Source organism: Salmo salar, chromosome 18 (assembly GCF_965601325.2).
Source record: "Salmo salar chromosome 18, fSalSal1, whole genome shotgun sequence".
NCBI lineage: Eukaryota > Metazoa > Chordata > Actinopteri > Salmoniformes > Salmonidae > Salmo > Salmo salar.
In genome coordinates this window covers 60,680,686-60,752,774 of record NC_138308.1, presented here as the reverse complement: position 1 = coordinate 60,752,774, position 72,089 = coordinate 60,680,686, and the positions used below count along the sequence as shown (strand labels likewise).

Genomic DNA, 72,089 nt, shown 5'->3' with positions numbered 1-72,089 from the left:
TGATGCATCAGTCTACTGTACTGTATGATGTATCAGTCTACTGTACTGTATGATGTATCAGTCTACTGTATGATGTATCAGTCTACTGTACTGTATGATGTATCAGTCTACTGTATGATGTATCAGTCTACTGTACTGTATGATGTATCAGTCTACTGTACTGTATGATGTATCAGTGTACTGTACTGTGTGATGTATCAGTCTACTGTACTGTATGATGTATCAGTCTACTGTATGAAGTATCAGTCTACTGTACTGTATGATGTATCACTCTACTGTATGATGTATCAGTCTACTGTACTGTATCATGTATCAGTCTACTGTATGATGTAACAGTCTACTGTACTGTATGATGTATCAGTCTACTGTATGATGTAACAGTCTACTGTACTGTATGATGCATCAGTCTACTGTACTGTATGATGTATCAGTCTACTGTATGATGTATCAGTCTACTGTAATGTATGATGTATCAGTCTACTGTACTGTATGATGTATCAGTCTACTGTACTGTATGATGTATCAGTCTACTGTATGAAGTATCAGTCTACTGTACTGTATGATGTATCACTCTACTGTATGATGTATCAGTCTACTGTACTGTATGATGTATCAGTCTACTGTATGATGTATCAATCTACTGTACTGTATGATGTATCAGTCTACTGTACTGTATGATGAAACAGTCTACTGTACTGTATGATGTATCAGTCTACTGTATGATGTATCAGTCTACTGTACTGTATGATGTATCAGTTTACTGTACTGTATGATGTATCAGTCTACTGTATGATGTATCAATCTACTGTACTGTATGATGTATCAGTCTACTGTACTGTATGATGAAACAGTCTACTGTACTGTATGATGTATCAGTCTACTGTATGATGTATCAGTCTACTGTACTGTATGATGTATCAGTTTACAGTACTGTATGATGTATCAGTCTACTGTATGATGTATCAGTCTACTGTATGATGTATCGTCTACTGTGTGATGTATCAGTCTACTGTACTGTATGATGTATCAGTCTACTGTATGATGTATCAGTCTACTGTACAGTATGATGTATCAGTCTACTGTACTGTATGATGTATCAGTCTACTGTATGATGTATCAGTCTACTGTACTGTATGATGTATCAGTCTACTGTACTGTATGATGTATCAGTCTACTGTACTGTATGATGTATCATTCTACTGTACTGTGTGATGTATCAGTCTACTGTACTGTATGATGTATCAGTCTACTGTATGATGTATCAGTCTACTGTACTGTATGATGTATCAGTCTACTGTACTGTATGATATATCAGTCTACTGTACTGTGTGATGTATCAGTCTACTGTACTGTGTGATGTATCAGTCTACTGTACTGTATGATGCATCAGTCTACTGTATGATGTAACAGTCTACTGTACTGTATGATGTATCAGTCTACTGTATGATGTAACAGTCTACTGTACTGTATGATGCATCAGTCTACTGTACTGTATGATGTATCAGTCTACTGTACTGTATGATGTATCAGTCTACTGTATGATGTATCAGTCTACTGTACTGTATGATGTATCAGTCTACTGTATGATGTATCAGTCTACTGTACTGTATGATGTATCAGTCTACTGTACTGTATGATATATCAGTCTACTGTACTGTGTGATGTATCAGTCTACTGTACTGTGTGATGTATCAGTCTACTGTACTGTATGATGCATCAGTCTACTGTATGATGTAACAGTCTACTGTACTGTATGATGTATCAGTCTACTGTATGATGTAACAGTCTACTGTACTGTATGATGCATCAGTCTACTGTACTGTATGATGTATCAGTCTACTGTACTGTATGATGTATCAGTCTACTGTATGATGTATCAGTCTACTGTACTGTGTGATGTATCAGTCTACTGTACTGTATGATGTATCAGTCTACTGTACTGTATGATGTATCAGTCTACTGTATGAAGTATCAGTCTACTGTACTGTATGATGTATCACTCTACTGTATGATGTATCAGTCTACTGTACTGTATGATGTATCAGTCTACTGTACTGTATGATGTATCAGTCTACTGTATGATGTATCAATCTACTGTACTGTATGATGTATCAGTCTACTGTACTGTATGATGAAACAGTCTACTGTACTGTATGATGTATCAGTCTACTGTATGATGTATCAGTCTACTGTACTGTATGATGTATCAGTTTACTGTACTGTATGATGTATCAGTCTACTGTATGATGTATCAGTCTACTGTATGATGTATCGTCTACTGTGTGATGTATCAGTCTACTGTACTGTATGATGTATCAGTCTACTGTACTGTATGATGTATCAGTCTACTGTACTGTGTGATGTATCAGTCTACTGTACTGTATGATGTATCAGTCTACTGTACTGTATGATGTATCAGTCTACTGTACTGTATGATGTATCAGTCTACTGTATGATGTATCAGTCTACTGTACTGTATGATGTATCAGTCTACTGTACTGTATGATGTATCAGTCTACTGTACTGTGTAATGTATCAGTCTACTCTACTGTGTGATGTATCAGTCTACTGTACTGTATGATGCATCAGTCTACTGTATGATGTAACAGTCTACTGTACTGTATGATGTATCAGTCTACTGTATGATGTAACAGTCTACTGTACTGTATGATGCATCAGTCTACTGTACTGTATGATGTATCAGTCTACTGTACTGTATGATGTATCAGTCTACTGTATGATGTATCAGTCTACTGTACTGTATGATGTATCAGTCTACTGTATGATGTATCAGTCTACTGTACTGTATGATGTATCAGTCTACTGTACTGTATGATGTATCAGTGTACTGTACTGTGTGATGTATCAGTCTACTGTACTGTATGATGTATCAGTCTACTGTATGAAGTATCAGTCTACTGTACTGTATGATGTATCACTCTACTGTATGATGTATCAGTCTACTGTACTGTATGATGTATCAGTCTACTGTACTGTATCATGTATCAGTCTACTGTATGATGTAACAGTCTACTGTACTGTATGATGTATCAGTCTACTGTATGATGTAACAGTCTACTGTACTGTATGATGCATCAGTCTACTGTACTGTATGATGTATCAGTCTACTGTATGATGTATCAGTCTACTGTACTGTATGATGTATCAGTCTACTGTACTGTATGATGTATCAGTCTACTGTACTGTGTGATGTATCAGTCTACTCTACTGTGTGATGTATCAGTCTACTGTACTGTATGATGCATCAGTCTACTGTATGATGTAACAGTCTACTGTACTGTATGATGTATCAGTCTACTGTATGATGTAACAGTCTACTGTACTGTATGATGCATCAGTCTACTGTACTGTATGATGTATCAGTCTACTGTACTGTATGATGTATCAGTCTACTGTATGATGTATCAGTCTACTGTACTGTATGATGTATCAGTCTACTGTATGATGTATCAGTCTACTGTACTGTATGATGTATCAGTCTACTGTACTGTATGATGTATCAGTGTACTGTACTGTGTGATGTATCAGTCTACTGTACTGTATGATGTATCAGTCTACTGTACTGTATGATGTATCAGTCTACTGTATGAAGTATCAGTCTACTGTACTGTATGATGTATCACTCTACTGTATGATGTATCAGTCTACTGTACTGTATGATGTATCAGTCTACTGTACTGTATGATGTATCAGTCTACTGTATGATGTAACAGTCTACTGTACTGTATGATGTATCAGTCTACTGTATGATGTAACAGTCTACTGTACTGTATGATGCATCAGTCTACTGTACTGTATGATGTATCAGTCTACTGTACTGTATGATGTATCAGTCTACTGTACTGTATGATGTATCAGTCTACTGTAATGTATGATGTATCAGTCTACTGTACTGTATGATGTATCAGTCTACTGTACTGTATGATGTATCAGTCTACTGTATGAAGTATCAGTCTACTGTACTGTATGATGTATCACTCTACTGTATGATGTATCAGTCTACTGTACTGTATGATGTATCAGTCTACTGTATGATGTATCAATCTACTGTACTGTATGATGTATCAGTCTACTGTACTGTATGATGAAACAGTCTACTGTACTGTATGATGTATCAGTCTACTGTATGATGTATCAGTCTACTGTACTGTATGATGTATCAGTTTACTGTACTGTATGATGTATCAGTCTACTGTATGATGTATCAATCTACTGTACTGTATGATGTATCAGTCTACTGTACTGTATGATGAAACAGTCTACTGTACTGTATGATGTATCAGTCTACTGTATGATGTATCAGTCTACTGTACTGTATGATGTATCAGTTTACAGTACTGTATGATGTATCAGTCTACTGTATGATGTATCAGTCTACTGTATGATGTATCGTCTACTGTGTGATGTATCAGTCTACTGTACTGTATGATGTATCAGTCTACTGTATGATGTATCAGTCTACTGTACTGTATGATGTATCAGTCTACTGTACTGTATGATGTATCAGTCTACTGTACTGTATGATGTATCAGTCTACTGTACTGTGTGATGTATCAGTCTACTGTACTGTATGATGTATCAGTCTACTGTATGATGTATCAGTCTACTGTACTGTATGATGTATCAGTCTACTGTACTGTATGATATATCAGTCTACTGTACTGTGTGATGTATCAGTCTACTGTACTGTGTGATGTATCAGTCTACTGTACTGTATGATGCATCAGTCTACTGTATGATGTAACAGTCTACTGTACTGTATGATGTATCAGTCTACTGTAATGTATGATGTATCAGTCTACTGTACTGTATGATGTATCAGTCTACTGTACTGTATGATGTATCAGTCTACTGTATGAAGTATCAGTCTACTGTACTGTATGATGTATCACTCTACTGTATGATGTATCAGTCTACTGTACTGTATGATGTATCAGTCTACTGTATGATGTATCAATCTACTGTACTGTATGATGTATCAGTCTACTGTACTGTATGATGAAACAGTCTACTGTACTGTATGATGTATCAGTCTACTGTATGATGTATCAGTCTACTGTACTGTATGATGTATCAGTTTACTGTACTGTATGATGTATCAGTCTACTGTATGATGTATCAATCTACTGTACTGTATGATGTATCAGTCTACTGTACTGTATGATGAAACAGTCTACTGTACTGTATGATGTATCAGTCTACTGTATGATGTATCAGTCTACTGTACTGTATGATGTATCAGTTTACAGTACTGTATGATGTATCAGTCTACTGTATGATGTATCAGTCTACTGTATGATGTATCGTCTACTGTGTGATGTATCAGTCTACTGTACTGTATGATGTATCAGTCTACTGTATGATGTATCAGTCTACTGTACTGTATGATGTATCAGTCTACTGTACTGTATGATGTATCAGTCTACTGTACTGTATGATGTATCAGTCTACTGTACTGTGTGATGTATCAGTCTACTGTACTGTATGATGTATCAGTCTACTGTATGATGTATCAGTCTACTGTACTGTATGATGTATCAGTCTACTGTACTGTATGATATATCAGTCTACTGTACTGTGTGATGTATCAGTCTACTGTACTGTGTGATGTATCAGTCTACTGTACTGTATGATGCATCAGTCTACTGTATGATGTAACAGTCTACTGTACTGTATGATGTATCAGTCTACTGTATGATGTAACAGTCTACTGTACTGTATGATGCATCAGTCTACTGTACTGTATGATGTATCAGTCTACTGTACTGTATGATGTATCAGTCTACTGTATGATGTATCAGTCTACTGTACTGTATGATGTATCAGTCTACTGTATGATGTATCAGTCTACTGTACTGTATGATGTATCAGTCTACTGTACTGTATGATATATCAGTCTACTGTACTGTGTGATGTATCAGTCTACTGTACTGTGTGATGTATCAGTCTACTGTACTGTATGATGCATCAGTCTACTGTATGATGTAACAGTCTACTGTACAGTATGATGTATCAGTCTACTGTATGATGTAACAGTCTACTGTACTGTATGATGCATCAGTCTACTGTACTGTATGATGTATCAGTCTACTGTACTGTATGATGTATCAGTCTACTGTATGATGTATCAGTCTACTGTACTGTGTGATGTATCAGTTTACTGTACTGTATGATGTATCAGTCTACTGTACTGTATGATGTATCAGTCTACTGTATGAAGTATCAGTCTACTGTACTGTATGATGTATCACTCTACTGTATGATGTATCAGTCTACTGTACTGTATGATGTATCAGTCTACTGTACTGTATGATGTATCAGTCTACTGTATGATGTATCAATCTACTGTACTGTATGATGTATCAGTCTACTGTACTGTATGATGAAACAGTCTACTGTACTGTATGATGTATCAGTCTACTGTATGATGTATCAGTCTACTGTACTGTATGATGTATCAGTTTACTGTACTGTATGATGTATCAGTCTACTGTATGATGTATCAGTCTACTGTATGATGTATCGTCTCTGTGTGATGTATCAGTCTACTGTACTGTATGATGTATCAGTCTACTGTATGATGTATCAGTCTACTGTACATTATGATGTATCAGTCTACTGTACTGTATGATGTATCAGTCTACTGTATGATGTATCAGTCTACTGTACTGTATGATGTATCAGTCTACTGTACTGTATGATGTATCAGTCTACTGTACTGTATGATGTATCAGTCTACTGTACTGTGTGATGTATCAGTCTACTGTACTGTATGATGTATCAGTCTACTGTACTGTATGATGTATCAGTCTACTGTACTGTATGATGTATCAGTCTACTGTATGATGTATCAGTCTACTGTACTGTATGATGTATCAGTCTACTGTACTGTATGATGTATCAGTCTACTGTACTGTGTGATGTATCAGTCTACTCTACTGTGTGATGTATCAGTCTACTGTACTGTATGATGCATCAGTCTACTGTATGATGTAACAGTCTACTGTACTGTATGATGTATCAGTCTACTGTATGATGTAACAGTCTACTGTACTGTATGATGCATCAGTCTACTGTACTGTATGATGTATCAGTCTACTGTACTGTATGATGTATCAGTCTACTGTATGATGTATCAGTCTACTGTACTGTATGATGTATCAGTCTACTGTATGATGTATCAGTCTACTGTACTGTATGATGTATCAGTCTACTGTATGATGTAACAGTCTACTGTACTGTATGATGTATCAGTGTACTGTACTGTGTGATGTATCAGTCTACTGTACTGTATGATGTATCAGTCTACTGTACTGTATGATGTATCAGTCTACTGTATGAAGTATCAGTCTACTGTACTGTATGATGTATCACTCTACTGTATGATGTATCAGTCTACTGTACTGTATGATGTATCAGTCTACTGTACTGTATCATGTATCAGTCTACTGTATGATGTAACAGTCTACTGTACTGTATGATGTATCAGTCTACTGTATGATGTAACAGTCTACTGTACTGTATGATGCATCAGTCTACTGTACTGTATGATGTATCAGTCTACTGTACTGTATGATGTATCAGTCTACTGTACTGTATGATGTATCAGTCTACTGTAATGTATGATGTATCAGTCTACTGTACTGTATGATGTATCAGTCTACTGTACTGTATGATGTATCAGTCTACTGTATGAAGTATCAGTCTACTGTACTGTATGATGTATCACTCTACTGTATGATGTATCAGTCTACTGTACTGTATGATGTATCAGTCTACTGTACTGTATGATGTATCAGTCTACTGTATGATGTATCAATCTACTGTACTGTATGATGTATCAGTCTACTGTACTGTATGATGAAACAGTCTACTGTACTGTATGATGTATCAGTCTACTGTATGATGTATCAGTCTACTGTACTGTATGATGTATCAGTTTACTGTACTGTATGATGTATCAGTCTACTGTATGATGTATCAGTCTACTGTAAGATGTATCGTCTACTGTGTGATGTATCAGTCTACTGTACTGTATGATGTATCAGTCTACTGTATGATGTATCAGTCTACTGTACAGTATGATGTATCAGTCTACTGTACTGTATGATGTATCAGTCTACTGTATGATGTATCAGTCTACTGTACTGTATGATGTATCAGTCTACTGTACTGTATGATGTATCAGTCTACTGTACTGTGTGATGTATCAGTCTACTGTACTGTATGATGTATCAGTCTACTGTACTGTATGATGTATCAGTCTACTGTATGATGTATCAGTCTACTGTACTGTATGATGTATCAGTCTACTGTACTGTATGATATATCAGTCTACTGTACTGTGTGATGTATCAGTCTACTGTACTGTGTGATGTATCAGTCTACTGTACTGTGTGATGTATCAGTCTACTCTACTGTGTGATGTATCAGTCTACTGTACTGTATGATGCATCAGTCTACTGTATGATGTAACAGTCTACTGTACTGTATGATGTATCAGTCTACTGTATGATGTAACAGTCTACTGTACTGTATGATGCATCAGTCTACTGTACTGTATGATGTATCAGTCTACTGTACTGTATGATGTATCAGTCTACTGTATGATGTATCAGTCTACTGTACTGTATGATGTATCAGTCTACTGTATGATGTATCAGTCTACTGTACTGTATGATGTATCAGTCTACTGTATGATGTAACAGTCTACTGTACTGTATGATGTATCAGTGTACTGTACTGTGTGATGTATCAGTCTACTGTACTGTATGATGTATCAGTCTACTGTACTGTATGATGTATCAGTCTACTGTATGAAGTATCAGTCTACTGTACTGTATGATGTATCACTCTACTGTATGATGTATCAGTCTACTGTACTGTATGATGTATCAGTCTACTGTACTGTATCATGTATCAGTCTACTGTATGATGTAACAGTCTACTGTACTGTATGATGTATCAGTCTACTGTATGATGTAACAGTCTACTGTACTGTATGATGCATCAGTCTACTGTACTGTATGATGTATCAGTCTACTGTACTGTATGATGTATCAGTCTACTGTACTGTATGATGTATCAGTCTACTGTAATGTATGATGTATCAGTCTACTGTACTGTATGATGTATCAGTCTACTGTACTGTATGATGTATCAGTCTACTGTATGAAGTATCAGTCTACTGTACTGTATGATGTATCACTCTACTGTATGATGTATCAGTCTACTGTACTGTATGATGTATCAGTCTACTGTACTGTATGATGTATCAGTCTACTGTATGATGTATCAATCTACTGTACTGTATGATGTATCAGTCTACTGTACTGTATGATGAAACAGTCTACTGTACTGTATGATGTATCAGTCTACTGTATGATGTATCAGTCTACTGTACTGTATGATGTATCAGTTTACTGTACTGTATGATGTATCAGTCTACTGTATGATGTATCAGTCTACTGTAAGATGTATCGTCTACTGTGTGATGTATCAGTCTACTGTACTGTATGATGTATCAGTCTACTGTATGATGTATCAGTCTACTGTACAGTATGATGTATCAGTCTACTGTACTGTATGATGTATCAGTCTACTGTATGATGTATCAGTCTACTGTACTGTATGATGTATCAGTCTACTGTACTGTATGATGTATCAGTCTACTGTACTGTGTGATGTATCAGTCTACTGTACTGTATGATGTATCAGTCTACTGTACTGTATGATGTATCAGTCTACTGTATGATGTATCAGTCTACTGTACTGTATGATGTATCAGTCTACTGTACTGTATGATATATCAGTCTACTGTACTGTGTGATGTATCAGTCTACTGTACTGTGTGATGTATCAGTCTACTGTACTGTATGATGCATCAGTCTACTGTATGATGTAACAGTCTACTGTACTGTATGATGCATCAGTCTACTGTACTGTATGATGTATCAGTCTACTGTACTGTATGATGTATCAGTCTACTGTATGATGTATCAGTCTACTGTACTGTGTGATGTATCAGTTTACTGTACTGTATGATGTATCAGTCTACTGTACTGTATGATGTATCAGTCTACTGTATGAAGTATCAGTCTACTGTACTGTATGATGTATCACTCTACTGTATGATGTATCAGTCTACTGTACTGTATGATGTATCAGTCTACTGTACTGTATGATGTATCAGTCTACTGTATGATGTATCAATCTACTGTACTGTATGATGTATCAGTCTACTGTACTGTATGATGAAACAGTCTACTGTACTGTATGATGTATCAGTCTACTGTATGATGTATCAGTCTACTGTACTGTATGATGTATCAGTTTACTGTACTGTATGATGTATCAGTCTACTGTATGATGTATCAGTCTACTGTATGATGTATCGTCTCTGTGTGATGTATCAGTCTACTGTACTGTATGATGTATCAGTCTACTGTATGATGTATCAGTCTACTGTACATTATGATGTATCAGTCTACTGTACTGTATGATGTATCAGTCTACTGTATGATGTATCAGTCTACTGTACTGTATGATGTATCAGTCTACTGTACTGTATGATGTATCAGTCTACTGTACTGTATGATATATCAGTCTACTGTACTGTGTGATGTATCAGTCTACTGTACTGTATGATGTATCAGTCTACTGTACTGTATGATGTATCAGTCTACTGTACTGTATGATGTATCAGTCTACTGTATGATGTATCAGTCTACTGTACTGTATGATGTATCAGTCTACTGTACTGTATGATGTATCAGTCTACTGTACTGTGTGATGTATCAGTCTACTCTACTGTGTGATGTATCAGTCTACTGTACTGTATGATGCATCAGTCTACTGTATGATGTAACAGTCTACTGTACTGTATGATGTATCAGTCTACTGTATGATGTAACAGTCTACTGTACTGTATGATGCATCAGTCTACTGTACTGTATGATGTATCACTCTACTGTACTGTATGATGTATCAGTCTACTGTATGATGTATCAGTCTACTGTACTGTATGATGTATCAGTCTACTGTATGATGTATCAGTCTACTGTACTGTATGATGTATCAGTCTACTGTATGATGTAACAGTCTACTGTACTGTATGATGTATCAGTGTACTGTACTGTGTGATGTATCAGTCTACTGTACTGTATGATGTATCAGTCTACTGTACTGTATGATGTATCAGTCTACTGTATGAAGTATCAGTCTACTGTACTGTATGATGTATCACTCTACTGTATGATGTATCAGTCTACTGTACTGTATGATGTATCAGTCTACTGTACTGTATCATGTATCAGTCTACTGTATGATGTAACAGTCTACTGTACTGTATGATGTATCAGTCTACTGTATGATGTAACAGTCTACTGTACTGTATGATGCATCAGTCTACTGTACTGTATGATGTATCAGTCTACTGTACTGTATGATGTATCAGTCTACTGTACTGTATGATGTATCAGTCTACTGTAATGTATGATGTATCAGTCTACTGTACTGTATGATGTATCAGTCTACTGTACTGTATGATGTATCAGTCTACTGTATGAAGTATCAGTCTACTGTACTGTATGATGTATCACTCTACTGTATGATGTATCAGTCTACTGTACTGTATGATGTATCAGTCTACTGTACTGTATGATGTATCAGTCTACTGTATGATGTATCAATCTACTGTACTGTATGATGTATCAGTCTACTGTACTGTATGATGAAACAGTCTACTGTACTGTATGATGTATCAGTCTACTGTATGATGTATCAGTCTACTGTACTGTATGATGTATCAGTTTACTGTACTGTATGATGTATCAGTCTACTGTATGATGTATCAGTCTACTGTAAGATGTATCGTCTACTGTGTGATGTATCAGTCTACTGTACTGTATGATGTATCAGTCTACTGTATGATGTATCAGTCTACTGTACAGTATGATGTATCAGTCTACTGTACTGTATGATGTATCAGTCTACTGTATGATGTATCAGTCTACTGTACTGTATGATGTATCAGTCTACTGTACTGTATGATGTATCAGTCTACTGTACTGTGTGATGTATCAGTCTACTGTACTGTATGATGTATCAGTCTACTGTACTGTATGATGTATCAGTCTACTGTATGATGTATCAGTCTACTGTACTGTATGATGTATCAGTCTACTGTACTGTATGATATATCAGTCTACTGTACTGTGTGATGTATCAGTCTACTGTACTGTGTGATGTATCAGTCTACTGTACTGTATGATGCATCAGTCTACTGTATGATGTAACAGTCTACTGTACTGTATGATGTATCAGTCTACTGTATGATGTAACAGTCTACTGTACTGTATGATGCATCAGTCTACTGTACTGTATGATGTATCAGTCTACTGTACTGTATGATGTATCAGTCTACTGTATGATGTATCAGTCTACTGTACTGTGTGATGTATCAGTTTACTGTACTGTATGATGTATCAGTCTACTGTACTGTATGATGTATCAGTCTACTGTATGAAGTATCAGTCTACTGTACTGTATTATGTATCACTCTACTGTATGATGTATCAGTCTACTGTACTGTATGATGTATCAGTCTACTGTACTGTATGATGTATCAGTCTACTGTATGATGTATCAATCTACTGTACTGTATGATGTATCAGTCTACTGTACTGTATGATGAAACAGTCTACTGTACTGTATGATGTATCAGTCTACTGTATGATGTATCAGTCTACTGTACTGTATGATGTATCAGTTTACTGTACTGTATGATGTATCAGTCTACTGTATGATGTATCAGTCTACTGTATGATGTATCGTCTCTGTGTGATGTATCAGTCTACTGTACTGTATGATGTATCAGTCTACTGTATGATGTATCAGTCTACTGTACATTATGATGTATCAGTCTACTGTACTGTATGATGTATCAGTCTACTGTATGATGTATCAGTCTACTGTACTGTATGATGTATCAGTCTACTGTACTGTATGATGTATCAGTCTACTGTACTGTGTGATGTATCAGTCTACTGTACTGTATGATGTATCAGTCTACTGTACTGTATGATGTATCAGTCTACTGTACTGTATGATGTATCAGTCTACTGTATGATGTATCAGTCTACTGTACTGTATGATGTATCAGTCTACTGTACTGTATGATGTATCAGTCTACTGTACTGTGTGATGTATCAGTCTACTCTACTGTGTGATGTATCAGTCTACTGTACTGTATGATGCATCAGTCTACTGTATGATGTAACAGTCTACTGTACTGTATGATGTATCAGTCTACTGTATGATGTAACAGTCTACTGTACTGTATGATGCATCAGTCTACTGTACTGTATGATGTATCAGTCTACTGTACTGTATGATGTATCAGTCTACTGTATGATGTATCAGTCTACTGTACTGTATGATGTATCAGTCTACTGTATGATGTATCAGTCTACTGTACTGTATGATGTATCAGTCTACTGTATGATGTAACAGTCTACTGTACTGTATGATGTATCAGTGTACTGTACTGTGTGATGTATCAGTCTACTGTACTGTATGATGTATCAGTCTACTGTACTGTATGATGTATCAGTCTACTGTATGAAGTATCAGTCTACTGTACTGTATGATGTATCACTCTACTGTATGATGTATCAGTCTACTGTACTGTATGATGTATCAGTCTACTGTACTGTATCATGTATCAGTCTACTGTATGATGTAACAGTCTACTGTACTGTATGATGTATCAGTCTACTGTATGATGTAACAGTCTACTGTACTGTATGATGCATCAGTCTACTGTACTGTATGATGTATCAGTCTACTGTACTGTATGATGTATCAGTCTACTGTACTGTATGATGTATCAGTCTACTGTAATGTATGATGTATCAGTCTACTGTACTGTATGATGTATCAGTCTACTGTACTGTATGATGTATCAGTCTACTGTATGAAGTATCAGTCTACTGTACTGTATGATGTATCACTCTACTGTATGATGTATCAGTCTACTGTACTGTATGATGTATCAGTCTACTGTACTGTATGATGTATCAGTCTACTGTATGATGTATCAATCTACTGTACTGTATGATGTATCAGTCTACTGTACTGTATGATGAAACAGTCTACTGTACTGTATGATGTATCAGTCTACTGTATGATGTATCAGTCTACTGTACTGTATGATGTATCAGTTTACTGTACTGTATGATGTATCAGTCTACTGTATGATGTATCAGTCTACTGTAAGATGTATCGTCTACTGTGTGATGTATCAGTCTACTGTACTGTATGATGTATCAGTCTACTGTATGATGTATCAGTCTACTGTACAGTATGATGTATCAGTCTACTGTACTGTATGATGTATCAGTCTACTGTATGATGTATCAGTCTACTGTACTGTATGATGTATCAGTCTACTGTACTGTATGATGTATCAGTCTACTGTACTGTGTGATGTATCAGTCTACTGTACTGTATGATGTATCAGTCTACTGTACTGTATGATGTATCAGTCTACTGTATGATGTATCAGTCTACTGTACTGTATGATGTATCAGTCTACTGTATGATGTATCAGTCTACTGTACTGTATGATGTATCAGTCTACTGTACTGTATGATGTATCAGTGTACTGTACTGTGTGATGTATCAGTCTACTGTACTGTATGATGTATCAGTCTACTGTACTGTATGATGTATCAGTCTACTGAATGATGTATCAGTCTACTGTACTGTATGATGTATCAGTCTACTGTATGATGTATCAGTCTACTGTACTGTATGATGTATCAGTCTACTGTACTGTGTGATGTATCAGTCTACTGTACTGTATGATGTATCAGTCTACTGTACTGTATGATGAAACAGTCTACTGTACTGTATGATGTATCAGTCTACTGTATGATGTATCAGTCTACTGTACTGTATGATGTATCAGTTTACTGTACTGTATGATGTATCAGTCTACTGTATGATGTATCAATCTACTGTACTGTATGATGTATCAGTCTACTGTACTGTATGATGAAACAGTCTACTGTACTGTATGATGTATCAGTCTACTGTATGATGTATCAGTCTACTGTACTGTATGATGTATCAGTTTACAGTACTGTATGATGTATCAGTCTACTGTATGATGTATCAGTCTACTGTATGATGTATCGTCTACTGTGTGATGTATCAGTCTACTGTACTGTATGATGTATCAGTCTACTGTATGATGTATCAGTCTACTGTACAGTATGATGTATCAGTCTACTGTACTGTATGATGTATCAGTCTACTGTATGATGTATCAGTCTACTGTACTGTATGATGTATCAGTCTACTGTACTGTATGATGTATCAGTCTACTGTACTGTATGATGTATCAGTCTACTGTACTGTGTGATGTATCAGTCTACTGTGCTGTATGATGTATCAGTCTACTGTATGATGTATCAGTCTACTGTACTGTATGATGTATCAGTCTACTGTACTGTATGATATATCAGTCTACTGTACTGTGTGATGTATCAGTCTACTGTACTGTGTGATGTATCAGTCTACTGTACTGTATGATGCATCAGTCTACTGTATGATGTAACAGTCTACTGTACTGTATGATGTATCAGTCTACTGTATGATGTAACAGTCTACCGTACTGTATGATGCATCAGTCTACTGTACTGTATGATGTATCAGTCTACTGTACTGTATGAAGTATCAGTCTACTGTACTGTATGATGTATCACTCTACTGTATGATGTATCAGTCTACTGTATGATGTATCAGTCTACTGTACTGTATGATGTATCAGTCTACTGTATGATATATGTCTACTGTATGATGTAATACACACACACACACACACACACACACACACACACACACATACACACACACACACACACACACACACACACACACACACACACACACACACACACACCAAACTGCTATTGCTCTGAGCCTCTAGCCTCCTAAGGATGAAGCAGATGGCGTTATGAGGCCATTTTTAATCAGGTGTTTGATCAGCTCCAGGTCAGCTTCAGCTCATCTCCATCCTGATAACCATGTTATGTAAGACTGATGTGGCAGGGAGCACGTTCCTCCCATCCCCGTACAGTACATCTCCTCCTCTCCTCTCCTCTCCTCTCCTAACCTCTCCTCTCCTCTCCTCTGCTCTGCTCTCCTCTCCTCTCCTCTTCTCTTCTCGTCACTCCTCTCATCTCCTCATCTCTTCTTCTCCTCTCTTTCTGTAGACCCAGTAACCCTGTCCTGTCCTGTCCTGTCCTACTGTCTGTCCAAGTAGACCCATTAAACCTGTTCTGTCCTGTTCTACTGTCTGTCCATGTAGATCCAGTAACCCTGTCCTGTCCTGTTCTACTGTCTGTCCATGTAGACCCAGTAACCCTGTCCTGTCCTGTTCCACTGTCTGTCCATGTAGACCCAGTAACCCTGTCCTGTCCTGTTCTACTGTCTGTCCATGTAGACCCAGTAACCCTGTCCTGTCCTGTTCTACTGTCTGTCCATGTAGACCCAGTAACCCTGTCCTGTTCTACTCTCTGTCCATGTAGACCCAGTAACCCTGTCCTGTCCTGTTCTTCTGTCTGTCCATGTAGACCCAGTAACCCTGTCCTGTCCTGTTCTACTGTCCGTCCATGTAGACCCAGTAACCCTGTCCTGTCCTGTTCTACTGTCTGTCCATGTAGACCCAGTAACCCTGTCCTGTCCTGTTCTACTGTCTGTCCATGTAGACCCAGTAACCCTGTCCTGTCCTGTTCTACTGTATGTCCATGTAGACCCAGTAACCCTGTCCTGTCCTGTTCTACTGTCTGTCCATGTAGACCCAGTAACCCTGTCCTGTCCTGTTCTACTGTCTATCCATGTAGACCCAGTAACCCTGTCCTGTCCTGTTCTACTGTCTGTCCATGTAGACCTAGTAACCCTGTCCTGTCCTGTTCCACTGTCTGTCCATGTAGACCCAGTAACCCTGTCCTGTTCTACTGTCTGTCCCTGTAGACCCAGTAACCCTGTCCTGTCCTGTTCTACTGTATGTCCATGTAGACCCAGTAACCCTGTCCTACTGTCTGTCCATGTAGACCCAGTAACCCTGTCCTGTCCTGTTCTACTGTCTGTCCATGTAGACCCAGTAACCCTGTCCTGTCCTGTTCTACTGTCTGTCCATGTAGACCCAGTAACCCTGTCCTGTCCTGTTCTACTGTCTGTCCATGTAGACCCAGTAACCCTGTCCTGTCCTGTCCTGTTCTACTGTCTGTCCATGTAGACCCAGTAACCCTGTCCTGTCCTGTTCCACTGTCTGTCCATGTAGACCCAGTAACCCTGTCCTGTCCTGTTCTACTGTATGTCCATGTAGACCCAGTAACCCTGTCCTGTCCTGTTCTACTGTCTGTCCATGTAGACCCAGTAACCCTGTCCTGTCCTGTTCTACTGTCTGTCCATGTAGACCCAGTAACCCTGTCCTGTCCTGTTCTACTGTCTGTCCATGTAGACCCAGTAACCCTGTCCTGTCCTGTTCTACTGTCTGTCCATGTAGACCCAGTAACCCTGTCCTGTCCTGTTCTACTGTCTGTCCATGTAGACCCAGTAACCCTGTCCTGTCCTTTCCATTCAGCAACCTCATGCTGTCTATAAACAGAGCTACCGCGCTAGGAGAAGCTTCTCCATTCAGCGATAGGAACGGGAGTAACAGCAACCTCATGCTGTCTATAAACAGAGCTACCGGCTAGGAGAAGCTTCTCCATTCAGCGCCACTCTAATCATGAGGGGCGTTTCTTTAAAACATGCATCCAATCCCCTGGATCCCTTATATAACTAGACCAATCATACGCTTCAATGGGCCGCGGTTCACAGTGCTGTGGCAAGACAGGACAATGATAGACCAATCATATGCTTCAGTGGGCCGCGGTTCACAGTGCTGTGGCAAGACAGGACAATGATAGACCAATCATACGCTTCAGTGGGCCGCGGTTCACAGTGCTGTGGCAAGACAGGACGATGATAGACCAATCATACGCTTCAGTGTGCCGCGGTTCACAGTGCTGTGGCAAGACAGGACAATGATAGACCAATCATATGCTTCAATGTGCCGCGGTTCACAGTGCTGTGGCAAGACAGGACAATGATAGACCAATCATATGCTTCAATGGGCCGCGGTTCACAGTGCTGTGGCAAGACAGGACAATGATCCAGGTTTCGCTGTTGATGTTAACCTGCAGGCTCAGCTGCCCCCATTTCAAAATGATTCGGAGCACAGTTGAAAAGTTAACTCGCTGATTCTACAATAGATGAATTAGAAAAATAGAGCCAGAACTTGTCAATGCGTGAGATATAAGAGCTGTGCCGTGACTGTGTGAGAAGAGGGTCACATGGGTGTCTCATAGCCAATGCGTCAGAGTTGGCAGCTCTGCAATTTTAATAGTGGTTCACAACTCTGTGGCCCCGTTTCACCCTCCATTGGTATGGTGTGATAAGAGAGTATCAGAAGTCTGATGGCACTATGGTGTGATGAGAGCATATGCTAAATTAACTAAAGATATATATATATATATATATATATATATATATATATATATATATATATATATATATATATATATATATATATATATATATTGTGGAAGGACCACCAGAGGGCAGGCTGGGCTCATAGATAGTAGCCCAACAAGGCATGTGAGACAAGGTAACCAGAGTCAATTAAGCACAGCTGACTTTACTAATGAGATATTCTCTTTCCCCTACAAGAGAGAGGATGGAACCAGCAAGAAAGGGGGAAGATAAACTATCTCTGGAGAATGGCTACGGAGAGAGAGGTGCTATCCAAGAAGATCCATTAAGACGGTGACGAATATGTGATTGTTGTTATAATTTGAAGATAACCGTAATGTGATCCTGTGTCATCTAAAGAAGACGTATGTTGTTCCTTTGGAGATTCTCATTGACTGTGTTGGAGTGTTTGTAGTGTCAGAAATCCCTCAATAGAGAACTGTGTTGAATCAAGAAAACCTACTCTGGACTCGTTTATTCCACCTTTCCACTTTAGAGTGACACCAAATGACTTGGTCCGCTCACATTGGTGGAGAATGTGGGCACTAGGTGGACGAGTGACACAAGGATAAGTGAGTAAATCAAGATTCTTCCAGTAGACAGAGGAACCATTCAAGAACGATGGACAACGCCCTACTACAACAGTTGATCACGGCACAGCAGACAACCATAGAACTCCTGCAACGACAGCTGAGTGGGCGAGAAGAACCTAGAGTGAAGCCAAGAGCGGCTGCTCACGCCATCTTACCTCGTCTCTCCAAGGAGGATGATATCGAGGCCTTCCTCATGACCTTCGAAAGGACGGCCACCTTGGAAGAGTGGCCGCCCACAGAATGGGCGAGCGCATTAGCCCCTCTTTTGACCGGGGTGGCCCAGGAAGCCTATTTTGACCTGGATTCCCACGAAGCTGCGGACTATGGGCGACTAAAAACCAAGATCCTGTCCCGGTACCAGCTGACTGCCAGAGATAGAGCTGTAAAGTTCCATCAGTGGACCTATATGACTAACCAACCCGTCCGTGCCCAGATCTTCGCTCTAATACGACTGATGAAACAGTGGCTGGAACCCGGAAAGGGAGTAGGACATGTAATTGAGACCCTCGTTGTGGACAAGATATTGAGGGAATTACCCAGTGACTTAAAAAGGGTTGTGGGTCAAACCAACCCGTTGTCAGCCGACGACATAGCCCAGGCGGTGGAAACATACCGATCTACAGGGGAGTTGTTAAAAGGGGACAAGAAGGAACGGAAGGATTCTGCAAATCCCGTACCACGACTCGCCCCGGCACGTCCGCCACCGAAACCTCCAAACCCCCTCCGGAGGTGGGAGAAGTCATCCCCCACACAGCAGGGTCGGTGTTTTAAATGTCAGTCTCCAGACCATTATGCCTCACAATGTCCTAGCAAGGACGAGTCCATGGTCACGGAGTTATCGCTGCCCATCCCCACGCATCCCGGTTCGAGAGGGCATGATCAACACTGTTGGTTAACAGAAATAGCCCCAGCCCCAGAGATTCCGGTTCGAGTAGAAGGACAAGATGTGGAAGCCATTCTCGACTCGGGAAGTATGGTTACGTTAGTAGAGGAGCGGATGGTGACCTCAGCAACACTGCTACCAGACAAAGTAGCCGTGTCCTGTATCCATGGAGACACCCACTATTACCCCACCGTGAATCTGTCTATTCTCACGCCGAAAGGAAGGTGTACAGTCAGGGCAGGGAAAGTACCCCAGCTGAAGGTGCCATTATTGATAGGGAGAGACTGTCCTCTATATAAAGAGCTGCGGCAGATGACGTTATGCATGGGAAGAAGGGGGACAGGAAAGAAGAAAAAAAACAAATCCAAGCCCGAGGTAGTAGTCCTACCAGGAGACGTAGCCTCGTCCTTGTCCTCTGGAGCAGAGGAAGAAATAGAGACCCAACGTTTATGACAGATATTCCAGGAAACCACCGATGAAGACACCTGCGAAGGGTTATACACGACGCAGGAAGGAAGGAGCAACCAGGCGCTAAGAGATATATTTGAAGCCCCATCCGAGGAGGGAACCTGGAAGGGATTCTCCTCGGTCACCCCTGGAGGGGATGGGGAACAACCTCCACACCCCTCTACCGAGGTTGACCTGCCCCAGGAATTAAAGGGACAGTTCGGCACCTCGCAGCATAGAGACCCAGACCTAAGGGAGGCCATGAGGAAGGTGAAGGTGATCGACGGGAGGAACGTCGACGGATCAGGTGAGCCCCCTCTTCCTTACTATGCAATCAGGCGGGGTCTCTTATATTGGGTCGTGCAACGAAGGGGGGAAATCCAGGAATTACTAATGGTGCCTAGACCATACAGGGATACAGTCCTACAGTTAGCCCAATCCCACGTCCTAGGAGGACACCTGGCACGGGACAAGACTATCGACAGAATCATGCAGAGATTCTATTGGCCCCGTGTCACCCGGGATGTGGCCAGGTATTGTAGGACGTGTGATCAATGTCAGCGTACAGCTCCACGGCCACACCTACGTAACCCGTTGATTCCTCTCCCCATCATAGAGACTCCCTTTGAACGCATAGCTATGGACCTCGTGGGACCGCTCCCAAAATCTGCCAGAGGACACGAGTACATCCTAGTGGTCGTAGATTACGCTACCAAGTTCCCAGAGGCCATACCCCTGCGTAACATGTCGTCCAAGGGAATTGCCAAGGAATTGTTCATGATGTTCTCTCGGGTAGGCCTTCCCAAGACGATCCTAACCGATCAGGGAACCCCGTTCATGTCCCGGTTGATGAAGGACTTGTGTCGGTTATATCAGGTTCAACAGATACGTACAAGCATATTCCACCCTCAAACAGATGGGTTGTGCGAACGCTTGAACAAAACGATTAAAAGCATGTTGAGAAGAGTGGTGTCCAGAGACGGGAAAAACTGGGACATGCTTCTCCCACACTTAATGTTTGCCCTGCGAGAAGTACCCCAGGCGTCCACTGGATTCTCCCCGTTTGAATTGCTCTACGGCAGACCCTGTCGAGGGATCCTCGACTTAGCCAAGGAGACCTGGGAGACCCAACCATGTCCCTTCCGATCCACAATAGAACATGTTACCCTGATGAGAGACCGCCTGTCGGCAGTGTGGCCCATAGTAAAGGAGCATATGGAGAAGGCGCAAAGGACCCAAGGCTGGGCCTACGATAAGTCCGCGACATCCCGTGAGTTCTCCGTGGGAGAGAAAGTGATGGTGCTCGTGCCCACAGTTGAACACCGCTTGCTGGCGCAGTGGAGGGGGCCCTACGAGGTAATGAAAAGGGTCTCACCGGTCAATTACCTCATCAAACAACCCGACAGGAGGAAGAAGGTCCAACTCTATCACATAAACCTGTTGAAGAAGTACCATGGAAGAGAGGAGGAGGTGGCTTTGATGGCCATGGAGGGCCAAGGAAAAGAGGAGGTTCTACCACAGGTGCGCCATGGCCAAACTCTCTTGCCGGAACAGTCGAGACAGCTAGACAAGCTGATTATTCACTTCGGCCGGGTATTCTCTCCGTTCCCAGGACAAACAGATGTCTTGTTCCACCATATCCACACTGAACCCGGCAAGAAGGTGCATATCCGTCCTTACAGGATTCCTGAGGCCCGCCGAGTCATCGCCAAGAACGAGGTAAGGGAGATGCTGAGGATGGGTGTGATCGAGCCATCGACGAGTGAGTGGTCCAGTCCCATAGTCCTGGTCCCCAAACCCGATGGTAGTATGAGACTCTGCAACGACTTCAGGAGCGTGAATGCAATCTCTACATTCGACGCATATCCCATGCCCCGCGTGGATGAACTCTTGGAGCGCTTAGGAAAGGCCAAGTTCATCACCACCCTGGATTTGACGAAGGGATATTGGCCGGTGGCTCCAGAGGACCGCCCAAAGACCGCCTTCGCCACACCGGAGGGGCTTTTTCAGTATGTGAGGATGCCCTTCGGACTGCATGGTGCTGCTGCAACTTTCCAACGCCTCATGGATGCCATTCTACGGCCCCATCAAGAGTACGCAGCGGCGTACATAGACGATGTGGTCATCCATAGCGAGGACTGGGATAGTCACCTCCTACGACTACGGGCGGTGCTCATGAGTCTGGAAGCCACAGGGTTGACGGCCAATCCAAAAAAATGCTGCCTGGGTCTGTCCGAAGCGGAATACCTGGGGTACACCGTGGGGAATGGGAAAATACGCCCACAGGCAGAGAAGACCAGGGCAATTCGGGACTGGCCTCGACCCCAGACCAAGCGGGACGTTCAGGCCTTCTTAGGGATAACGGGATATTATCGCCGTTTTATCCCTGGATATGCAACCATTGCCAACCCCCTCACAAACCTCATCAAGAAAAACTTGCCAAACCGGGTAGAGTGGAAAGATGAGGCGGAGGAGGCCTTTCAATTGCTAAAAGAGGGCCTGTGTTCTGATCCCGTCCTACAGGCTCCGGACTTCTCACAAGAGTTCATTGTACAGGTAGACGCCTCGGATACGGGGCTCGGGGCCGTACTAGCTCAGGGTGAAGGCGAAGCAGAGAGGCCGATTCTCTTTATAAGTAGAAAGCTCAGCGATCGGGAACAGAGATATGCTACTGTAGAGAAAGAGGCCCTAGCCATTAAGTGGGCCCTCGATTATCTCCGGTACTACCTACTGGGTCGGAGGTTTGCATTAGTTACGGACCATGCGCCCCTCACGTGGATGGCTGGTAAGAGAAACAATAACAACCGAATAGCCAGATGGTTTCTTGCTTTACAACCGTTCTCTTTCCATGTCATCCACAGGGCCGGATCGAGGAACGGGAATGCAAACGCGCTGTCCCGACGCGACCAAGACGGTGCGTCTGGCGCCCGACCCTCCGGTCCGGTCCTGAGGGGGGAGGTATGTGGAAGGACCACCAGAGGGCAGGCTGGGCTCATAGATAGTAGCCCAACAAGGCATGTGAGACAAGGTAACCAGAGTCAATTAAGCACAGCTGACGGTACTAATGAGATATTCTCTTTCCCCTACAAGAGAGAGGATGGAACCAGCAAGAAAGGGGGAAGATACATTTACATTTACATTTAAGTCATTTAGCAGACGCTCTTATCCAGAGCGACTTACATATTGGTGCATTCACCTTATAATATCCAGTGGAACAACCACTTTACAATAGTGCATCTAAATCTTTTAAGGGGGGGGTTAGAAGGATTACTTTATCCTATCCCAGGTATTCCTTGAAGAGGTGGGGTTTCAGGTGTCTCCGGAAGGTGGTGATTGACTCCGTTGTCCTGGCGTCGTGAGGGAGTTTGTTTCACCATTGGGGTGCCAGAGCAGCGAACAGTTTTGACTGGGCTGAGCGGGAACTGTGCTTCCTCAGAGGTAGGGAGGCGAGCAGGCCAGAGGTGGATGAACGGAGTGCCCTTGTTTGGGTGTAGGGCCTGATCAGAGCCTGAAGGTACGGAGGTGCCGTTCCCCTCACAGCTCCGTAGGCAAGCACCATGGTCTTGTAGCGGATGCGAGCTTCGACTGGAAGCCAGTGGAGAGAGCGGAGGAGCGGGGTGACGTGAGAGAACTTGGGAAGGTTGAACACCAGACGGGCTGCGGCGTTCTGGATGAGTTGTAGGGGTTTAATGGCACAGGCAGGGAGCCCAGCCAACAGTGAGTTGCAATAATCCAGACGGGAGATGACAAGTGCCTGGATTAGGACCTGCGCTGCTTCCTGTGTGAGGCAGGGTCGTACTCTGCGAATGTTGTAGAGCATGAACCTACAGGATCGGGTCACCGCCTTGATGTTGGTGGAGAACGACAGGGTGTTGTCCAGGGTCACGCCAAGGCTCTTAGCACTCTGGGAGGAGGACACAAGGGAGTTGTCAACCGTGATGGCGAGATCATGGAACGGGCAGTCCTTCCCCGGGAGGAAGAGCAGCTCCGTCTTGCCAAGGTTCAGCTTGAGGTGGTGATCCGTCATCCACACTGATATGTCTGCCAGACATGCAGAGATGCGATTCGCCACCTGGTTGTCAGAAGGGGGAAAGGAGAAGATTAATTGTGTGTCATCTGCATAGCAATGATATGAGAGACCATGTGAGGATATGACAGAGCCAAGTGACTTGGTGTATAGCGAGAATAGGAGTGGGCCAAGAACAGAGCCCTGGGGGACACCAGTGGTGAGAGCACGTGGTGCGGAGACAGATTCTCGCCACGCCACCTGGTAGGAGCGACCTGTCAGGTAGGACGCAATCCAAGCGTGGGCGGCGCCGGAGATGCCCAGCTCGGAGAGGGTGGAGAGGAGGATCTGATGGTTCACGGTATCAAAGGCAGCAGATAGGTCTAGAAGGATGAGAGCAGAGGAGAGAGAGTTAGCTTTAGCAGTGCGGAGAGCCTCCGTGACACAGAGAAGAGCAGTCTCAGTTGAATGCCCAGTCTTGAAACCTGACTGATTAGGATCAAGAAGGTCATTCTGAGAGAGATAGCAAGAGAGCTGGCCAAGGACGGCGCGTTCAAGAGTTTTGGAGAGAAAGGAAAGAAGGGATACTGGTCTGTAGTTGTTGACATCGGAGGGATCGAGTGTAGGTTTTTTCAGAAGGGGTGCGACTCTCGCTCTCTTGAAGACGGAAGGGACGTAGCCAGCGGTCAAGGATGAGTTGATGAGCGAGGTGAGGTAGGGGAGAAGGTCTCCGGAAATGGTCTGGAGAAGAGAGGAGGGGATAGGGTCAAGTGGGCAGGTTGTTGGGCGGCCGGCCGTCACAAGACGCGAGATTTCATCTGGAGAGAGAGGGGAGAAAGAGGTCAAAGCACAGGGTAGGGCAGTGTGAGCAGGACCAGCAGTGTCGTTTGACTTAGCAAACGAGGATCGGATGTCGTCAACTTTCTTTTCAAAATGGTTGACGAAGTCATCCGCAGAGAGGGAGGGGGGGGGGGGGAGGAGGATTCAGGAGGGAGGAGAAGGTAGCAAAGAGCTTCCTAGGGTTAGAGGCAGATGCTTGGAGTTTAGAGTGGTAGAAAGTGGCTTTAGCAGCAGAGACAGAAGAGGAAAATGTAGAGAGGAGGGAGTGAAAGGATGCCAGGTCCGCAGGGAGGTGAGTTGTTCCCGGAGCCCTGTTCTGTGAGCTCGCAGTGAGTCGTCGAGCCACGGAGCAGGAGGGGAGGACCGAGCCGGCCTGGAGGATAGGGGACAGAGGAAATCAAAGGATGCAGAGAGGGAGGAGAGGAGGGTTGAGGAGGCAGAATCAGGAGATAGGTTGGAGAAGGTTTGAGCAGAGGGAAGAGATGATAGGATGGAAGAGGAGAGAGTAGCGGGAGAGAGAGAGCGAAGGTTGGGACGGCGCAATACCATCCGAGTAGGGGCAGAGTGAGAAGTGTTGGATGAGAGCGAGAGGGAAAAGGATACAAGGTAGTGGTCGGAGACTTGGAGGGGAGTTGCAATGAGATTAGTGGAAGAACAGCATCTAGTAAAGATGAGGTCAAGCGTATTGCCTGCCTTGTGAGTAGGGGGGGAAGGTGAGAGGGTGAGGTCGAAAGAGGAGAGGAGTGGAAAGAAGGAGGCAGAGAGGAATGAGTCGAAGGTAGACGTGGGGAGGTTAAAGTCACCCAGAACTGTGAGAGGTGAGCCATCCTCAGGAAAGGAACTTATCAAGGCGTCAAGCTCATTGATGAACTCTCCAAGGGAACCTGGAGGGCGATAAATGATAAGGATGTTAAGCTTGAAAGGGCTGGTAACTGTGACAGCATGGAATTCAAATGAGGAGATAGACAGATGGGTCAGGGGAGAAAGAGAGAATGTCCACTTGGGAGAGATGAGGATTCCAGTGCCACCACCCCGCTGGCTCGATGCTCTAGGGGTATGCAAGAACACGTAGTCAGACGAGGAGAGAGCAGTAGGAGTAGCAGTGTTATCTGTGGTAATCCATGTTTCCGTCAGCGCCAGGAAGTCTAGGGACTGGAGGGTAGCATAGGCTGAGATGAACTCAGCCTTGTTGGCCGCAGACCGGCAGTTCCAGAGGCTGCCGGAGACCTGGAACTCCACGTGGGTCGTGCGCGCTGGGACCACCAGGTTAGAGTGGCAGCGGCCACGCGGTGTGGAGCGTTTGTATGGCCTGTGCAGATGAGAGAGAACAGGGATAGACAGACACATAGTAGACAAGCTACAGAAGAGGCTACGCTAATGCAAATGAGATTGGAATGACAAGTGGACTACACGTCTCGAATGTTCAGGAAGTTAAGCTTACGTTGCAAAAATCTTATTGACTAAAATGATACAGTACTGCTGGCTGGTGGAGTAGGCTAGCTAGCAGTGGCTGCGTTGTTGACTTTGAACGTGTAGCTGGCTAGGTAACCTCGGTAGTTTCAGTACTACACCTTGTCATGATACAAAGCAACTTTGTAGCTGGCTAGCTAACATAACACTAATCAAGACGTTCCTTGTAGTGTATTTAGTTTCAACAATGCTGCTCGTCGGTAATAGTTGGCTGGGTTAGGAAAAATGGCGTCGCGGGGGACGGAAATAGCTGGCTAGCTAACCTCGATGGCTGGCTAGCTAACAATTATCAAGCTATGACAAAGACAACTAAGTAGCTAGCTAGGTAACACTGCACTAGTCAAATCGTTCCGTTGTAAAGTATTAGTATCTACAGCGCTGCTAGTCGGTAACGGTTGGCTAGCTGGCAGTGGGTTAATGATGACTAGGTGTGTTGAGTAAGTCTGGCGCCGCGTCGCGGCTGGCTAGCTCACCTCGATAATACTCAAACTCAAACTACACAATTATCTTAGATACAGAGACAGCAAAGACAACTATGTAGCTGGCTAACTAACACTAACACCACACTAATCAAGTCGTTACGTTGTAATGTAATAGTTTCTGCGGTGCTGCTAGTCGGTAGAAGTTGGCTAGCTAGCAGTGATGACTAGCTAGCTAGCAGCTAGCAGTGTTGACTACGTTAGGAGGACGAAGATAGCTAGCCTCGATAATTACTCAGTTACTCTAAACTACACAATTATCTTTGATACAAAGACGGCTATGTAGCTAGCTAAGAAGAATTGCTCAGATCAAACAAATCAAGCCGTTGTAATGTAGTGAAGTGTAATATTACCTGTGGAGCGCAGCGTGGTGCGACTGCTCGCTCCAAACCGGAAGCTGCTATCTCTGGAGAATGGCTACGGAGAGAGAGGTGCTATCCAAGAAGATCCATTAAGACGGTGACGAATATGTGATTATTGTTATAATTTGAAGATAACCGTAATGTGATCCTGTGTCATCTAAAGAAGACGTATGTTGTTCCTTTGGAGATTCTCATTGACTGTGTTGGAGTGTTTGTAGTGTCAGAAATCCCTCAATAGAGAACTGTGTTGAATCAAGAAAACCTACTCTGGACTCGTTTATTCCACCTTTCCACTTTAGAGTGACACCAAATGACTTGGTCCGCTCACAATATATATATACACTGCTCAAAAAAATAAAGGGAACACTTAAACAACACAATGTAACTCCAAGTCAATCACACTTCTGTGAAATCAAACTGTCCACTTAGGAAGCAACACTGATTGACAATACATTTCACATGCTGTTGTGCAAATGGAATAGACAACAGGTGTAAATTATAGGCAATTAGCAAGACACCCCCAATAAAGGAGTGGTTCTGCAGGTGGGGACCACAGACCACTTCTCAGTTCCTATGCTTCCTGGCTGATGTTTTGGTCACTTTTGAATGCTGGCGGTGCTTTCACTCTAGTGGTAGCATGAGACGGCGTCTACAACCCACACAAGTGGCTCAGGTAGTGCAGCTCATCCAGGATGGCACGTCAATGCGAGCTGTGGCAAGAAGGTTTGCTGTGTCTGTCAGCGTAGTGTCCAGAGCATGGAGGCGCTACCAGGAGACAGGCCAGTACATCAGGATACGTGGAGGACGCCGTAGGAGGGCAACAACCCAGCAGCAGGACCGCTACCTCCGCCTTTGTGCAAGGAGGAGCAGGAGAAGCACTGCCAGAGCCCTGCAAAATTACCTCCAGCAGGCCATAAATGTGCATGTGTCTGCTCAAACGGTCAGAAACAGACTCCATGAGGGTGGTATGAGGGCCCGACGTCCACAGGTGGGGGTTGCGCTTACAGCCCAACACCGTGCAGGACGTTTGGCATTTGCCAGAGAACACCAAGATTGGCAAATTCGCCACTGGCGCCCTGTGCTCTTCACAGATGAAAGCAGGTTCACACTGAGCACGTGACAGACGTGGCAGAGTCTGGAGACGCCGTGGAGAACGTTCTGCTGCCTGTAACATCCTCCAGCATGACCGGTTTGGCGGTGGGTCAGTCATGGTGTAGGGTGTCATTTCTTTGGGGGGCCGCACAGCCCTCCATGTGCTCGCCAGAGGTAGCCTGACTGCCATTAGGTACCGAGATGAGATCCTCAGACCCCTTGTGAGACCATATGCTGGTGCGGTTGGCCCTGGGTTCCTCCTAATGCAAGACAATGCTAGACCTCATGTGGCTGGAGTGTGTCAGCAGTTCCTGCAAGAGGAAGGCATTGATGCTATGGACTGGCCCGCCCGTTCCCCAGACCTGAATCCAATTGAGCACATCTGGGACATCATGTCTCGCTCCATCCACCAATGCCACGTTGCACCACAGACTGTCCAGGAGTTGGCGGATGCTTTAGTCCAGGTCTGGGAGGAGATCCCTCAGGAGACCATCCGCCACCTCATCAGGAGCATGCCCAGGCGTTGTAGGGAGGTCATACAGGCACGTGGAGGCCACACACACTACTGAGCCTCATTTTGACTTGTTTTAAGGACATTACATCAAAGTTGGATCAGCCTGTAGTGTGGTTTTCCACCTTAATTTTGAGTGTGACTCCAAATCCAGACCTCCATAGGTTGATTAATTGGATTTCCATTGATTATTTTTGTGTGATTTTGTTGTCAGCACATTCAACTATGTAAAGAAAATAGTATTCAATAAGATTATTTCTTTCATTCAGATCTAGGATGTGTTGTTTAAGTGTTCCCTTTATTTTTTTGAGCAGTATATATATATATGTGTAAAAATATAACAATTGCAAAGCATGCTGAGTAATATTCTAATGAGCTCCACCACGGAACAAGGTCATGACTAGAGTGGATCCACCTTTTTCAAATCAACATTAAATTTGACTTTTCGTAGCAGGTTATGAGAATTAGTTTAAGGTTAGGAAAAGGGTTATGTTCATCTACAATGCAAAACATTTCATATTGTGATGTTAATTTGACAAAATCTCGATTCCTTCTAGCCATGACTCCGGAACGAGGCCAATAATAATACCCACTGTGTTTTGCAGTTCATTTTGGTATGTTCATTTTCACATGTACATTTACACTTTGGTAATTTAGCAGACCCTCTTATCCAGTGACCTACAGTCAGTGCATTCAACTAAGGTAGATAAACAACCACATATCCCAGTCATAGCAAGTAAAACTAGAGTGCTCGAGCGGTAGGCTGTTTGGCGGTTTAAGCCGGCTGGATTTAACACCAGACAGACACAGCAGAGCTTGCTGACAGGCTGTGGGAAGTCAAAGCTTCTGAAAGACATGGTGCTGCTGTCTATGTGTGTGTGTTGTGCTTTTTTTCTCCCGAGTTGTAAAAGCAAGCGGACAGAAACCGGCTACTCTTTATTTAACTGAAATATCTGGCAAGGTAACTGCTGTTTGACTTAACAGAGAAAAAAAAGTATTTATTCCCAGTGCTGAACTTGTAGTGTAACTGACATGTAATGTTAGCTACAGTAACGTTTCATCTCTTCTTGACTGAAGTTATGTCTGAAGAGAATGAACTAGCTAGCTAGAAGCTACCACAGCCAGTTCAGCTCTAGTCTCTAGCTACTGAAGTTCTGTCTGAAGAGAATGAACTAGCTAGCTAGATGCTACCACAGCCAGTTCAGCTCTAGTGTTAGCTACTGAAGTTCTGTCTGAGGAGAATGAACTAGCTAGCTAGAAGCTACCAGAGCCAGTTCAGCTCTAGTGTTAACTACTGAAGTTATGTCTGAGGAGGATGAGCTAGCTAGCTAGAAGCTACCACAGCCAGTTCAGCTCTAATGTTAGCTACTGAAGTTCTGTCTGAGGAGAATGAACTAGCTAGCTAGACGCTACCACTGCCAGTTCAGCTCTAGTCTCTAGCTACTGAAGTTCTGTCTGAGGAGAATGAACTAGCTAGCTAGACACTACCACAGCTCTAGTGTTAGCTACTGAAGTTCCGTCTGAGGAGAATGAACGAGCTAGCTAGAAGCTACCACAGCCAGTTCAGCTCTAATGTTAGCTACTGAAGTTCTGTCTGAAGAGAATGAACTAGCTAGCTAGAAGCTACCACAGCCAGTTCAGCTCTGTTAGCTGCTGAAGTTCTGTCTGGGGAGAATGAACAAGCTAGCTAGAAACTACCACAGCCAGTTCAGCTCTAGTGTTAGCTACTGAAGTTCTGTCTGAGGAGAATGAACTAGCTAGCTAGAAGCTACCACAGCCAGTTCAGCTCTAATGTTAGCTACTGAAGTTCTGTCTGAAGAGAATGAACTAGCTAGTTAGAAGCTACCACAGCCAGCTCAGCTCTAATGTTAGCTACTGAAGTTCTGTCTGAAGAGAATTAACTAGCTAGCTAGAAGCTACCACAGCCAGTTCAGCTCTAATGTTAGCTACTGAAGTTCTGTCTGAGGAGAATGAACTAGCTAGCTAGATGCTACCACAGCCAGTTCAGCTCTAATGTTAGCTACTGAAGTTCTGTCTGAGGAGAATGAACTAGCTAGCTAGAAGCTACCACAGCCAGTTCAGCTCTAATGTTAGCTACTGAAGTTCTGTCTGAAGAGAATGAACTAGCTAGTTAGAAGCTACCACAGCCAGCTCAGCTCTAATGTTAGCTACTGAAGTTCTGTCTGAAGAGAATTAACTAGCTAGCTAGAAGCTACCACAGCCAGTTCAGCTCTAATGTTAGCTACTGAAGTTCTGTCTGAAGAGAATGAACTAGCTAGCTAGAAGCTACCACAGCCAGTTCAGCTCTAATGTTAGCTACTGAAGTTCTGTCTGAGGTGAATGAACAACCTAGCTAGAAACTACCACAGCCAGTTCAGCTCTAGTGTTAGCTACTGAAGTTCTGTCTGAAGAGAATGAACTAGCTAGCTAGATGCTACACAACAGTATCTAACAGCTGTTGTTTGTGTGTCGTGACTGTGTGAGAAGAGGGTCACATGGGTGTCTCATAGCCAATGCGTGAGAGTTGGCAGCTCTGCATTTTTAATAGTGGTTCACAACTCTGTGGCCCCGTTTCACCCTGCATTGGTATCAGGAGTCTGATGCCACTATGGTAGGATGAGAGCGTATGCTAAATTAACTAAATCTAAATATATATATATATATATATATATATATATATATATATATATATATATATATACATATATCGAGGTAGGATAGGCTATAGGATTTGTAGTTCTTTGACTTTGCAATTATGAAAACGGTAGAAATAATTTGAAAACAGCAACGGCAGCATTTACTTTGCTATAAATGTGATCATACTTGACTATTTTAATTCACAAATGTGAGTGAAATGCCAATACCAAACTCTACCTGCAGGTGGCAGGTGTTAATTTTCGTCCCTGTATTAATCCAGTCGTTAAGAACTACAGTTCTCATTGTCGGAGTGGACATGTGTTTTGCCACCCCTCATAGCCTGGTTCCTCTCTAGATTTCTTCCTAGGTTCCTGCCTTTCTAGGGAGTTTTTCCTAGCCACCCCCTCATAGCCTGGTTCCTCTCTAGGTTTCTTCCTAGGTTCCTGCCTTTCTAGGGAGTTTTTCCCTAGCGACCCCCTCATAGCCTGGTTCCTCTCTAGGTTTCTTCCTAGGTTCCTGCCTTTCTAGGGAGTTTTTCCTAGCCACCCCCTCATAGCCTGGTTCCTCTCTAGGTTTCTTCCTAGGTTCCTGCCTTTCTAGGGAGTTTTTCCCTAGCCACCCCCTCATAGCCTGGTTCCTCTCTAGGTTTCTTCCTAGGTTCCTTCCATTCTAGGGAGTTTTTCCTAGCCACCCCCTCATAGCCTGGTTCCTCTCTAGGTTTCTTCCTAGGTTCCTGCCTTTCTAGGGAGTTTTTCCCTAGCCACCCCCTCATAGCCTGGTTCCTCTCTAGGTTTCTTCCTAGGTTCCTTCCTTTCTAGGGAGTTTTTCCTAGCCACCCCCTCATAGCCTGGTTCCTCTCTAGGTTTCTTCCTAGGTTCTGGCCTTTCTAGGGAGTTTTTCCTAGCCACCGTGCTTCTACTCCTGCATTGCTTGCTGTTTGGGGTTTTAGGCTGGGTTTCTGTACAGCACTTTGAGATATCAGCTGATGTAAGAAGGGCTTTATAAATACATTTTGATTCGATTTTTCACAACCTATCTGTATGCTACACTTGTGAGAAACAAGTTTTAGTTTATTTCATTCCCACTTAGGAGTTTTGTCAATGTATTAATGGTATTTTGTTTTTAACGTTCCTGTCAATGTTGAGAAAGGACACGTACCTGATTATGCATATAGAAGTAGGACTAATCTACATGGCCTGCGCCCAAATGTAGGCCTGTAAATGTTCTCGTTTGGGGACGTCTGAGAGTATTTCTGATTGTCTGAACTCACCACCGCTAATGAGCCGTGGAGCTTCTCAAAGTCATTTTTCTTCACCTCAAAACAGCAAGTAAACAAAAGTCTGTTTTTAGAATCAATTGAGAATGATAATAGTTCCTCAAAGTATTTGAACAATATTTACAGCTCTCTCCCTTTCCACTAGAACAAACAGCCCAGTAAGGTGCACAGACTATACTAGGAACAACCACCCACAAACACAAGAGAAAACTAACCCACTTAAATATGGCCTCCAATTAGAGCCAACGACAACCAGCTGCCTCTAATTGGAGGTCATTCCAAAACCCCAACATAGAAATAGAAAAACTAGACAAAACATAGAAATATAGAACATAAACCAAAAACCCCAAAACACACAAACCAAACACCCCCTGCCACGTCCTGACCAAACTACAGTAACAAATAACCCCTTTTACTGGTCAGGACGTGACAAAGGGAAAAATGTAATGCTCTGATCCAGTGGAAAGGCCATAAAATACCTGTCTACTTCTTATCCATTGCACAAATAGCCTACAGCTGTGTCTGTCCTGAGGCCGCTGGAGAGGGAAACTCTGAGGGCCCAGAATATTTGATAATGTTTGAAGTTCGTAGCAGACAGGCCATGCGTAGCCAATGTGATTCATAGGATAGTTCATTTTATCAGGATATTTTCTACCTGCAGGCTGCAATGTTTTTATGTGTTGGCTTTATGTGGGCTATTTTTACATAGTTGACAATGGCAATAAGTTACTTTTAGATTTGTATCATTTTCTTTTAGATCGACCACAGACAATGATTTTGAGATACAAAGACAATTATAAATGAAATGAAACTGTTCCATGAAAATGTGCAAATGAAAATCATAACTGGCCCTCGGACTGGTAGAAATGGGAAGATAAATTGGCACTCCATATGAAAAAGTTGCTGACCGCTGGTGTAGCCTATTAACAGGCAACTACAGGAGTATTGTAACGGATGTCGTACGTAGTGGACCAAGGCGCAGCGGGTTGAGTGCTCATAATGACTTTCATTGAACAAAAACAAGAAAACCGAACATGACTGCAGGCTAAAACACACAGCTATGCAACCACAACTTCCCACCCATGACAGGTGAAAACAGGGCTACCTAAGTATGACTCTCAATCAGCGACAATGATATACAGCTGTTCCTGATTGAGAGCCATACCAGGCCAACACAAAGAAATAAACAACATAGATAGAGCATAGAAATACAAACATAGAATATAACCAAAAACCCCAGAATACTCTAAACAAACACCCCTCTACATAAACACATATACCAACAAACCCCGAACCACATAAAACAAACACCCCCCTGCCACGTTCTGACCAAACTACAATAACAAATAACCCCTTTACTGGTCAGGACGTGACAAGTATAACGGCAGAATCTGTGAAGGAAGGCCAGCAGCTGAGGGAGAAAGGTCAGGAACAAGGTTTTTTTCCTTCTGGTTAGGTTATCTTGATCCCGGGCTCCCTCCCAAGTCATTTGTGTGTCTTAATTATTTAATCAAACAGCATGCTTAAAGCATCAGACAAGTTCAGTACAGATTGACTAGTTGATTTTATTCAAACACATTTGGTGTGTCTATACACATAAGTAGTGCACTATAAATGGAATAGGGCTGTAGAATAAAGTAGTGCACTATATAGGGAATAGGGATGTAGTATAAAGTAGTGCACTATATAGGGAATAGGGCTGTAGTATAAAGTAGTGCACTATATAGGGAATAGGGCTGTAGTATAAAGTAATGCACTATATATAGGGAATAGGGATGTAGTATAAAGTAGTGCCCTATATAGGGAATAGGGCTGTAGTATAAAGTAGTGCTCTGTATAGGGAATAGGGCTGTAGTAGTAGTGCCCTATATAGGGAATAGGGCTGAAGTATAAAGTAGTGCCCTATATAGGGAATAGGGCTGTAGTATAAAGTAGTGCCCTATATAGGGAATAGGGCTGTAGTATAAATAGTGCCCTATATAGGGAATAGGGCTGAAGTATAAAGTAATGCCCTATATAGGGAATAGGGCTGAAGTATAAAGTAGTGCACTATATAGGGAATAGGACTGTAGTATAAAGTAGTGCCCTATATATAGGGAATAGGGCTGTAGTATAAAGTAGTGCCCTATATATAGGGAATAGGGCTATAGTATAAAGTAGTGCCCTATATAGGGAATAGGGCTGTAGTATAAAGTAGTGCCCTATATAGGGAATAGGGCTGTAGTATAAAGTAGTGCCCAATATAGGGAATAGGGCTGTAGTGTAAAGTAGTGCACTATATAGGGAATAGGGCTGTAGTATAAAGTAGTGCCCTATATAGGGAATAGGGCTGACCAGGACCGTGGTATTATATTCAGTTACTGTCAGTTGGGATAAAATGCAGATATTGCCACTGGCTGTTCATAGAGAAAATACAATGAAACCGTTTATAATTTCCATCAGTCAGATGGGAAAGCTTTCCTTCTTCCCAAGAGAAGGAGTGATGGAGAAGAAGGGATGACAGGAGAGGAAGGAGGACAAGAGGGAGGTAGCCTAGTGGTTAGAGGGGGGAAGGTTGCCTAGTGGTTAGAGGGGGGGGGGGCAGGTAGCCTAGTGGTTAGGGGGGGGGGGGGGGGCAGGTAGCCTAGTGGTTAGAGGGGGGGCAGGTAGCCTAGTGGTTAGAGGGGGGGGGGGGCAGGTAGCCTAGCGGTTAGAGGGGGGGCAGGTCGTCTAGTGGATAGAGGGGGTAGCAGGTAGCCTAGTGGTTAGAGGGGGGGGCAGGTAGTCTAGTTGTTAGAGGTGGGGGCAGGTAGCCTAGTGGTTAGAGGGGGGGGGGGGGGGCAGGTAGCCTAGTGGTTGTGGGGGGGCAGGTAGCCTAGTGGTTAGAGAGGGGGGCAGGTAGCCTAGTGGTTAGAGGGGGGGGGCAGGTAGCCAAGTGGTTAGAGGCAGGTAGCCTAGTGGTTCGAGGGGGGAGGCAGGTAGCCTAGTGGTTAGAGGGGGAAGGCAGGTAGCCTAGTGGTTAGAGGGGGGAGGCAGGTAGCCTAGTGGTTAGAGGGGGGAGGCAGGTAGCCTAGTGGTTAGAGGGGGGTTGCAGGTAGCCTAGTGGTTAGAGGGGGGGGGGGCAGGTAGCCTAGTGGTTAGAGGGGGGAGGCAGGTAGCCTAGTGGTTAGGGGGGGGGGCAGGTAGGCTAGTGGTTGGGGGGGGACAGGTAGCCTAGTGGTTAGAGGGGGGGGGGCAGGTAGCCTAGTGGTTAGAGGGGGGGCGGCAGGTAGCCTAGTGGTTAGAGGGGGGTAAAGTAGTGCCCTTGCTCTGGGTTACAGTGTCTGCTAAATGACAACTCTTCTTCCGTTAAATGACAGGGAGATGAACGTCTTTCAAAGGGTTGTTACCACGACGACAGAAGAGAACAACATCAAACAGAAGCGTATAGTTCAGCGGCGTTGCCTTGGCAACCTCAACACTGTAATGACCAATGACTACAGCGGGACTTTTTATAGCACGTTTTTCACATCATCGCCATATCAAAAACGCGTATGTTATTTTTAAAGAACGTTTTGATCGCTACGGTCTGTTTGAATGTTGTTAAAACTGTCCCAGTTTTACCACCCCCCCCCCCCAATATCTTGACATGTTTTTATGGAGGAACTTACATGACTTGACTACACCGTGTCATTATCGCTGAGCTGTTACCATAACAACGTTGCATAAGTATGGCTTTTATTTCATTGTTTGTTATGTAACTCTGCAAACCAGATTTAAACGTGTGTTTTCCCCGTGTCTATAACTCTGCAAACCAGATTTAAACGTGTGTTTTCCCCGTGTCTGTAACTCTGTGGAGTAATTACTGTTAGATGCAGTAGACCTACACTGGAAAACCATGTTGGTGGCGGCTTATGGTAGACAAATTAACATTAAATTATCTGGCAACAGCTCTGACGGACATTCCTGCAATCAGCATGCCAATTGCAGGATCCCTCAAAAGTTGAGACATCTGTAGCATTGTTGTGGGACAAAACTACACATTTTAGAGTGGCCTTTCATTGTCCCCATGCACAAGGTGCACCTGTGTAATGATCATGCTGTTTAATCAGCTTCTTGATATGCCACAGCTGTCGGATGGATTATCTTGGCAAAGGAGAAATGCTCACTAACAGGGATGTAAACAAATGTGTGCACAGAATGAGTGAAATAAGGTTGTTGGGTGGAAACGTTCTGGGATCTTTTATTTCAGCTCATGAAACAACACTTTACATGTTGCGTTTATGTTTTTGTTCAGTGTAACTAAAATTCCTTCGTCGGGGAGGACAGAGATACGATGATACAATGTTTTCTTCTTGAAGAAAGCATTTTGATTCTGTATTCAGATGATGCAGACACTAAATATTTATGTACTCTGTAGAATGACTATTATTACTATAACTAAACCCATATGGCATTGTTGTTTAGTGACCATACCTCCTCCTGGAGGACAGATGGTGTAATTACTATTGTTGTTTAGGGACCATACCTCCTGGTGGACAGATGGTGTAATTACTATTGTTGTTTAGTGACCATACCTCCTCCTGGTGGACAGATGGTGTAATTACTATTGTTGTTTAGTGACCATACCTCCTCCTGGAGGACAGATGGTGTAATTACTATCGTTGTTTAGGGACCATACCTCCTGGTGGACAGATGGTGTAATTACTATTGTTGTTTAGTGACCATACCTCCTCCTGGTGGACAGATGGTGTAATTACTATTGTTGTTTCGTGACCATACCTCCTCCTGGTGGACAGATGGTGTAAATACTATTGTTGTTTAGGGACCTATACCTCCTCCTGGTGGACAGATTATGTCATTACTATTGTTGTTTAGGGACCTATACCTCCTCCAGGAGGACAGATGGTGTGTAATTACTATTGTTGTTTAGTGACCATACCTCCACCTGGAGGACAGATGGTGTAATTACTATTGTTGTTTAGTGACCTATACCTCCTCCTGGTGGACAGATGGTGTAATTACTATTGTTGTTTAGTGACCTATACCTCCTCCTGGTGGACAGATGATGTAATTACTATTGTTGTTTAGGGACCTATACCTCCTCCTGGAGGACAGATGGTGTAATTACTATTGTTGTTTAGTGACCATACCTCCTGGTGGACAGATGGTGTAATTACTATTGTTGTTTAGGGACCATACCTCCTCCTGGTGGACAGATGGTGTAATTACTATTGTTGTTTAGTGACCATACCTCCTCCTGGTGGACAGATGGTGTAATTACTATTGTTGTTTAGTGACCATACCTCCTCCTGGTGGACAGATGGTGTAATTACTATTGTTGTTTAGGGACCTATACCTCTTCCTGGTGGACAGAAGATGTAATTACTGTTGTTGTTTAGTGACCATACCTCCTGGTGGACAGATGGTGTAATTACTATTGTTGTTTAGTGACCATACCTCCTCCTGGTGGACAGATGGTGTAATTACTATTGTTGTTTAGTGACCATACCTCCTCCTGGTGGACAGATGGTGTAATTACTACTGTTGTTTAGTGACCATACCTCCTCCTGGTGGACAGATGATGTAATTACTATTCCTTCAACAGTATAATGATACTGTACTACATCTACACTGAATGGACAAAACATTAGGAGCACGTTCCTAATATTGAATTGCACTCCCTTTTGCCCTCAGAACAGCCTCAATTCATCAGGGGATGGACTCTACAAGGAGTTGAAAGCGTTCCACATGAATGCTGGCCCATGCTGACTCCAATGCTTCCCACAGTTGTATCAAGTTGGCTGGATATCCTTTGTGTGGTGGACCGTTCTTGATCCAAACAGGAAACTGTTCAGAGTGAGAAAATAACAGCAGCATTGCAGTTCTTGACACACTGAAACCGGTTTACCCGTCACCTACTACCATACCCCGTTCAAAGGCACTTACATCTGTTGTCTTGCCCGTCACCCTCTGAATGGCACACATAACACAATCCATGTCTCAATGGTCTCAAGGCTTAAAAATCCTTCTTTAACCTGTCTCCTCCCTGATTGAAGTGAATTTAACATGTGACATCAATACGGGATCAGAGCTTTCACCTGGTTTCACCTGGTCAGTCTATGTCATGGAAAGAGCAGGTGTTCCTAATGTTTTGGACACTCGGTGTACATGAGAGATCAGAATGGTATTTTCTTTCCAATTGATAAATGACCATCTTGATTTCCCCAACAGACATCCTGATAAGCAGTTTGTAAACAGGAATTGTCATGGAATTCACCAACGCTATATTTACAGAAGAAAGGCTACATTAACGTCAGGTTGAAGGGAACTATCAAATCCACTCCTTCATATCAAATAAAAACCCATTTCACGAAAACAGAACTTGATATGGGATTGTGTAGAATGACTTCAACCCAGCTAATTATTCTGGAAGTGAAGAGTAAACAACTTCAACCGAAGCCAATCAGCTGTTTACATCTTGTTATAAACAAGGCTTTGAAGTCTGGTGATTTGTTCAGTCCTACATTCCATTATATCCCCCATAACAGAGGACAGAGTTACAGAGACATTATATCTCCCGTAACAGAGGACAGAGTAACATAGACATTATATCTCCCATAACAGAGGACAGAGTTACAGAGACATTATATCTCCCATAACAGAGGACATCCTTCAGCTCCATCCAATCCCATCCTTCAGCTCCATCCAGTCCCATCCTTTAGCTCCCCTCAACCCCTCCCATCTATCTCTGAACACCATCCAGTCCCATCCTTCAGCTCCATCCAATCCCATCCTTCAACTCCATCCAGTCCCATCCTTCAGCTCCCCTCAAACCCTCCCATCTATCTCTGAAGACCATCCAGTCGCATCCTTCAGCTCTCCTCAACCCCTCCCATCTATCTCTGACCACCATCCAGTCCCATCCTTCAGCTCCATCCAGTCCCATCCTTCAGCTCCCCTCAACCCCTCCCATTTATCTCTGAACACCATCCAGTCCCATCCTTCAGCTACCCTCAACCCCTCCCATCTATCTCTGACCACCATCCAGTCCCATCCTTCAGCTCCCCTCAACCCCTCCCATCTATCTCTGACCACCATCCAGTCCCATCCTTCAGCTCCATCCAGTCCCATCCTTCAGCTCCCCTCAACCCCTCCCATCTATCTCTGACCACCATCCAGTCCCATCCTTCAGCTCCATCCAGTCCCATCCTTCAGCTCCATCCAGTCCCATCCTTCAGCGCCCCTCAACCCCTCCCATCTATCTCTGACCCTCAACCCCTCCCATCTAACTCTGACCACCATCCAGTCCCATCCTTCTGCTCCATCCAGTCCCATCCTTCAGTGCCCCTCAACCCCTCCCATCTATCTCTGAACACCATCCAGTCCCATCCTTCAGCTCCATCCAGTCCCATCCTTCAGCTCCATCCAGTCCCATCCTTCAGTGCCCCTCAACCCCTCCCATCTATCTCTGAACACCATCCAGTCCCATCCTTCAGCTCCATCCAGTCCCATCCTTCAGCTCTCCTCAACCCCTCCCATCTATCTCTGACCACCATCCAGTCCCATCCTTCAGCTCCCCTCAACCCCTCCCATCTCTCTCCGAACACCATCCAGTCCCATCCTTCAGCTCCATCCAGTCCCATCCTTCAGCTCCATCCAGTCCCATCCTTCAGCGCCTCTCAACCCCTCCCATCTATCTCTGACCACCATCCAGTCCCATCCTTCAGCTCCATCCAGTCCCATCCTTCAGCACCATCCAGTCCCATCCTTCAGCTCCCCTCAACCCCTCCCATCTATCTCCGAACACCATCCAGTCCCATCCTTCAGCGCCCCTCAACCCCTCCCATCTATCTCTGATGACCATCCAGTCCCATCCTTTAGCGCCCCTCAACCCTTCCCATCTCTCTCCGAACACTAGCATCCATTTCATTTCTATTTGCCATATTTTCTTCCAACTGCACTGTGATGTTTCACACAAGTTCTGAAACTTTCTATTCTCATAGTTTCTACAGATTGTAAATGAAAGATAAAACAACGCTTGGCCATACATTAAACTCTATGGTGAATAAAATACTAAAGATGCTAAATAATATAACGACATGGAATTTTCATTCTTCTGTTATGAGTGTTGCTACTATCTAGCTATACTGGAAAGCTTCAAGTTCCTCGGCGTTCACATCACGGACAAACTGAAATGGTCCTGCCACACAGTGTGGTGAAGAAGGTGCAACAGCTTGGCACCTAAAACCCTCAGAAACTTTTACAAATGCACAATTGAGAGCATCCTGTCGGGCTGTATCACCGCTTGGTACGGCAACTGCACCGCCTGCAACCGCAGGGCTCTCCAGAGTGTAGTGAGGTCTGCACAACGCATCACCGGGGGCAAACTACCTGCCCTCCAGGACACCTACACCACCCGATGTCACAGGAAGGCCAAAAAGATCATCAAGGACAACAACCACCCGAGCCACTGCCTGTTCACTCCGCTATCATCCAGAAGGCGAGGTCAGTACAGGTGCATCAAAGCTGGGACCGAGAGACTGAAAAACAGCTTCTATCTCAAGGCCATCAGACTGATAAACAGCCATCACTAACATTGAGAGGCTGCTGCCAATATACAGACTTGAAATCATTGGCCACTTTAATAATGGAACACTAGTCACTTTAATAATGTGTACATATCTTGCATTACTCATCTCATATGTATATACTGTATCCTATTCTACTGTATCTTAGTCTATGCATTACTCATCTCATATGTATATACTGTATTCTACTGTATCTTAGTCTATGCATTACTCATCTCATATGTATATACTGTATTCTACTGTATCTTAGTCTATGCATTACTCATCTCATATGTATATACTGTATTCTATCCTATTCTACTGTATCTTAGTCTATGCATTACTCATCTCATATGTATATACTGTATTCTACTGTATCTTAGTCTATGTATTACTCATCTCATATGTACATACTGTATTCTATACTACTGTATCTTAGTCTATATATATACTGTATTCTATCCTATTCTACTGTATCTAAGTCTATGTATTACTCATCTCATATGTATATACTGTATTCTATTCTACTGTATCTTAGTCTATGTATTACTCATCTCATATGTATATACTGTATTCTATCCTACTGTATCTTAGTCTATGTATTACTCATCTCATATGTATATACTGTATTCTATTCTACTGTATCTCAGTCTATGCCGCTATGACATTGCTCATCCATATATTTATATATTCTTAATTCCATTCCTTTATGTCACAGGTGTCGTAATGTAGAGACCAAGGCTCATCATTTTTTATTTAATAGTGAACATGAAAAAAAAGAAGCGACAGAACGACAGTTTCGCAGGCTATACTAACAGCAGTGCAAAGACAACTACCCACAAAGGGACAGGTGAAAAACAAGCTCCTTAAGTATGACTCTCAATCAGCAACAACGATGTACAGCTGTTCCTGATTGAGAGCCATACCAGGCCAACAAAGAAATACACAACATAGACAACCTAGAATACAAAAACAAGAACATAAACCAAAAACCCCGGAACACATGAATCTAACACCCCTCTACATGCACACAAACCCCGAACCACATAAAACAAATACCCCTCTACCTAAATACATAGCCCAAACCACATAAAACAAACACCCCCGCCACGTCCTGACCAAACTAAACACTAACCAATAACCCCTATTACTGGTCAGGACGTGACACTTTACTTAGATGTGTGTGTATTGGGTATTTGTTGTGAAATTGTTAGATATTACTTGTTAAATATTACTGCACTGTTGGAGCTAGAAACACAAGCATTTCGCTACACCTGAAATAACATCTGATAACCACGTGACCACTAACATCTGCTAACCACGTGTATCTGACCAATAACATCTGCTAACCACGTGACCAATAACATCTGCTCACCACGTGTATCTGACCAATAACATCTGCTAACCACGTGACCAATAACATCTGGCTAACCACGTGACCAATAACATCTGCTAACCACGTGACCAATAACATCTGCTCACCACGTGTATCTGACCAATAACATCTGTTAACCACGTGACCAATAACATCTGCTAACCACGTATATGTGACCAATAACATCTGCTAACCACGTGACCAATAACATCTGCTAACCACGTGTATCTGACCAATAACATCTGCTAACCACGTGACCAATAACATCTGCTAACCACGTGACCAATAACATCTGCTGACCACGTGACCAATAACATCTGCTAACCACGTGAATCTGACCAATTGTATTTTATTTAAAGGGTTCCACCCATAGATCTAATTTGAGATCAAACAAACATGAACAATCTTATGTTCATAATTTGTCAGTAGCTGTGGCTGTTAATAATCCAGACAGACACGTCTGCTGTCAGCCGTCTACCCACCCTAACCCAGAGATATTACCCAGTGTTCAGACAGACACGTCTGCTGTCAGCCATCTACCCACCCTAACCCAGAGATATTTACCAGTGTTCAGACAGACACCTCTGCTGTCAGCCCTCTACCCACCCTAACCCAGAGATATTACCCAGTGTTCAGACAGACATGTCTGCTGTCAGCCGTCTACCCACCCTAACCCAGAGATATTACCCAGTGTTCAGACAGACATGTCTGCTGTCAGCCGTCTACCCACCCTAACCCAGAGATATTACCCAGTGTTCAGACAGACATGTCTGCTGTCAGCCGTCTACCCACCCTAACCCAGAGATATTACCCAGTGTTCAGACAGACACGTCTGCTGTCAGCCGTCTACCCACCCTAACCCAGAGATATTACCCAGTGTTCAGACAGACACGTCTGCTGTCAGCCGTCTACCCACCCTAACCCAGAGATATTACCCAGTGTTCAGACAGACACGTCTGCTGTCAGCCGTCTACCCACCCTAACCCAGAGATATTTATCAGTTCCAGTTTACAGCTGAATCTTCATCTTGTTATGACCTCAGATCAACCTGAAGCCTTGTAGTCGGTGTAGATGACGAACAGATGGTAGAAGTTCAGAACGACCACCAGGAAGTTCTTGATGGCGAAGAAGATGAGCATCTGGTGTATGACGTGGAAGTGGAGGACGAGGGTGAGGCGGACCACCAGGAAGGGTCCGTCCTGGATGAAGAGGCTCTCCTCCATGCTCCAGATATCTGTCCTTAGTCTGGCCAGCAGAGCCACACCCTGATCCCCCTCTGAATATTCATCAGGTCTGGAGGTAGACACTGGGGAGAGAAGAGACATTGGTCAACTGGTCATGTGGGATAAGTTAGTGACATTGAAATCCACATCTGTGTCTAAATATCGCCACATACATACTGACTGAATAAAATTAATATAAATATATTTGCGATTGGGTCCCAAGAAATTCTGGTGGAAAAATATTGTCATTACCATAATTCCCTGTATAACAGAGCAATAACATTATGATTACCGTAATTCCCTGTATAACAGAGCAATTACATTATGATTACCGTAATTCCCTGTATAACAGAGCAATAACATTATGGTTACCGTAATTCCCTGTATAACAGAGCAATAACATTATGATTACCGTAATTCCCTGTATAACAGAGCAATAACATTATGATTACTGTAATTCCCTGTATAACAGAGCAATAACATTATGGTTACCGTAATTCCCTGTATAACAGAGCAATAACATTATGGTTACCGTAATTCCCTGTATAACAGAGCAATAGCATTATGGTTACCATAATTCCCTGTATAACAGAGCAATAACATTATGATTACCGTAATTCCCTGTATAACAGAGCAATAACATTATGGTTACCATAATTCCCTGTATAACAGAGCAATAACATTATGGTTACCATAATTCCCTGTATAACAGAGCAATAACATTATGGTTACCGTAATTCCCTGTATAACAGAGCAATAACATTATGGTTACCATAATTCCCTGTATAACAGAGCAATAACATTATGATTACTGTAATTCCCTGTATAACAGAGCAATAACATTATGGTTACCGTAATTCCCTGTATAACAGAGCAATAACATTATGGTTACCGTAATTCCCTGTATAACAGAGCAATAGCATTATGGTTACCATAATTCCCTGTATAACAGAGCAATAACATTATGGTTACCGTAATTCCCTGTATAACAGAGCAATAACATTATGGTTACCATAATTCCCTGTATAACAGTGCAATTACATTATGGTTACCGTAATTCCCTGTATAACAGAGCAATAACATTATGATTACCGTAATTTCCTGTATAACAGAGCAATAACATTATGGTTACCGTAACCATAAGAAGAGCCAGTATAGAAACACACAGTACATGACAGGTGGAGAGGAAACTGGAACATGCTCCACGTCCAGACTCCTAGGATGACGTACACCATGCTGGGATTGCTGTCCCTGTGGGAGACATGGTTAAACATTGTTAAGGGTGTGAAGTTGCAGAAACATTCTCATGTATGTTTCTCTGCACTGCTACTGTAGCCTGGGTTCAGTCTGTTTCTGTTACTTATGGAATTGTCATGCTATTGTAGCCTGGGTTCAGTCTGTTTCTGTTCCTTATGGAATTGTCATGCTACTGTAGCCTGGGTCCAGTTTGTTTCTGTTCCTTATGGAATTGTCATGCTACTGTAGCCTGGGTCCAGTCTGTTTCTGTTCCTTATGGAATTGTCATGCTACTGTAGCCTGGGTTCAGTCTGTTTCTATTCCTTATGGAATTGTCATGCCAAGAGTGCAGAAAGACTGGCACCCAGGCTACATATAATGTCTACTGACTTAAAATATCTACATCAGACAGTATCTCTGAGGTTAGGGGTTAGGGGTTAAGGTACTGACTAGACATCAGACACTATCTCTGAGGTTAGGGGTTAGGGGTTAGGGGTTAAGGTACTGACTAGACATCAGGCACTATCTCTGAGGTTAGGGGTTAGGGGTTAAGGTACTGACTAGACATCAGACACTATCTTTGAGGTTAGGGGTTAGGGGTTAAGGTACTGACTTGACATCAGACAGTATCTCTGAGGTTAGGGGTTAGGGGTTAGGGGTTAAGGTACTGACTAGACATCAGGCACTATCTCTGAGGTTAGGGGTTAGGGGTTAAGGTACTGACTAGACATCAGACACTATCTTTGAGGTCAGGGGTTAGGGGTTAGGGGTTAGAGGTTAGGGGTTAGGGGTTAAAGGTTAGGGGTCAGGGGTTAGTGGTTAGAGTTAGAGGTTAGGGGTTAGAGTTAGGGGTTAGGGGTTAGGGGTTAGGGGTTAGAGTTTAGGGGTTAGGGGTTAGGGGTTAGAGTTAGGGGTTAGGGGTTAGAGTTAGGGGTTAGAGGTTAGGGGTTAGAGTTATGGTTTAGAGGTTAGGGGTTAGGGGTTAGAGTTATGGTTTAGAGGTTAGGGGTTAGGGGGTTAGAGGTTAGGGGTTAGAGTTAGGGGTTAGGGGTTAGAGTTAGGGTTTAGAGGTTAGGGGTTAGGTGGTTAGGGGTTAGAGGTTAGAGTTAGGGGTTAGGGGTTAGGGGTTAGAGGTTGGTTGTTAGGGGTTAGAGTTAGGGGTTAGGGGTTAGCGTTAGGGGTTAGAGTTAGGGGTTAGGGTTAGGGGTTAGAGTTAGGGGTTAGAGGTTAGGGGTTAGGGGTTAGAGTTAGGGGTTAGGGGTTAGAGGTTAGGGGTTAGGGTTAGGGATTAGGGTTAGGGGTTAGGGGTTAGAGTTAGGGGTTAGAGTTAGGGGTTAAGGGTTAGAGGTTAGGGGTTAGGGGTTAGGGGTTAGAGGTTAGGGGTTAGGGGTTAGGGGTTAGAGGTTAGGGGTTAGGGGTTAGAGTTAGGGGTTAGAGTTAGGGGTTAGGGGGTTAGGGGTTAGAGGTTAGGGTTAGAGGTTAGGGGTTAGAGGTTAGGGGTTAGAGGTCAGGGGTTAGGGGGTTAGAGGTTAGGGTTAGGGGTTAGGGGTCAGTGGTTAGGGGTTAGAGTTTGAGGTTAGGGGTTAGGGGTAAGGGGTTAGAGGTTAGAGTTAGGGGTTAGAGTTAGTGGTTAGAGATAGGGGTTAGAGGTTAGGGGTTAGGGGTTAGGGGTTAGAGTTAGGGGTTAGAGTTAGGGGTTAGAGGTAGGGGTTAGGGGTTAGAGTTAGGGGTTAGAGATTAGGGGTTAGGGGTTAGAGGTTAGGGGTTAGAGTTAGGGGTTAGAGTTAGGGGTTAGAGGTTGGTTGTTAGGGGTTAGAGTTAGGGGTTAGGGGTTAGCGTTAGGGGTTAGAGTTAGGGGTTAGGGTTAGGGGTTAGAGTTAGGGGTTAGAGGTTAAGGGTTAGGGGTTAGAGTTAGGGGTTAGGGGTTAGAGGTTAGGGGTTAGGGTTAGGGATTAGGGTTAGGGGTTAGAGTTAGGGGTTAGAGTTAGGGGTTAAGGGTTAGACGTTAGGGGTTAGGGGTTAGGGGTTAGAGGTTAGGGGTTAGGGGTTAGGGGTTAGAGGTTAGGGGTTAGGTGTTAGAGTTAGGGGTTAGAGTTAGGGGTTAGGGGGTTAGGGGTTAGAGGTTAGGGTTAGAGGTTAGGGGTTAGAGGTTAGGGGTTAGAGGTCAGGGGTTAGGGGGTTAGGGGTTAGAGGTTAGGGTTAGGGGTTAGGGGTCAGTGGTTAGGGGTTAGAGTTTGAGGTTAGGGTTTAGAGGTTAGGGGTTAGGTGGTTAGGGGTTAGAGGTTAGGGGTTAGGGGTTAGGGGTTAGGGGTTAGAGGTTGGTTGTTAGGGGTTAGAGTTAGGGGTTAGGGGTTAGCGTTAGGGGTTAGAGTTAGGGGTTAGGGTTAGGGGTTAGAGTTAGGGGTTAGAGGTTAGGGGTTAGGGGTTAGAGTTAGGGGTTAGAGGTTAGGGGTTAGGGTTAGGGATTAGGGTTAGGGGTTAGGGGTTAGAGTTAGGGGTTAGAGTTAGGGGTTAAGGGTTAGAGGTTAGGGGTTAGGGGTTAGGGGTTAGAGGTTAGGGGTTAGGGGTTAGGGGTTAGAGGTTAGGGGTTAGGGGTTAGAGTTAGGGGTTAGGGGTTAGAGGTTAGGGGTTAGGGTTAGGGATTAGGGTTAGGGGTTAGGGGTTAGAGTTAGGGGTTAGAGTTAGGGGTTAAGGGTTAGAGGTTAGGGGTTAGGGGTTAGGGGTTAGGGGTTAGAGGTTAGGGGTTAGGGGTTAGAGTTAGGGGTTAGGGGTTAGAGTTAGGGGTTAGGGGGTTAGGGGTTAGAGGTTAGGGTTAGAGGTTAGGGGTTAGAGGTTAGGGGTTAGAGGTCAGGGGTTAGGGGGTTAGGGGTTAGAGGTTAGGGTTAGGGGTTAGGGGTCAGTGGTTAGGGGTTAGAGTTTGAGGTTAGGGGTTAGGGGTTAGGGGTTAGGGGTTAGAGGTTAGAGTTAGGGGTTAGAGTTAGTGGTTAGAGTTAGGGGTTAGAGGTTAGGGGTTAGGGGTTAGAGTTAGGGGTTAGAGTTAGGGGTTAGAGGTAGGGGTTAGGGGTTAGAGTTAGGGGTTAGAGATTAGGGGTTAGGGGTTAGAGGTTAGAGTTAGGGGTTAGAGGTCAGGGGTTAGGGGGTTAGGGATAGAGTTTGGGGTTTGGGGTTAGGGGTTAGGGGTTAGAGGTCAGGGGTTAGGGGTTAGAGGTTAGGGTTAGGGTTAGGGGTTAGGGGTCAGGGGTTAGGGGTTAGAGTTAGGGGTTAGAGGTTAGGGGTTAGAGTTAGGGGTTAGGGGTTAGGGGTTAGAGGTTAGGGGTTAGAGTTAGGGGTTAGGGGTTAGGGTTAGGGGTTAGGGGTTAGGGGTTAGAGGTTAGGGGTTAGGGGTTAGAGGTTGGGGGTTAGAGGTTGGGGGTTAGAGTTAGGGGTTAGGGGTCAGGGGTCAGGGGTTAGGGGTTAGAGTTAGGGGTTAGGGGTTAGAGTTTCGGGTTAGAGGTTAGAGGTTAGGGGTTAGGGGTTAGAGGTTAGGGGTTAGGGGTTAGAGGTTTGGGGTTAGGGGTTAGAGGTCAGGGGTTAGGGGGTTAGGGTTAGGGGTTAGGGGTTAGAGTTTGGGGTTAGAGGTTAGGGGTTAAGGGTTAGGGGTTAGAGGTCAGGGGTTAGGGGTTGGAGGTTAGGGTTAGGGTTAGGGGTCAGGGGTCAGGGGTTAGGGGTTAGAGTTAGGGGTTAGAGGTTAGAGGTTAGGGGTTAGAGTTAGGGGTTAGGGGTTAGAGGTTAGAGTTAGGGGTTAAGGGTTAGGGTTAGGGTTAGGGGTTAGGGTTAGGGTTAGGGGTTAGAGGTTAGGGGTTAGGGGTTAGAGGTTTGAGGTTAGGGGTTAGAGGTTGGGGGTTAGAGTTAGGGGTTAGCATTAGGGGCTAGAGTTAGGGGTTAGAGGTTAGGGGTTAGAGGTTAGGGGTTAGAGTTAGGGGTTAGAGTTAGGGGTTAGGGGTTAGAGTTAGGGGTTAGAGGTTAGAGGTTAGGGGTTAGGGGGTTAGAGGTCAGGGGTTAGGGGGTTAGGGTTAGGGGTTAGAGTTTGGGGTTTGGGGTTAGAGGTTAGGGGTTAGGGGTTAGAGGTCAGGGGTTAGGGGTTAGAGGTTAGGGTTAGGGTTAGGGGTTAGGGGTCAGGGGTTAGGGGTTAGAGTTAGGGGTTAGAGGTTAGGGGTTAGAGGTTAGGGGTTAGAGTTAGGGGTTAGGGGTTAGAGGTTAGGGGTTAGAGTTAGGGGTTAGGGGTTAGGGGTTAGAGGTTAGGGGTTAGAGGTTAGAGGTTAGGGGTTAGGGGTTAGAGGTTTGGGGTTAGGGGTTAGAGGTTGGGGGTTAGAGGTGGGGGGTTAGAGTTAGGGGTTAGAGTTAGGGGTTAGAGGTTAGGGGTTAGAGGTTAGGGGTTAGAGGTTAGGGGTTAGGGGTTAGAGTTAGGGGTTAGAGTTAGGGGTTAGAGTTAGGGGTTAGGGGTTAGGGGTTAGAGTTAGGGGTTAGAGGTTAGGGGTTAGGGGTTAGAGGTTAGGGGTTAGGGGTTAGAGTTAGGGGTTAGGAGTTAGGGGTTAGGAGTTAGAGTTAGGGTTTGGTGTTAGGGTTAGGGGTTAGAGTTAGGGGTTAGAGGTTATGGGTTAGAGTTAGGGGTTAGGGGTTAGAGGTTAGGGGTTACGGGTTAGAGTTAGGGGTTAGAGTTCAGGGTTTAGGGACTCGACATCCAACAGCGTCTCTGAGGTGAACTCCAGGATGTCAGCGGCAGTGCCTACGAAGATGAGGAGGAGCTGAGAGAGTTCATCCCTGGTCACCCCTCCTGCTACAGGAAGCAGCCACTTCCCTATGACCAGCAGGATCAACAGGGTCTGGTGGAGGCCTAGGATCCAGTCGTTAGCACACACTGACGACAACAGTGTGGCTAGGTAACTCCATCCAGAGAAACACATAGTGGTTAGTATAACTGATTAGAGGTTATTACTGGCTAGGTAACTCCATCCAGAGAAACACATAGTGGTTAGTATAACTGATTAGAAGTTATTACTGGCTAGGTAACTCCATCCATTGTTGTTATTATTAAAGATCAGTATCTCAAAATCTCCTTAAAAAACATGAATTAATGTTTTCTTAGAGGTTAAGGGAGAGAAGGGCCCCAGTTCAGGCCAGGGGAGGGTACTACAGCCAGCAGCAGAGTAGGCCAGATTAATAAAAGTGTATTTTAGTTATACAAAAAGTCCCAGCTCACAAGCTTAGTCTCAGTTGTATGTTATTTAGATTTACCATTTATAATCCTGTAATTTCACAGTTGTATGTTATTTAGATTTACCATTTATAATCCTGTCATTTCACAGTTGTATGTTATTTAGATTTACCATTTATAATCCTGTCATTTCACAGTTGTATGTTATTTAGATTTACCATTTATAATCCTGTAATTTCACAGTTGTATGTTATTTAGATTTACCATTTATAATCCTGTAATTTCACAGTTGTATGTTATTTAGATTTACCATTTATAATCCTGTAATTTCACAGTTGTATATTATTTAGATTTACCATTTATAATCCTGTCATTTCACAGTTGTATGTTATTTAGATTTACCATTTATAATCCTGTAATTTCACAGTTCTATGTTATTTAGATTGACCATTTATAATCCTGTAATTTCACAGTTGTATGTTATTTAGATTTACCATTTATAATCCTGTAATTTTTTTCTCTTCAGGGTTAGAATCATCTCAACCACCAGAGGAAGATAAAGGATCGTTAAGAACCAATAAAGAGCATTATTCTTAACCCAGACCACCCTCCATACTCCTATCAGAGAGATGAGGAGGAATAGGGACCGGGTAACAACCGCACAGATAAACTTCACTATCATCTTTTTTTGTCTGGGTGGGAGAAATCCGATACAAATCCAGCCGCCACATGAACGGGGCATATTTCCAGTCTGCTCGCTTTCAGCCGATTCAACAAACCGTTGAAAAAGTGAACGTTTAGACACGCCTCCGCACAAGAAATACCCGATGGCTGCTGCTGGTGGCAAAATCCTGCCCTTGACGCGCGACAAATGCTAAGTAATTAGTTGAGTAAAAGTCAATTTGACATTTTTAACCTCTATGGGCTAGGTGGGACGAATTCGTCCCACCTACGTAACAGCCACTGCTATCCTGTGGCGCGATTTTCAAAACCTTAAAAATCCTATTACTTCAATTTCTCAAACATATGACTATTTTACAGCCATTTAAAGATAAGACTCTCGTTAATCTAACCACACTGTCCGATTTCAAAAAGGCTTTACAACGAAAGCAAAACATTAGATTATGTCAGCAGAGTACCAAGCCAGAAATAATCAGACACCCATTTTTCAAGCCAGCATATAATGTCACCAAAACCCAGAAGACAGCTAAATGCAGCACTCACCTTTGATGATCTTCATCAGATGACAACCCTAGGACATTATGTTATACAATACATGCATGTTTTGTTCAATCAAGTTCATATTTATATCAAAAACCAGCTTTTTACATTAGCATGTGACGTTCAGAACTAGCATACCCCCCCCCAAACTTCCGGGGAATTCGCTAACATTTTACTAAATTACTCACGATAAACGTTCACAAAAAGCATAACAATTATTTTAAGAATTATAGATACAGACCTCCTCTATGCACTCGATATGTCCGATTTTAAAATAGCTTTTTGGTGAAAGCACATTTTGCAATATTCTAAGTACATAGCCCAGGCATCACGGGCTCGCTATTTAGACACCCGGCAAGTTTAGCACTCACCATAATCATATTTACTATTATAAAAATTTCATTACCTTTTGTTGTCTTCGTCAGAATACACACCCAGGACAGCTACTTCAATAACAAATGTTGGTTTGGTCCAAAATAATCCATCGTTATATCCGAATAGCGGCGTTTTGTTCGTGCGTTCCAGACACTATCCGAAATAGTAAAGAAGTGTCACGCGCTTGGCGCAATTCGTGACAATAAAATTCTAAGTATTCCATTACCGTACTTCGAAGCATGTCAACCGCTGTTTAAAATCAATTTTTACGACATTTTTCTCGTAGAAAAGCGATAATATTCCGACAGGGAATCTCCTTTTCGGCAAACAGAGGAAAAAATCCCAAAATGCGGGGGCGGTCGGGGTCACGCGCATAAGCTAGTGTCTCTTGATCGGCCACTTGAGAAAGGCGATAATGTGTTTCAGCCTGGGGCTGGAATGACGACATTCTGTTTTTTCCCGGGCTCTGAGCGCCTATGGACGACGTGGGAAGTGTCACGTTAGAGCAGAGATCCTTAGTAAATGATAGAGATGGAAAAGAAGTTCAACAAATGGTCAGACAGGCCACTTCCTGTAAAGGAATCTCTCAGGTTTTGACCTGCCATTTGAGTTCTGTTATACTCACAGACACCATTCAAACAGTTTTAGAAAATTTAGGGTGTTTTCTATCCATATGTAATAAGTATATGCATATTCTAGTTACTGAGTAGGAGTGGTAACCAGATTAAATCGGGTATGTTTTTTATCCAGCCGTGTCAATGCTGCCCCCTAGCCCTAACAGGTTAATGGCACAGGCAGGGAGCCCAGCCAACAGCGAGTTGCAGTAATCCAGACGGGAGATGACAAGTGCCTGGATTAGGACCTGCGCCGCTTCCTGTGTGAGGCAGGGTCGTACTCTGCGAATGTTGTAGAGCATGAACCTACAGGATCGGGTCACCGCCTTGATGTTAGTGGAGAACGACAGGGTGTTGTCCAGGGTCACGCCAAGGTTCTTAGCACTCTGGGAGGAGGACACAATGGAGTTGTCAACCGTGATGGCGAGATCATGGAACGGGCAGTCCTTCCCTGGGAGGAAGAGCAGCTCCGTCTTGCCGAAGTTCAGCTTTAGGTGGTGATCCGTCATCCACACTGATATGTCTGCCAGACATGCAGAGATGCGATTCGCCACCTGGTTATCAGAAGGGGGAAAGGAGAAGATTAATTGTGTGTCGTCTGCATAGCAATGATAGGAGAGAACATGTGAGGATATGACAGAGCCAAGTGACTTGGTGTATAGCGAGAATAGGAGAGGGCCTAAAACAGAGCCCTGGGGGACACCTGTGGTGAAAGCACGTGGTGCGGAGACAGATTCTCGCCACGCCACCTGGTAGGAGCGACCTGTCAGGTAGGACGCAATCCAAGCGTGGGCCGCGCCGGAGATGCCCAACTCGGAGAGGGTGGAGAGGAGGATCTGATGGTTCACAGTATCAAAGGCAGCCGATAGGTCTAGAAGGATGAGAGCAGAGGAGAGAGAGTTAGCTTTAGCAGTGCGGAGCGCCTCCGTGACACAGAGAAGAGCAGCCTCAGTTGAATGACCAGTCTTGAAACCTGACTGATTTGGATCAAGAAGGTCATTCTGAGAGAGGTAGCAGGAGAGCTGGCCAAGGAGGGCACGTTCAAGAGTTTGAGAGAAAAGAAAGAAGGGATACTGGTCTGTAGTTGTTGACATCGGAGGGCTCGAGTGTAGGTTTTTTCAGAAGGGGTGCAACTCTCGCTCTCTTGAAGACGGAAGGGACGTAGCCAGCGGTCAAGGATGAGTTGATGAGCGAGGTGAGGTAAGGGAGAAGGTCTCCGGAAATGGTCTGGAGAAGAGAGGAGGGGATAGGGTCAAGCGGGCAGGTTGTTGGGCGGCCGGCCGTCACAAGACGCGAGATTTCATCTGGAGAGAGAGTGGAGAAAGAGGTCAAAGCACAGGATAGGGCAGTGTGAGCAGGACCAGCGGTGTCGTTTGACTTAGCAAACGAGGATCGGATGTCGTCGACCTTCTTTTCAAAATGGTTGACGAAGTCATCCGCAGAGAGGGAGGAGGGGGGGGGAGGGGGAGGAGGATTCAGGAGGGAGGAGAAGGTGGCAAAGAGCTTCCTAGGGTTAGAGGCATATGCTTGGAATTTAGAGTGGTAGAAAGTGGCTTTAGCAGCAGAGACAGAAGAGGAAAATGTAGAGAGGAGGGAGTGAAAGGATGCCAGGTCCGCAGGGAGGTGAGTTTTCCTCCATTTCCGCTCGGCTGCCCGGAGCCCTGTTCTGTGAGCTCGCAATGAGTCGTCGAGCCACGGAGCAGGAGGGGAGGACCGAGCCGGCCTGGAGGATAGGGGGCATAGAGAGTCAAAGGATGCAGAAAGGGAGGAGAGGAGGGTTGAGGAGGCAGAATCAGGAGATAGGTTGGAGAAGGTTTGAGCAGAGGGAAGAGATGATAGGATGGAAGAGGAGAGAGTAGCGGGGGAGAGAGAGCGAAGGTTGCGACGGCGCAATACCATCCGAGTAGGGGCAGAGTGAGAAGTGTTGGATGAGAGCGAGAGGGAAAAGGATACAAGGTAGTGGTCGGAGACTTGGAGGGGAGTTGCAATGAGATTAGTGGAAGAACAGCATCTAGTAAAGATGAGGTCAAGCGTATTGCCTGCCTTGTGAGTAGGGGGGGAAGGTGAGAGGGTGAGGTCAAAAGAGGAGAGGAATGGAAAGAAGGAGGCAGAGAGGAATGAGTCAAAGGTAGACGTGGGGAGGTTAAATTCACCCAGAACTGTGAGAGGTGAGCAATCCTCAGGAAAGGAACTTATCAAGGCGTCAAGCTCATTGATGAACTCTCCAAGGGAACCTGGAGGGCGATAAATGATAAGGATGTTAAGCTTGAAAGGGCTGGTAACTGTGACAGCATGGAATTCAAAGGAGGCGATAGACAGATGGGTCAGGGGAGAAAGAGAGAATGTCCACTTGGGAGAGATGAGGATCCCAGTACCACCACCCCGCTGACCAGAAGCTCTCGGGGTGTGCGAGAACACGTGGGCAGACGAGGAGAGAGCAGTAGGAGTAGCAGTGTTATCTGTGGTAATCCATGTTTCCGTCAGCGCCAAGAAGTCGAGGGACTGGAGGGTAGCATAGGCTGAGATGAACTCTGCCTTGTTGGCCGCAGACCGGCAGTTCCAGAGGCTGCCGGAGACCTGGAACTCCACGTGGGTCGTGCGCGCTGGGACCCCCTGTATATAGCCTCCACATTGACTCTGTACAGTTACCCCCTGTATATAGCCTCCACATTGACTCTGTACCGGTACCCCCTGTATATAGTCTCGCTATTGTTATTTTACTGCTGCTCTTTAATTACTTGTTACTTTTTTTTCATATTCTTATTGTTGACAAACCACAGTCAATATGGCGTCAACATACAAGAGTAAGTAAAAACAAATGTAAATAAGTTAGAAATTGTGCTACTAATGCACAAACACGTCTCATAAATGTAACGATGTTTTTGTTCGTTTTTTTATATATATATTTTTTTTATATATATATATTTTTATCCTGTTAGGGCTAGGGGGCAGTATTGACACGGCTGGATAAAAAACATACCCGATTTAATCTGGTTACCACTCCTACCCAGTAACTAGAATATGCATATACTTATTACATATGGATAGAAAACACCCTAAAGTTTCTAAAACTGTTTGAATGGTGTCTGTGAGTATAACAGAACTCAAATGGCAGGTCAAAACCTGAGAGATTCCTTTACAGGAAGTGGCCTGTCTGACCATTTCTTGAACTTCTTTTCCATCTCTATCTTTTACTAAGGATCTCTGCTCTAACGTGACACTTCCCACATCTTCCATAGGCTCTCAGAGCCCGGGAAAAAACAGAATGTCGTCATTCCAGCCCCAGGCTGAAACACATTATCGCCTTTCTCAAGTGGCCGATCAAGGGACTCTGGGCTTATGCGCGTGACCCGACCGCCCCCGCCTTTGTGATTTTTTCCTCTGTTTGCCGAAAAGGAGATTCCCTGTCGGAATATTATCGCTTTTCTACGAGAAAAATGGCGTAAAAATTGATTTTAAACAGCGGTTGACATGCTTCGAAGTACGGTAATGGAATATTTAGAATTTTATTGTCACGAATTGCGCCATGCGCGCGACACTTCTGTACCATTTCAGATAGTGTCTGGAACGCACAAACAAAACGCCGCTATTCGGATATAACGATGGATTATTTTGGACCAAACCAACATTTGTTATTGAAGTAGCAGTCCTGGGAGTGCATTCTGACGAAGACAACAAAAGGTAATCAAACTTTTATAATAGTAAATATGATTATGGTGAGTGCTAAACTTGCCGGGTGTCTAAATAGCGAGCCCGTGATGCCTGGGCTATGTACTTAGAATATTGCAAAATGTGCTTTCACCAAAAAGCTATTTTAAAATCGGACATATCGAGTGCATAGAGGAGGTCTGTATCTATAATTCTTAAAATAATTGTTATGCTTTTTGTGAACGTTTATCGTGAGTAATTTAGTAAAATGTTAGCGAATTCCCCGGAAGTTTGCGGGGGGTATGCTAGTTCTGAACGTCACATGCTAATGTAAAAAGCTGGTTTTTGATATAAATATGAACTTGATTGAACAAAACATGCATGTATTGTATAACATAATGTCCTAGGGTTGTCATCTGATGAAGATCATCAAAGGTGAGTGCTGCATTTAGCTGTCTTCTGGGTTTTGGTGACATTATATGCTGGCTTGAAAAATGGGTGTCTGATTATTTCTGGCTTGGTACTCTGCTGACATAATCTAATGTTTTGCTTTCGTTGTAAAGCCTTTTTGAAATCGGACAATGTGGTTAGATTAACGAGAGTCTTGTCTTTAAATAGCTGTAAAATAGTCATATGTTTGAGAAATTGAAGTAATAGGATTTTTAAGGTTTTGAAAATCGCGCCACAGGCTTAAAGTGGCTGTTACGTAGGTGGGACGAATTCGTCCTGCCTAGCCCAGAGAGGTTATTCATGTTTTTTTATAATTTTTTTTATATATTTTGTAAATTGTAGAAATAAAACATTTTCCTTCATCAGAAGTTCCTGCTAGGAAGTAATTAATTTACTCGTTGTCACGCTTGTCGTCGGTTAAAGAGGACCAAAACGCAGCAGGTATGTGAATGCTCATCTGGACGTTCTAATAAGTACCAAATGAACACCAAAATAACAAACAGGAATACGATCGACAAAAACAGTCTGGCAAAACATAAGGCTAAACGCAGAACAATCTCCCACAAATAACAAACACCCTAATATATGGGACTCTCAATCAAAGGCAAATAGACAACACCTGCCTTCAACTGAGAGTCCCAACCCCAATTAACCAACATAGAAACAGACACACTAGACTAAACATAGAATACATGAAAACCAAACAGTGCCCAAAAACCCCGGAATACTTAAATCAAATGCCCCTTCAACAAACACACCACCCCGAACCACATAAAACGAATACCCTCTGCCACGTCTTGACCAAACTACAATACCAATTAACCTTATACTGGCCAGGACGTGACACTCGTTATCATACAGTAGCATATATTAATAATTATATAGTTAATATAAGTAGACATGCAATCATAATTGACTGTAGCGCATATAAAGCGCCCATAAACTACCGGTGGCTGAAAACACTTTAGACCGGTCCATTTAAAAATCATTCCTGCCTCCTTTGACCTGTAAGTGTAAACTCATCAGACGTCATGAAACGTTCACTTAATTTGAGGGCTGAGGGGACAAGGTGTATCTTTTCAGTGTTTGGACCGCAGGCCCTTGTGGGAAATGAACTATTTGTTTGCATAACCTATATAATATAACGGAGAAGCTATGCTACAATATTAAGTGTATATAAGCTACAGATAATTGCATACTGCTGTGTGTTTGAGGAAGTGGCTCATGTGATGGTGGGTCATGTGGACAGAATGCTGATGCTTTAAAATAGGGTTTCAAAAGAGCTTTTGCGGGATAACAGCGAAAACAAGACGTGACTTGGATGTACACAAAGGGGGGTGTAGGGGTTTCAGAGAACTGTGCATTGTGCAGTCACAAGGTAAGATATCTGCCAAAGACAATAACTACGCCTGGCAACATGTGATACGTCACGAGGCTGGGACCAGCCTGCACGCCAACGATAGGCTGGAGTAAGTCTAAACCACACCCAGCCTCTACTCTGACAGGCCCAGCAAGGAGCGGGAACTATCTCTGTCAGAGTATTAAAGAAGAACTTGTAATGCCGTTCCAGTTCTCTGTCTGCCCTGCGTGGTGTTTCAGTGAGCCCGTATATACGAACATCATACTTACCATTCAAGTGTTTGCATTAATTAAAGTACAAAGAAATGAGTAGTTACTCTGTGCTGACTATTTTGTTCTGATACCAGATTCGAATTGACGTGACCCTAACACCCTAAAGAAAATATATTTCTACAAAGCTGAATCAGGAAATGAATGTCCACTCTTCATTTCTATTCAATGCAGATCCCGCTTTCATTCCTATTTGATCATTTTTTCACGAAATATAAAAGCACCACATAGATTTAATCTAGTGTTTTAAGTAGTTGAACATGTTATTACTCCAACCGAGTGAAAGGGAGAAAAATTACACTTTTTCATTTTCATAAAAAACAACTTTATATCGAAACGAATGCCTTTTGAGTTGACGGCTTGCACATGCGCAGTTCGGTGCGAGACAACCGGTAACCCGGATATGTTTCTACCCATGAGGTCAGCCAGGCAACACCATGGCAACGCCTTCAAGCGCTGTGGTCGAGGTTTTCTACTGGAGAAGCAGCTTCTGCCTGTCTTCATACTGGACTTTCATTGACTTTGTTTTATAGAGGAGACGGCATGCTATTCGCACAAAATTATTAGTATCAAGTACGGCTCTCCGGACATCACTGGTTACAAGTTGACTACACAGATCTAGCACACTGTTGCCAACTCCTCAGCAAAGGAAAGTAGCTATTGGCTATCCTTTTTTTGTTGAAAATGTGTCGCTAGATGGGGTGTGAATACTCGCTAAATATAGCGACAAAAATCGCTAAGTTGGCAACACTGAGATTCTTAGCATCAGCTTTATCCATCTCGATAGACCAGACTGACCGGAAGCTGGACGGAAGTGGCCCGTCCACTGCGGAAATGCTGCCATGGTAACGCAGGTGACAATAACATGTCTGCAAAAGCGAAACAAAGCAACAAGTCAGCGGATAAAAATGCAAACGACAGAAATGATGCTGCGTCCAAAGTAGGAAGACATGTTAAAACCCTATTAATAGTTGATATTATTTGACATATTTACTACATAATTTGTCTGGTTATTTGGATTATTTGACCAAACCGTTCTCATAGCTAGAGCTAACCTAGTTTGGCTAGCTAACCAAACTCACTTGTGTTCTGAATCCAATTATTACAGGAAAATTATGCTGAAAAAGCCAACCCTCAATGGAAACTTATTTCCCATGAACAAATCAACATGCTGTTGGCTTTGACAGTGGAACAAGTGCAATTGTAAGTAACACGGATATATCGGTCAAGTAGCCATTTTATTTTGGATGTGTTTCATGTATGCTAACCTTTTGTTTTTACTACAGCCAGTTTGAAGAAATACTTGGTTTGAAGAACTACCAGACATGTGTGAAGGAGGCAGCCCTGTTGGACTACTTTGTCTCTGGCTTCTGGTGGGCCAGGGAGATGAACTACAGCTGTCAACAGATCTCATTCATCATGGCTCTACTGCAGTTGTTACTGGACAATATCAAGGGTATGTCATAAGATTTATAGGTAACAGACAGTATCAAATCAAATTTTATCGGTCACATACACGTGTTTAACAGATGTTATTGCGGGTGTAGCGAAATGCTTGTGCTTCTAGTTCCAACAGTGCAGTAATATCTAACAAGTAATATCTAACAAATTACACAACATATACCCAATACATACACATCTAAAGTAAAGAAATGGAATTAAGACTATATACATATGAACGAGCGACGTCAGAGCGGAACGGACTAAGATACAGTAGAATAGTATAGAATACAGTATATACACGAGATGAGTAATGCAAAATATGTAAACATTATTAAAGTGAATGAGATACCATAGTATAGAGTGCAGTATATACATATGAGATGAGTAATGCAAGATATGTTAACATTATTAAGTGAACGAGATACAGTAGAATAGGATAGAATACAGTATATACATATGAGATGAGTAATGCAACATATGTAAACATTATTAAGTGAATGAGATACCGTAGAATAGTACAGAATACAGTATAGAATACAGTATATACATATGAGATGAGTAATACATAGACTGATACAGTAGAATACAGTATATACATATGAGATGAGTAATGCATAGACAGATAGAGTAGAATAGGATAGAATACAGTATATACATATGTGATGAGTAATTTGCTGTGCAACCTATAATTTTGATTTGTTACCACGAGTGCACCCCAAGCAGGGATGGAGAAACTTTGATTGGGGTGGGGGCCACAAAATCTGAACTCATCATGACTGGCCACAGTGGCTCGCAGGCCTGCATATCCACATCTATACCCACACATGCAGACAGCCCTTTTGTGGGCCCTAATTAACATTTCGTTGGGGTCCCACCCCACCTTGCGAGAATTTTTAAGTGGCCCCCCTCTTGACAACAGAGTGAAGAAAAAAGACGTTTTAGAGTTAATTTTCTCCAATACTTCACAATCTGAGATAAGGTTGCAGTTTGAAAGATTGAAAGCAATTCTACACATTTTGCCCTTCATTAGGGGCTGTGTGTTCACCACCTAATCATCAATACCTTCATTAGGGACTGTGTTCACCACCTAATCATCAATACCTTCATTAGGGACTGTGTGTTCACCACCTAATCATCAATACCTTCATTAGGGACTGTGTGTTCACCACCTAATCATCAATACCTTCATTAGGGACTGTGTGTTCACCACCTAATCATCAATACCTTCATTAGGGACTGTGTGTTCACCACCTAATCGTCAATACCTTCATTGGGGGCTGTGTTCACCACCTAATCATCTCTACCTTCAATAGGGACTGTGTGTTCACCACCTAACCATCAATACCTTCATTAGGGACTGTGTTCACCACCTAATCATTAATACCTTCATTAGGGACTGTGTTCACCACCTAATCATCAATACCTTCATTAGGGACTGTGTTCACCACCTAATCATTAAAACCTTCATTAGGGACTGTGTTCACCACCTAATCATCAATACCTTCATTAGGGACTGTGTTCACCACCTAATCATCAATACCTTCATTAGGGGCTGTGTTCACCACCTAATCATCAATACCTTCATTAGGGACTGTGTTCACCACCTAATCATCAATACCTTCATTAGGGACTGTGTGTTCACCACCTAATCATCAATACCTTCATTAGGGACTGTGTTCACCACCTAATCATCAATACCTTCATTAGGGACTGTGTGTTCACCACCTAATCATCAATACCTTCATTAGGGACTGTGTGTTCACCACCTAATCATCAATACCTTCATTAGGGACTGTGTGTTCACCACCTAATCATCTATACCTTCATTAGGGACTGTGTTCACCATCTAATCATCAATACCTTCATTAGGGACTGTGTTCACCACCTAATCATCAATACCTTCATTAGGGACTGTGTGTTCACCACCTAATCATCAATACCTTCATTAGGGACTGTGTTCACCACCTAATCATCAATACCTTCATTAGGGACTGTGTTCACCACCTAATCATCAATACCTTCATTAGGGACTGTGTGTTCACCACCTAATCATCTATACCTTCATTAGGGACTGTGTTCACCACCTAATCATCAATACCTTCATTAGGGACTGTGTGTTCACCACCTAACCATCAATACCTTCATTAGGGACTGTGTTCACCACCTAATCATCAATACCTTTATTAGGGACTGTGTGTTCACCACCTAATCATCAATACCTTCATTAGGGACTGTGTGTTCACCACCTAATCATCAATACCTTCATTAGGGACTGTGTTCACCACCTAATCATCTCTACCTTCATTAGGGACTGTGTGTTCACCACCTGACCATCAATACCTTCATTAGGGACTGTGTTCACCACCTAATCATCAATACCTACATTAGGGACTGTGTGTTCACCTAATCATCAATACCTTCATTAGGGACTGTGTGTTCACCACCTAATCATCAATACCTTCATTAGGGACTGTGTGTTCACCACCTAATCATCAATACCTTCATTAGGGACTGTGTTCACCACCTAATCATCTCTACCTTCATTAGGGACTGTGTGTTTTTTTTTTAAAACTGCTTTTTTCGTCGGCATGCTAGGCTAGCTAATGCTATATTCAATGCCCATTGAATTCCATCTAAATGCAATGCCTTGCGTTGTGGCGAGTATCTACCGAAAGTGTTGTCGAATCTAATGGGTTGCTTTAGCATTAGCTAGCCTAGCATGCTGACGAAAAGGCAATTTCATAAAAAACTAGCAGTATTTCAATCTTCTCGATTTGACACATCTCACGCTCCTTGCTGTCCTGATCTTGGCACAGCACCGTTCCTGCTAGAGAGAAAAGTAATGAACTTCCAGTCAAGATTCTTATGGCTAACGTCAATATCGACTGGCTGTGGCTAATATCTGTATTCATATCTGTCCTTCATGTCCCAGAGAAGCAGATGCCATTTGGTGATAACCTGAACGAGTTTGCCAAGTTGATATCAGGAACACGCCAGTCTCTTTCTCCAGAGGTTGACTCACTGTTTGATGCTGAGCAGGCCATGGCCATCACTGACTACCTGAAGTGCAGGTAGCAAGACTCTTCTCTATTTGCCTTTTTTTTTGTAGGGTCTACATGATTAATATCACATTAACACTGTCCTTGCTGACCTGGTGATAATCCATTCAGAGCAGTGAACCTCACTCATAGTGGATGTTGATGTTCTGATCTGTTGGCTACTAATCTTGGTTCACCTGTTTTACTATAGTCTCTTTCAGAACTACCGACTATATGAGTTTCTCTTCAACCAACCTAGAGAGGGACTGCTCCTTGGAAAGAAGGTGAGGCTGTGTGTTCGCGTGCGTCAGTGTGTCCGTATGTATGTTGAGGTTTCCTTAAGGAAGCTAGTGAGTAACTTGGAAGGGCAGTGACCATAAAGAGAGTCCTTTCCTGTCATTGTCCCTAAGAATTTATTTATCTGTCATCTCTGACTAACTCACCATCAGGGGACCATTTATCTGTCATCTCTGACTAACTCACCATCAGGAGACCATTTATCTGTCATCTCTGACTAACTCACCATCAGGAGACCATGTATCTGTCATCTCTAACTAACTCACCATCAGGAGACCATTTATCTGTCATCTCTAACTAACTCACCATCAGGGGACCATTTATCTGTCATCTCTAACTCACCATCAGGGGACCATTTATCTGTCATCTCTGTCTAACTAACTCACCATCAGGAGACCATTTATCTGTCATCTCTAACTAACACACCATCAGGAGAGCATTTATCTGTCATCTCTAACTAACTCACCATCAGGAGACCATTTATCTGTAATCTCTAACTAACTCACCATCAGGAGACCATTTATCTGTCATCTCTGACTAACTCACCATCAGGAGAAGTCAAACTAGTGGAAGCACCTTTCTGTAAATGTACCGGCCCTATACTGCATGTACTGTGCTGAAACAAAGGTCAATCACAACAGTTACATTTTAGTCATTTAGCAGACGCTCTTATCCAGAGCGACTTACAGTAGTAAATGCATAGATTTCTTTCCATACTGGTCCCCCGTGGGAATCGAACCCACAACCCTGGCGTTGCAAACACCATGCTCTACCAACTGTGCCACACCGGACCAGTTCACTCTGTTCCTCTCACAGCATTTATCTATCCTATAATAACATCAGATCTCATTATCACAGCATGTATGGAGCCTATAATAACATCAGATCTCATTATCACAGCATGTATGGAGCCTATAATAACATCAGATCTCATTATCACAACATGTATGGAGCCTATAATAACATCAGATCTCATTATCACAGCATGTATGGAGCCTATAATAACATTCGATATCCTTATCACAGCATGTATGGAGCCTATGATAACATCAGATCTCATTATCACAGCATGTATGGAGCCTATGATAACATCAGATCTCATTATCACAACATGTATGGAGCCTATAATAATATTCGATATCCTTATCACAGCATGTATGGAGCCTATGATAACATCAGATCTCATTATCACAACATGTATGGAGCCTATAATAATATTCGATATCCTTATCACAGCATGTATGGAGCCTATGATAACATCAGATCTCATTATCACAGCATGTATGGAGCCTATAATAACATCAGATCTCATTATCACATGTATGGAGCCTATAATAACAGTATATCTCATTATCACAGCATGTATGGAGCCTATAATAACATTCAATATCATTATCACAGCATGTATGGAACCAATAATAACATCAGATCTCATTATCACAACATGTATGGAGCCTATAATAACATTCGATATCATTATCACAGCATGTATGGAGCCTATAATAACATCAGATCTCATTATCACAGCATGTATGGAGCCTATAATAACATCAGATCTCATTATCACAGCATGTATGGAGCCTATAATAACATCAGATCTCATTATCACAGCATGTATGGAGCCTATAATAACATCAGATCTCATTATCACATGTATGGAGCCTATAATAACAGTATATCTCATTATCACAGCATGTATGGAACCTATAATAACATCAGATCTCATTATCACAACATGTATGGAGCCTATAATAACATTCAATATCATTATCACAGCATGTATGGAGCCTATAATAACATCAGATCTCATTATCACAGCATGTATGGAGCCTATAATAACATCAGATCTCATTATCACAGCATGTATGGAGCCTATAATAACATCAGATCTCATTATCACAGCATGTATGGAGCCTATAATAACATCAGATCTCATTATCACAGCATGTATGGAGCCTATAATAACATCAGATCTCATTAAATAGATTTGTTCAACCAGAGGTCTTTTCTAGGAGCTGCAGCGTTCCAGGATGTGACATAATAAACAAACTCATAATTTCCAGACAGAGAGCTGTAGTACAGCGACTCCTCCCTGGTAGTTTGGTTGCCATTATGAGTCTGTTTGATTTCCCATTGATATCTTTACAAGCTCTGTTACCAGGTAATATGATCCTTGTCTTAATATATTCACAAATGTGAAGGCAAACATCCAACATATTCTACTGTGAGATCATGGGTGAGATTACAACCTCTATGTTTCCTGACTAACTGTATTCCAGAGGACCATAGAGGTGATCAGCTCAGCAGACTTTGTAGCTCTGCTGGAAGAAGGCATGAATACTGATGTCTACCTCCATTACATGACTCCTGTTGAACACCATGAAGAGATACTGTACTGTAGGACTACTGATGTCTACCTCATTACATGACTCCTGTTGAACACCATGAAGAGGTACTGTACTGTAGGACTACTGATGACTACCTCATTACATGACTCCTCCTGTTGAACACCATGAGAGGTACTGTACTGTAGGACTACTGATGACTACCTCATTACATGACTCCTGTTGAACAGCATGAAGAGGTACTGTACTGTATTGTAGGACTACCTCATTACATGACTCCTGTTGAACAGCATGAAGAGGTACTGTACTGTACTGTACTGTAGGACTACTGATGACTACCTCATTACATGACTCCTGTTGAACACCATGAACAGGTACTGTACTGTAGGACTACTGATGTCTACCTCCATTACATGACTCCTGTTCAACAGCAGGAAGAGGTACTGTACTGTAGGACTACTGATGTCTACCTCATTACATGACTCCTGTTCAACAGCATGAAGAGGTACTTTACTGTACTGTAGGACTACTGATGACTACCTCATTGCATGACTCCTGTTGAACAGCATGAAGAGGTACTGTACTGTACTGTAGGACTACCTCATTACATGACTCCTGTTCAACAGCATGAAGAGGTACTGTACTGTAGGACTACTGATGACTACCTCATTACATGACTCCTGTTGAACACCATGAAGAGGTACTGTACTGTACTGTAGGACTACTGATGACTACCTCATTACATGACTCCTGTTGAACAGCATGAAGAGGTACTGTACTGTACTGTAGGACTACTGATGTCTACCTCTTTACACAACTCCTCCTGTTGAACAGCATGAAGAGGTACTGTACTGTAGGACTAGTGATGACTACCTCATTACATGACTCCTCCTGTTCAACAGCATGAAGAGGTACTGTACTGTAGGACTACTGATGTCTACCTCATTACATGACTCCTGTTGAACAGCAGGATGAGGTACTGTACTGTACTGTACTGTACTGTACTGTAGGACTACTGATGACTACCTCATTACATGACTCCTCCTGTTCAACAGCATGAAGAGGTACTGTACTGTAGGACTACTGATGTCTACCTCATTACATGACTCCTGTTGACCAGCAGAAAGAGGTACTGTACTGTAGGACTACTGATGACTACCTCATTACATGACTCCTGTTGAACAGCAGGAAGAGGTAGTTTGCTATTTTAGTATACTATCTGGATTAAAAAGACAAGTAGATAAATAAATGATACAGATTATATTATTGTGTATTATGTCTGAGTTAGTATCACTCCTTTTCCACAACTCCTATTCCAAGTCAGTGATCATGCCGTTTCCCATATGACCACAGGTGGGCGCTGTCACACTGTTGAAGACCTCTTTACTGAGAACTAAAGCCTGACTTTATGACTGATCACTGCTAGTACATACTATAACGGTTGATTTAAACATGTAGTAACAGAATTTAAGGGTAGGATATTGTAGTTAAATACCATAACGGTTGATTTGAACATGTAGTAACATAATTTAAGGGTAGGATATGGTAGTTAAATACTATAACGGTTGATTTGAACATATAGCAACAGAATGTAAGGGTAGGATATTGTAGTTAAATACCATAACGGTTGATTTGAACATATAGCAACAGAATGTAAGGGTAGGATATTGTAGTTAAATACTATAACGGTTGATTTAAACATATAGCAACAGAATGTAAGGGTAGGATATTGTAGTTAAATACCATAACGGTTGATTTAAACATATAGCAACATAATTTAAGGGTAGGATATTGTAGTTGAAGTTGTAATGGTATTCTGAACCTGCCAGTAGCTTTGCATTCATCTCGTTCCTATTCAACATGCAGCACCATGCACATAATGGAACAATGATGTGGATCTTCCTTCTGGAATATTCTACCTGTCTGATACTGACCCAGGGACAGAGGATCAGTCTGTCTGATAGGTGGTGGTCTGTTGACCCAGGGACAGAGGACCAGCCTGTCTGATAGGTGGTCTGTTGACCCAGGGACAGAGGACCAGCCTGTCTGATAGGTGGTGGTTTGTTGACCCAGGGACAGAGGACCAGCCTGTCTGATAGGTGGTGTTCTACTGACCCAGGGACAGAGGACCAGCCTTTCTGATAGGTGGTGTTCTACTGACCCAGGGACAGAGGATCAGTCTGTCTGATAGGTGGTGGTCTGTTGACCCAGGGACAGAGGACCAGCCTGTCTGATAGGTGGTGGTTTGTTGACCCAGGGACAGAGGACCAGCCTGTCTGATAGGTGGTCTGTTGACCCAGGGACAGAGGACCAGCCTGTCTGATAGGTGGTGGTTTGTTGACCCAGGGACAGAGGACCAGCCTGTCTGATAGGTGTTCTGTTGACCCAGGGACAGAGGACCAGCCTGTCTGATAGGTGGTGTTCTGTTGACCCAGGGACAGAGGACCAGCCTGTCTGATAGGTGGTCTGTTGACCCAGGGACAGAGGACCAGCCTGTCTGATAGGTGGTGTTCTGTTGACCCAGGGACAGAGGACCAGCCTGTCTGATAGGTGGTGTTCTACTGACCCAGGGACAGAGGACCAGCCTGTCTGATAGGTGGTCTGTTGACCCAGGGACAGAGGACCAGCCAGGTGGAGGATGGAGAGGTACCAGGTGAAACAGTTCTGGAGCAAGAGAAGGAGAACAAGGCTACAGAGTTTGAAGAATACAATGTTCAGGATGTGAAAGACGTGCTGGATGACCTGACCAAAGAGATGCTGAGAAACCTACAGGTGAGATTTCATGATGAATCCTGAGTCCTTTAAAGCTTTTTGTTGTATAGTTTTTATTGAAATGTACAACCTTCATGTATACTGGTGTTTATATATACAGTTGAATTGGATCGTTGTTCCATCTGGAGGCCAGTTCTCAGCTGAACTCCAATAACCAGTCCAGATATAACCACGCTGACTGCAGCAGAACACAGGCTTTGGGATTGTTGTTGGACGTTTTCATATCTTCCTTCACAAGTTCTCACAAGTTGAATATATTCGATGTTACAGTTTTTCTCAGTCGCTTTGGTGCATGTTTCACATCATCCCTAACATGTGCAAAATAATAAGTGCATTTCTCAGAACAATTTGTACAAACTGCAATATACAATAGATGTGTTTCTAAAGCTAGTCAGTCACTAAAAATCCTTAGTACATCTCACAAAAGTAAATATTCATGCCAATGATCATGTCAGTGTCATCAGAATGATAAGTCATTGAGTCATTGTTCACGAACAAGGTCATCAAAATGTTTAGGCATGTTGTCAATGGAACTGTGTACTTTGACAGTATTACCTGATGTAAACTTAGGCTTCAGTTTGGATGACAGTTACTGTATTGAAAATGCACAAGGCTGCACTTCTATGGCATATATCAATTTCAACAGTACTATTTACATATTACTGTATGTGGGTTATTGATTGAAAGAGACTGGACAACCCAAGGGGCACAAAGGAAAAAAATGAAATTAGAAAGAAACACAGGAAACCCCCCCTAAGGTACAACTTTGTTCTGGTGCTGTCTCTACACATCCAGACGTTCCTGTCTGTCGGCCCACATATTCTCATCCACATCACACCGAATATTTTCCCTTCCAATGCAACGTGGAAAGAATCTTTTGGAATGCCTTATCCATCCTCTGCAGGCGTCTACTGTGATGTCCTCACATGCTGCATCCATTGCAGCCAGCAGGGTCATCTGTGTGTGTGGCTGACGATCGTACACCTTCCAAGTCCATGCTGAAAAGAACTCCTCAATTGGGTTAAGGAATGGTGAATAAGGTGGGAGGAATTCTATGAGCATCCTCGGGTGGGTCACAAACTATTGCCTTATGTTTGATCGATGGAAACTCACATTATCACAAATGACCACATACTTTGGCAAATCCTCTCTAAACAGACCCCTCTCATCATCAGGGATGAGAGCCCTGTAGAGAGTCTCTAAAAAGTTGAGTAGATGCTGGGTGTTGTATGGCCCTATAAGGGGGATATGGGTTAGGACACCATGCTCCGAAATAGCAGCACACATGGTGATATTTCCTCCCCGTTGGCCTGGCAAATCCACAGTAGCTCTGTGACCGATGATATTCCGACCCCGCCTTCTGCATTTGGTCAGGTTGAAGCCAGCCTCATCCACGTATCCAAAGTTGTGAGAGGGTTCACTTGATTCCAACTCCATTATACGCTATATCCCAGAACACACAGTTGAATTTGTTTTGGTAAGGAAGAGTGACATAAAATGTACATATATTGCATGTTCCTTCCACAGCAATGGAAATGTGTGCAGTTTATGCTTACTGTACTATATATCACTATAAAATGTTGCTGTAAAGTAGTTACATAGATATATGTTTTACCTGTACATACTGGTACCGTAGCTCCTTAACTCTGTCCTCATTCCTTTGGAATGGTACACGGTACAGCTGTTTCATACTCATCTGGTTTCTATGCAGCACCTTGTCGATGGTTGAGATGCTAACCGTATGGATGTTTTCAAAGACATCGTTGTCTTCTATAATGGTCCTTTGTATTTCCCTGAGTCTCATGGCATTGTTTGCTTGGACCATGGTGCAAATAGCCTCCTCATGTTGAGGTGTGAAAAGGCGTCCTCTGCCACCTGTTTGAGGTAATCTTGCAGTCCTATGTGGGGAAAAATGCAGTGATGCATCGCACACTTTCACATAGACAAAAACTATGCGAACACACATTTTACTGTAAAACATACAGGTGGGTGCATGTAAGGTGCAGTATGTATCTGTATAGAGTATATTTCTGTATGCTGTGAAATACAAGTGGACTACTGTAATATGAAGCATTGTAGGAAGTATACAGTATACTGCTTATATACAGTAACTGTGCACTGTACATTGGTGGACATACCTGTTCTCTCTTCGAAACGTTTGAACTATTGAGGACATGGTTGATCTCCCAATATTCGGCTGCACCCTTCGACCCGCCTCAGCCATTGTAAGGCCATGATTGACAACATGGTCTACAATAGTGGCCCTTATGTCATCAGATATGCGCCTATGTCCTCTTCTGCCTCTTCCTCTGTTTTGCCTTCCACCACGCATCCTTGCTCCTCTTCTTCCTCCTCCTCCTCTTGGCTGTTGACCCTGTTCGTTTCCTGGTCCATCCATTATTGGAAATTTGCAACTCAGTGTTGTGGTCTGTCTATATATGCTTGCCAATTGTTTCTTCATGAGATGCACCTTTGAGCAATTTAGACAACTGGTTGATTGTTGGTTGAACTAACACTTTACATTCCTTCATGAGTGAGGGTCAATTTCACCTGCACCATTCATCAATTCACGTTTCTGTACAAAAGGTCTAATAGAAATGTGTAAAACTATGCTTGACAGTTTATGACAAATAGTTCAACAATTTTGCATGTAATGGCTTATGCAAGGAACTAATGCCTAGATGTTTTGAGGGGTAACACTATTCAACAGAGAACCATCTACTATATTTTGATCAACATGACATGAGCAATTGAAAATGTGGAAAAAAGCTGACACTTGTACATTATCAATTGCAATATGTACAAAAGCAATTGCAATTTGTTCAAAGGAATAAGAAATTGCTTTAATGATGTGCACAAGTGACTAGATGATTTGGAATTTGAACAAGTAGTATCAAGAATGGCACTTTTGATCTAAGAAATTCACCAAAGCGACTGAGAAAAACTGTAAACAGGAAACGCAGGTTTTGTTTTATACTAATAGCTGTCATGTTTATAAAACAGTACAGGTGGTTTTTTATTATGATGGTGTCACGGTTGTCGTCGGTGAATGAGGACGAAAACGCAGCAGGTATGTGTATGCTCATCGTGTGTATTTATTTACAGACTAAATGAACATCAAAACAACACGAACTCACGAGAATAAACGAACAACCAACAGTCTGGCAAAGCATAGGCTCAACACAGAACAATCACCCACAAATAACAAACACAAACACACCCTAATATATGGGACTCTCAATCAAAGGCAGATAGACAACACCTGCCTTCAACTGAGAGTCTCAACCCTAATTAACCAAACATAGAACCAGACATACTAGACTAAACATAGAATACCAGAAAACCAAACAGTGCCCAAAAACCCCGGAATACTTAAACCAAATGCCCCTTCAACAAAACACATCACCCCGAACCACATAACACGAATACCCTCTGCCACGTCCTGACCAAACTACAATACCAATTAACCTTATACTGGTCAGGACGTGACAGATGGGTC

The 72,089-nt window shown here is 43.2% G+C and overlaps 2 protein-coding genes across 2 annotated transcripts; one reads left to right on the top strand and one right to left on the bottom strand.

Moving 5' to 3' along the window:
- Positions 1-42,465: 42,465 nt before the first annotated feature.
- Positions 42,466-51,766, bottom strand: LOC106604003 (transmembrane protein 26-like). Its single transcript, XM_082964552.1, has 5 exons — positions 51,253-51,766; positions 51,069-51,079; positions 50,278-50,521; positions 45,500-45,579; positions 42,466-44,411 (listed from the first exon to the last, which is right to left on the bottom strand). Exons 1-5 carry the CDS (start codon positions 51,498-51,500, stop codon positions 44,149-44,151), a joined length of 846 nt encoding a protein of 281 aa, XP_082820678.1. The 5' UTR covers positions 51,501-51,766; the 3' UTR covers positions 42,466-44,148.
- Positions 51,767-58,235: 6,469 nt separating this feature from the next.
- Positions 58,236-67,081, top strand: cabcoco1 (ciliary associated calcium binding coiled-coil 1). Its single transcript, XM_082965014.1, has 6 exons — positions 58,236-59,635; positions 59,804-59,898; positions 59,982-60,151; positions 63,071-63,209; positions 63,388-63,460; positions 65,753-67,081. Exons 1-6 carry the CDS (start codon positions 59,561-59,563, stop codon positions 65,900-65,902), a joined length of 702 nt encoding a protein of 233 aa, XP_082821140.1. The 5' UTR covers positions 58,236-59,560; the 3' UTR covers positions 65,903-67,081.
- The last annotated feature ends 5,008 nt before the right edge of the window (positions 67,082-72,089 follow it).

Bases quoted from the DNA above. Each gene is read 5' to 3' on its own strand.
- LOC106604003 (XM_082964552.1), bottom strand. From the start codon at position 51,500: ATGCCCCGTTCATGTGGCGGCTGGATTTGTATCGGATTTCTCCCACCC. The intron at 45,580-50,277 runs GTCCCTAAACCC...TGTCTCCCACAG, and splicing joins GAGACGCTGTTGGATGTCGA to GGACAGCAATCCCAGCATGG. The intron at 44,412-45,499 runs GTACTGTGTGTT...TTCTCTCCCCAG, and splicing joins GTTTCCTCTCCACCTGTCAT to TGTCTACCTCCAGACCTGAT.
- cabcoco1 (XM_082965014.1), top strand. From the start codon at position 59,561: ATGTCTGCAAAAGCGAAACAAAGCAACAAGTCAGCGGATAAAAATGCA. The intron at 59,636-59,803 runs GTAGGAAGACAT...CAATTATTACAG, and splicing joins GAAATGATGCTGCGTCCAAA to GAAAATTATGCTGAAAAAGC. The intron at 60,152-63,070 runs GTATGTCATAAG...TTCATGTCCCAG, and splicing joins GTTACTGGACAATATCAAGG to AGAAGCAGATGCCATTTGGT.